The 60,948-nt window shown below is 41.4% G+C and overlaps 4 protein-coding genes and 1 long non-coding RNA gene across 7 annotated transcripts in view; 4 read left to right on the top strand and 1 right to left on the bottom strand.

The window, feature by feature from the left end:
- LOC309719244 (UDP-N-acetylglucosamine transferase subunit ALG13) overlaps window positions 1–7,484 on the top strand; it is an 8,540-nt gene extending 1,056 nt beyond the window's left edge. Inside the window, exons 2-4 of the mRNA XM_082555229.1 lie at window positions 2,230–2,392; window positions 6,240–6,378; window positions 6,478–7,484. Of these exons, the coding sequence (XP_082411355.1) occupies window positions 2,230–2,392; window positions 6,240–6,378; window positions 6,478–6,589 (414 nt within the window). The 3' untranslated portion in view covers window positions 6,590–7,484. The remainder of the gene's footprint in view (window positions 1–2,229; window positions 2,393–6,239; window positions 6,379–6,477) is intronic.
- Window positions 7,485–16,788: 9,304 nt separating this feature from the next.
- sesn4 (sestrin 4) lies at window positions 16,789–27,993 on the top strand. 2 transcript variants are annotated; one of them, XM_082558433.1, is made up of 9 exons: window positions 16,789–16,994; window positions 23,022–23,204; window positions 23,337–23,519; window positions 23,657–23,905; window positions 24,341–24,431; window positions 24,559–24,683; window positions 25,934–26,100; window positions 26,217–26,361; window positions 27,150–27,993. In XM_082558433.1, the coding sequence occupies exons 1-9, from the start codon at window positions 16,929–16,931 to the stop codon at window positions 27,237–27,239; spliced, it is 1,299 nt and encodes a 432-aa protein (XP_082414559.1). In that variant the 5' UTR covers window positions 16,789–16,928; the 3' UTR covers window positions 27,240–27,993. The 2 variants fall into 2 exon arrangements, with proteins under 2 accessions (XP_082414559.1, XP_082414560.1); XM_082558434.1 differs by having other exon boundaries at window positions 23,657–23,901; window positions 24,340–24,431.
- A 2,502-nt stretch (window positions 27,994–30,495) lies between these two features.
- foxo4 (forkhead box O4) lies at window positions 30,496–39,601 on the bottom strand. Of its 2 annotated transcripts, none has more exons than XM_082553513.1 (4): window positions 38,856–39,601; window positions 37,531–38,056; window positions 34,336–35,856; window positions 30,496–33,884 (listed from the first exon to the last, which is right to left on the bottom strand). In XM_082553513.1, the coding sequence occupies exons 2-3, from the start codon at window positions 37,972–37,974 to the stop codon at window positions 34,366–34,368; spliced, it is 1,935 nt and encodes a 644-aa protein (XP_082409639.1). In that variant the 5' UTR covers window positions 37,975–38,056; window positions 38,856–39,601; the 3' UTR covers window positions 30,496–33,884; window positions 34,336–34,365. The 2 variants fall into 2 exon arrangements, with proteins under 2 accessions (XP_082409639.1, XP_082409638.1); XM_082553512.1 differs by having other exon boundaries at window positions 38,667–39,601.
- On the top strand, window positions 37,951–40,682 carry LOC309718379. The gene is made up of 2 exons (XR_014279955.1): window positions 37,951–38,035; window positions 40,380–40,682. It is a non-coding gene; the product is annotated as an uncharacterized lncRNA (long non-coding RNA).
- Window positions 40,683–48,908: 8,226 nt separating this feature from the next.
- Window positions 48,909–60,444, top strand: ubl3b (ubiquitin-like 3b). Its single transcript, XM_082555243.1, has 6 exons — window positions 48,909–49,067; window positions 49,641–49,751; window positions 53,641–53,749; window positions 54,832–54,918; window positions 57,936–58,013; window positions 58,802–60,444. Exons 2-6 carry the CDS (start codon window positions 49,725–49,727, stop codon window positions 58,852–58,854), a joined length of 354 nt encoding a protein of 117 aa, XP_082411369.1. The 5' UTR covers window positions 48,909–49,067; window positions 49,641–49,724; the 3' UTR covers window positions 58,855–60,444.
- The last annotated feature ends 504 nt before the right edge of the window (window positions 60,445–60,948 follow it).

Here is a 60,948-nt window from a genome sequence, read left to right on the forward strand (position 1 = left end):
GAAACATCGTCAACACCAGTTGCTACCATGTGATTGGTAGATTGGATATTTATCTAATGAGCAATTGAAAAGGTGCACCTAGCAACATTTAAAATAACAGTATTAATAAGAGTAGAATTTCATTCATGTGTGCAAAATAAAATACTGAACAATAAATATTTCTCTTCACCAAAATGGTCTCAGTATGTGCTACAGTAACTTAAATGTCTGTTAGAGCCCATCCATCCATCCATCTTCATCCGCTTTGTCCGGGGCCGGGTCGCGGGGGCAGCAGCCTAAGCAAAGAGGCCCAGACCTCCCTCTCCCCAGCCACCTCCTCCAGCTTATCCGGGGGAATACCAAGGCGTTCCCAGGCCAGCCGAGAGATATAATCTCTCCAGCGTGTCCTGGGTCTGCCCCGGGGCCTCCTCCCGGTGGGACATGCCTGGAACACCTCACCCAGGAGGCGCCCAGGGGGCATCCTTGTCAGATGCCCGAATCACCTCAGCTGGCTCCTTTCGATGTGGAGCAGCAGCTGCTCTACTCTGAGCCCCTCCCGGATGGCCGAACTTCTCACCCTATCTCTAAGGGAGAGGCCAGCCACCCTTCGGAGGAAGCTCATTTCTGCCGCTTGTATCCGCGATCTCGTTCTTTCGGTCACTACCCACAGCTCGTGGCCATAGGTGAGGGTAGGGACGTAGATCGACCGGTAAATTGAGAGCTTCGCTTTTACACTCAGCTCCCTCTTCACCACGACGGACCGGTGCAGCGTCCGCATTACTGCAGCTGCAGCCCCAATCCGTCTGTCGATCTCCGGCTCCCTTCTCCCATCACTCGCGAACAAGACCCCGAGATACTTGAACTCCTCCACTTGGGGCAGGAACTCATCCCCGACCCGGAGTGGGCACTCCACCCTTTTCCGGCTGAGAACCATGGCCTCAGATTTGGAGGTGCTGATCCTCATTCCCGCTGCTTCACACTCGGCTGCAAACCGTTCCAGTGCGAGCTGGAGGCCCTCACCCGATGAAGCCAACAGAACCACATCATCTGCAAAAATCAGAGATGAGATTCTGAGGCCACCAAAGCGAAAGCCCTCCGCCACTTGGCTGCGCCTAGAAATCCTGTCCATAAAAATTATGAACAGAACCGGAGACAAAGGGCAGCCCTGGCGGAGCCCATCACCCACCAGGAATGAGTCCGACTTATTGCCAGCAATGCGAACCAAGCTCTTGCAACGGTTGTATAGGGATCGAATGGCCCGTAGCAATGGGCCAGACACCCCATATTCCCGCAACACCTCCCACAGGACACCCCGAGGGACACGGTCGAATGCCTTCTCCAAGTCCACAAAACACATGTAGACTGGTTGGGCAAACTCCCATGCACCCTCAAGTATCCTGGAGAGGATAAAGAGCTGGTCCAGTGTTCCGCGACCAGGACGAAAACCGCATTGTTCCTCCTGTATCCGAGGTTCGACTAACGGACGAACTCTCCTTTCCAGCACCCTGGCATAGACTTTCCCAGGGAGGCTGAGGAGTGTGATCCCCCTGTAGTTGGAACACACCCTCCGGTCCCCTTTCTTAAAGATGGGGACCACCACCCCGGTCTGCCAGTCCACAGGTACTGCCCCTGTTTAGAGCCCTAAATTTGCATTTTGTTTGATTTCTTTTTTTAAAAATCTCCCTTCAGCACCACAGTAATCATTGTGTCTTACTAATTTTCTAACAATATTGAAGAAATATAACTATAACGTGACAAAATATGGAACAAGTGAAGCGCTGTTCTCGAGCTTGATGGAAAATTAGCTGCCATTAAACAGGATGGGCAAATATTTATCAATTAATCCTGAACTACAACATGTACCATTATGTAGATGAATTAATTATAGGAAAATCTGTATAATAATAATAATAATAATAACAAATCCAGTATTCACAGCTTTTAAGTTGTGTTAGAGGTTAAAACACTGCACTGTGGTGATATAATGACATACGGGACTGTCTGTGTGCAGACAAAAGGAAATATGAAACCAAACCTGTGACGCTCGCAGGTATCAAGTTATGAATAAGGTTCTCAGGAAACTAATTCAAAAAGGTGCCGCAGGTGGCTCACACCTGCACAATGTGTATATCATATGACTGAAAGATATTCCCTCTAAAATCTTTCTGAAGTCTAAAAATGTCAATAATGTGTAAATTATTGATGTGAATTTGTGCTGCTTTCATACTAAGCAATTATTTTCTCCCTCAGGCTTTAAAGGCTCGTGGATATGAGCGTTTGGTGCTTCAGGTTGGAAGAGGTTCAGTTCTTCCAGCTGCTGACAGCTGTCCACACATCAGACTGGAGGCTTTTCGATTCAAAAACTCAATAGCAGAGGACATCAGTCAGGCCGATCTCGTCATCAGCCACGCAGGTAGGGCGATCAGGTGTCCTACACAGCTAATGCACTCCCGTCCCACACATGGTGACAGTTTATTTCATTTTTATTATCTCTAGTTGAAAATAAGAGTAAACAATTAGCTGGAAAAGAGATTTTTATATCTATGGATACATCTCTACAGAAACCCAAAGCGTCTGAAATTGGTTTAAATGGCTGTTGGAATTAAAAAGGTGAGATTCTTGCATAAAAGGAACCTCAGCTTCCATTTAAATTTATAAGAAACACATTCAAAAAACTTGCAGAGCCTCACTGTTGGTTGGTTGAGAGCTGCATGTAAATATCAATGCCCCCCGTGTCACAGCAGGAGTAAATGGAGGAAAGAAGATCTGCAAATCTTGAGCCTCACTCAAGCATTTCTTGAATGACTCACAGGATGAGCCAGTGTTGTGTCGACACATAACTATTGTTGCTAGCGGCCTGTCACAAAAACAGATAATTTGTTCTCATTTCTTTAGTTCTAATTGAAAACTTGACATACCTCGACATGGTGTGCACTGTGTCCTTAAAAAAGTTTGAGTAAATGGCAAAGACCTGAGAGATGCACCTGGTCCATCTACTGTTCACTGAAGCCTCATTAGAAACGGTGTGGACGGGTGGCTGTTAGCAAGACATTTATAAGGAGGGGAAATAGAGAGAAAAGGCTGAGGTGGAACAAATTACTCAAGAACTGGACTGAAAATCAGTGGCAACAGCTTTTATGGAGTGATGAATCTAATTATGTATGCATATTTCATAAAAAATCCCTCCATAAGCTTCAACTGGTTCAGAACTCTGCTGCTCGCATTATCACCAGAACCCCCTCCTACCAGCACATCACCCCTGTTCTTCAGGAACTTCACTGGCTCCCTGTGAAATTCCGGATAATTTTCAAACTTCTTCTGCTCACCTTCAAGGCCATTCATAACCTCGCTCCTCCTTACCTTTCTGACCTGTTAACCACCACCTGTTCTGCCCGTTCACTTCGTTCTTCTTCTTTTATCCAGCTTGCTGCACCTTCCTTCCGCCTCACCACCATGGGAAGCAGAGCTTTCAGCTGCTCTGCTCCCAGGCTGTGGAACTCTCTGCCCCCAGAAATAAGAAACACTGGTTCTCTCCCACAGTTTAAATCCCAACTCAAAACTCATCTGTTCAAATCTGCATATTCACTGTGAATCCACTGTTTGTTAATTTTATCTTGTGCTTTTATTTTATTGTTCTTATTCTGCCATTGTTTTACTAAGTGTTTTATCCTATTGTAAAGTGTCCTTGGGTGACTTGAAAGGCGCTCACAAATAAAATTTATTATTATTATTATTATTAAATTGCTTCATATTTAATGGTTTTAAAAAAGAAGACAGTTTTTTGTTGTTTTTTTTAAATAAAAATATCACACCAACATATAAGTATGCAGCCAGGATCCTGCATGACTCCACTCCTGCCAAATGAAGGTTAATCCACCAACCATTGCAGCTCTGATATGGATGTGGGCCCCGTGTGTTTAATGAACACAAGGAAAGCATGCGATAATTTTTAAGTGTTAAAAGACCTTCCCGGAAAACATAAGTCAAAGCAAAAGAAATGTTTCATCAGTGTACAAACACAAGACTGATGATTAATGGTGCAGCCGTACGAGGGCCTCCGAGTGGAGTTGGAGTTACAAACAGGAGGATATGCATAACAAAGCAGTTTTCAGACAGAGCTAAACGCTTTTAAAATATGACTGAAGACCAGGCCTTTTGCCTCTAGAGGCACTTGAAGCTGCAAATGACTGTTTCCTTTACAAGTTACTACTGTGTATCTGTTGTGTAAATAGATCGGTCTGTAAAGTGTCAGAATGGCTGTAAAAGGCTGGTAGGGATGGGGATTGATAAGAAATTAGCGATTCAGATTCCATTGTCAATATCAGTTATTTTTACTCCTGACCCAGTGTCTAAAACTGACAAACATCCCGAGCTTACTGTCACACAAAACAAGAGCAGAAAACTGCAGCTGGAGCCATCAGTGTTGACAAATGGTTGTCTGGTTTAAATATAGTAAATTCTTCTTTTAATCGGCTGAGTTTGCTCTTAGTCTTGAGCCACTGCTGTGTCTTTTTACTTGGTCCTGTTTTCCTCTCCCAGTAGACCCATTTACACAGAAGACATTTGACATGTCAGAGAAGGAAAAGCACAGGTGCAATTAATAACTCTCATGATGGCTGTTTTCCGTCTGGATGAGTCAGGTCTGTGGTTTGTTAATGTACTGTTGGCTCTCTAGAGAGGCCTCCTGGGATATTTAATGGGCCATTATTAATGTTATTTGTATTAATTATAAACAGGTGGTTAATTTAGAGAACTAAGAAGAAAATGTCAAATAAACTGTAGAGAAGACCGAAGTAAGGATTTAAAAATATGGTAATAATAAAAGTGCAGCTACAGTACAGTGTAAGAGTGACAAACAAAAACATTAAAGTGAACCTATTATGTTCATTTCCAGCTCCCTATTTTTCTACTTGGGCTCTATTAAAGTATATTTGTATGAGTCACAGTTAAAAATGACTCTCGTTTATCTTACTGTGCAACTCCTGAGTTTGTCCTCTGCCTGAAACGAGCTTTTTTCTTTTTTCTTTTTAACCCTTTAAGCCATCTGTCTTCTGACTGGCTGCCTGTCATAACCAGAAAGTTTAAACAGCGTGTAGGCGGGGCTTCAGTGCACGAGGTGGTCAAATTAGAGACATCTATTTTCAGTGATGTCTCAAAGCAAAAACAGGAGAAAAAACTGCCTGAAGCGGTTTGTTACAGCTCACAGAGATACCTTGTACATTTCCTAACCTCATTATGGGGTGGATCAGGAGGTAGAGTAGGTCAGCCACTAATCGGAAGGTTGGTGGTTCGATTCCTTTTTGCTCCGATTGCGTTTTTAGACTCATAACATCAAAATAAACACATTGGAAAGATGTCTGAGGTCCTGTTGAGACATAATTTGTCTAGAAACTCTTAATATTCTTAGATTTTTGTCATTTACATAATAGCCACCTTCATTAATTCAGCCAACAATAAACAGGCCACAGCATGCTCGTGTGATGGATTACCAGTTGCAAGATTACAATGAAGTTGCTATAAAACTTTCCAACAAAATGTTGTTTTTTCTTTAACTTGGGTTCTAGTTACAAATAATCCTGGGAATACAAACAGTGCAGCTGCCCAATAAAGACAACTGCAGATCCACCAAATGTGCTGCAGCGGGTTTCATAAGCAGAATCGTCTTTCTGCTCTGTGTTGTTGAAGAAATGGCTCAAAGGCATGTTTTCCATAGCTGTGATGGTATTTTAGTATACAGTGGGTTTACCAACCAGGAGAGTGGGTTGGTAAAGTGAGCTACTGACAAGCATACTGTTTATATAGAAGCACAAGAGGATGGGAGAGGGCAACAATCAGTGGGGTGTATAGTTTGTATATAGTTGTAAAACATCAAGGGTCAGGTAGACAATGAGGGAGTGTTGTGACAGGATCATGACTAAGACATAAACGGGTAAAACAGAGGGGTGATCAGGAAGTCACACTCCAGGGAATAGAAAACTTCCTACATGGACAGTTTGCTACTGTTTACTACTCCATAGTAGCATCGACACAGTGAGACTGTCTTGACAATCTTCAACAGCATTGACCTGCACAGAGCTGATGAGAAGCGCAGGAAGTGAGATACAGGAATGCAGCAGAGAATCCAGTTAGGTTTCAGACCCTCTGCAGAGTAAAATCTCAGCGGAGAATGAAACGGATACTTATCAGCGGTGTGACGTCACACAGATACACACCCGGTGTATTCCCTGGGTAAGAATCTCAGTGTTGTTATTCCTCCTCAGGGGCAGGAAGCTGTCTGGAGGCTCTCGGTGCAGGCAAATCTCTGCTGGTCGTAGTCAATGACAAACTGATGGACAACCACCAGCTGGAGTTGGCCAGACAGCTGCACATGGACTCCCACCTGTTGTACTGCACGTGCAGGTATGTGCTCCTACACAGAACCCACATGCAGCTGATTCATGTGAGAATTATCAGTCAGATTGAAGTAACAGCTGTTTGTCTCTGGATGAAATGTTTCAGCACCCTGACAGAAACTCTAAGGACCATGGACCTCTCAGTCCTGCAGCCCTTCCCGCCTGGACAGCCAAAGAAATTTGCAGACTTTATGGACAAAGCTCTTGGCATTAAGTGAAAAGTCTATATCTGCATGATGTCGTGTTATGTACCTGTACGATACACAGATGACACTATGATGTGTTATATTTTTGTATGCAATAATGATACACATCTAAAAACAACTCAATACAACCCTGCTGTATATTTTTAATTATTTTGTATGTTCTAGATTTGTCTTCTAAAGACGTTTTATATGAATGCATCGAATTTTAAGGTGCTCATTTCAAGTGTTTGGTGTCAAGGAAAAATTGAGGAAAGAGAAAAGAGTGAAGCTCTCTGACCTAGTTGCATTTCTTTATTGTGTTGACATGTCCTATTTAGATGTCTCTGTGGAGCATCCAGGTGGATGATGCGGCGGTGGATGTGTTAAAACTGCAAGCTGTGATGGAGGGTAATGACATATCAGAGGGAGAAATGGGGGAATCTGCAGCTTTAATAGACTGCCAGATTGTAGTGTGTGTGTGTGTGTGTGTGTGTGTGTGTGTGTGTGAGAGAGTGTGAGTGATGCAATCCAGCTTGGGGTGCCTGCCTGAACTAGCTCACAGGCTATGCTTCATTTGTAGCTATTTTTAGAACTGCTGTTAAATTTCTTGGGGGAAAAAGACTCACGTGCACTGGATATGATGAATGATTTCAAGTTAAGTGAGCGTCTTTCTCTGGAAAGAATAACAGACATACTGAGAAACAATTAAAAAACATTTAAAAGGTGCTGGAAGCCTGTTTGAACTTTAGAAATGATTTGGACGTTACAGAAAGCCGAACGGGGTGAGGGTTGTAAATCATGTAGTGTTTGGTTCATTGCATCGTGTAGATTTTTCTGTAAATTTAAACATCTCTTAGACTGAGTGAAAATAATGTTTACAAGATTGCTTATTTATGAAGTAAACACGATCTGCAGTTAATCTGTTTTATTATGGTGTTTGTTAGTATTTATTGCCATGTTTGATTTATTTAAAGTCCACTGTGACTTTTTGAACGCATGTGTCATAGTCTTGAGAGACTGCTTGACTGAGGCCTAACTCTGGCTGCAGGCCTGTGATTGTGCATTTTTCCACCTCATTTATTTCTGTGTCCGCTGCCCTCCCACGACTCTGACTCGGAACAAGCTTTAGGACTTTGAAAGTCCACAAACTCCAGAACAACCTGAATAACTGTGCATGGATTTCTCAATGTAAATGATTTCTACTTCAAACAAAAGGCTGCTCTGGTTGTTCTCATGTTTGCCACAAGGGTGAGATGATGTTTAAATTTGTAGCCATGTGGGGGAATTGCTGCAGGGAGTTTTTGCAAAACAGTAGAGGAGAAGTGGTATTTTAAAATAGCTTAGCTTGGATAAGAGCCACCACCATCTGCTTCAGTGATCAGTCCAAGAGGTGCTTTAATAAATCATAGCATCAGAGAAGAGGTATACACTATATGTATCTTCGATGCTTTGAAATGAGAGGCTTTTGTTTTAATACATATTATATGTTTTCTGTTTTTGAGCCAGTGTAACACTTTAAATGCACTTTTATAGAGTCTGTGCATCAGAGGTGGAGTCAGTGGAGGACCACAAGCCTACCAAACATAGAACTGAAGCTATATCCAGTCTTTCTTTTTTCTTTCTTTCTCTTTTTTTTTATTACATCCAGTTTCTGGTGCTTCTGCCAGTCCTGATTGCAGTCTGAGCTGGCCACCACCTCCAGCTCTTCCAGAGGGAACTGAGGCATTCCCAAGCCAGCAAAGAAATGCCATCTCTCCAGCTGTACCCTGCGGTCTCCTCCAGGAAGACGTTTTTTGGGGTTTTGTTTTTATTTGTTTTACAGAACCATTTCTCTATGCCCCGAAATATCTGATTTAACAAAAAAAAAGGGAAAAAACGCTGATTCATCTTTGAAAAAAACCTAACCTCAAGGTAAGTGGGGAGTGGGGTGATGCTAATTTAACTGCAGCTCTTAAAGGGAGATTAGTCATATAAACCAGTTTTATAGCAAATAATCTGTAAAAACGGTCACTGTCGATGATCTTTTTAAAAAAGTACAGTTTACATTATGTGTTAAGAGATAGTGATCCCCTTCCTGCTCTCTACACACTGCGAATCATGTACAGATTATTACCACACTCTCAGTATGTGAGCAGAAAATACAGATCACTTGGTAGGTAGGTAAACTCTGAAAACTAGCATAAAGTTAAATGCATTGCTTAACATAAAGTAGGACCCATTTATAGTGTAATTAGCCTATGAGCTGGTTAACAATTTAAAAAAAATAAATAAACAAAAAAGCAAACTTAAATATGTGAGTCTTCATGGTGTGGTTCTACATGGCAGCCAAGTCTGCAGAAGCAAATATGAGTGAAAATATCACAATTTAGACGATTTGGCCTTCAGTGAATTGCTACACAGGGAAGAAAGGTTACATCAGTTTCTGTGCTGCGTCACTGCAAGTAATGACCATCCCTACAAGGGTGATCTGGCTCCTGTATTTCACGCAATATCTTTGAAATAGAGGAAAAGTGTGAATACTGGTCATGCACTGCTGAGTCTTCATTTCTTCATCGAGACAATGGTTTGCTAAACAGGAAATGATTGGTGAGAGGCAGCACGTCGCAGATTTGGCTCTTCAGCCTCTTGACAGTGTTTAAAGTCACAACAGGAAGTATTTCAGTCCACTGTGACCACAGACGCTGGAGAGCAACAACTGATAAGCTGCTAATGTTTCACCAAGTCGCATATTAAACCTGTTCATGTCCGAATGATTGTCATTTATTGTTAACTTCCCATATTTCCACAAGTATAGATGGCTTTTAAATCAGTTTCAGTTTCAGATTTTCGTATAGGAGGAGTGAACCCGAACACGGCAGATTTTCTTCTCAGGAAAGTCCCTGGTCGTTGTTTCTAGACGAATTTCAGTGGAAGCGCAGGACTTGCTCTGAAAGGAACTCTGGTTATAGTTTAGCTTTTTTTTTTTTTTCACCAATCAAGTGTGTCACAGCTGCTTCTGAGGAAGGTGCTAAAGGAAGTATATTCATAGAATCGAATTCTATAAACCAGGTGGCTCTTATATCCTCATCAGCTTAATTAAATAAATAATTGCTTTGATATGACAAATGAAAAGAAATATAAATGATGGGATGACACCACATAATGACACAGCGAACTTCATATAGGCAAGTACTCAAAACACATTAGTGACAGGCTATATTTGGTGTTACAACCCGAAATCAGATCTAACTGAATAGAAGCCACAAGGCACAACATGCAATCTGAGTTATTACTTGAATTTAAAGCTGCTTTCCATACATAGATACACTTATGCCAAATTCATTAGGTACACCTTAAACCTCTTATTAATGCAGATTTCTAATGATCCAATCACAGGGAATCTTCTTGGTCCATTTAGTCATCAAGACAACTTGCTGAAGTTCAAACTATCAGAATGAGAAAGAAAGGTGATATAGTGGACTTTGAATGTGGCATGAGCGTAAGAGTGTTCTGAGTATTTCACAGACTGCTGCTCTGCTAGGATTATTTCTCACACAGCCATCTGTAGGTTTTACCAAGAATGGTCTGAAAAGAGAAATATCCAGTGGATGGCAGTTCTCTGGGTGAAAATGCCTTGCTGATGTCAGAGAAGAGTGGCCACATTGCTTCAAGATCATAAGAATGCACATGCACAAGAAAGCTCTGAATGTATTTCAAACCTTGAAGCAGATGGACCACAGCAGCAGAAGACCACACTGGGTACTGGCCAGTAGAAGATCCTGCTGTGGTTTTTAGATGATGGGGTCAAAATTTGTTGTAAATGACACAAAAAAATGGATTCCTCCTTCCTCATATTAGCAACTCAGGCTAGTGGTGATGTTATAATGGCGTCGGAGATATTTTTTGGCACTATTTGGGCTCTGAGTACCGACTGAGCATCGTCTAAATCCCACAGCCTTCTTGAATATCATTTCTTTATGATCACAGTGTGCCCATCTTCTGATGGCTGCTTCCTGGAGGATAACGCACCATATCAGAAAGCTCAAATTTTCTCAAACGGGCTTCTTGAAAGTGACAATTCAAGAATGTGACAATTTCACTCAAATGGCCTTCACAGTCCCATCACGGATGTACAGCTGAAACGACTTTGTGATGCTATTGTGTCAATATGGACCAACATCTCTCAGGAATGTCTCCAGCTCCTTGTTGAATCTGTGCAATGAAGAATTAAGCCAGTTCTAAATGCAAAAGGATGTCCAACCCAGTTCTAGGAAGATGTACCTAATAGAGTGGCCAGTATGTACACTTGGGCTCTTCTGTATTTTAATTTCCCCGTCAAATGTTATTTAAATCTATTACTATTCTTAACCTTCAAGTCACTGATACCACACACATATATTTAGAAGTACCTGGCTAACAGTTTTTGATTGAATCATGAGTAACAGGCTCACAGCACCAAAAGGTACTCCTGCCAGTGCCTCAAGGCAGATACTTTATGGCCCAAGTGATGATGAAAACAGCTCAGGTTAACTTCTTTTCTTTTTTTTTTTTAAGCAATTGAAACCTACAATTAATTATACTGGAGCATTTTAGAATATCTGTCATAGATACAATAAACAGTGTAGGCATGATAAACACAAATAGAGCCATATAATGTGGGTCATTATGAACCCACTGGGTCATTTCACTCATTGAATAGCTTCATTATGTGAGGGTTAATGTCTGACTGAAAAACCTCCTCAGTCTAAATGACCTCTCAGGCGTTTTACTTTTTTTTATTTCTTTCTTTAATTCAGCTCCAGTTTGGACTGCTTCTGTCTGGCACACAATTAGATTCACATGATGTTTGTGCAAACTGCGGGTTAATCTAATAGAGATGAACTGACTAAAGTTAGTAAAGCTGTTGTGTGGTAATGTTTGATGAGTCATGGCTGTGGCAACAATGCCTTCATGTTGCTTAATGGCCCTGTATACTCCCCCACACTCTCTTAAAACTGGCGTGCCAGGAATTCCAGTTTTCAGATTTAAAGAAAATCTAGTTATTCAGCAAATTTGTTTTACAAACACATCAACTCATAGCAAGGAAATATGTGGTTATAAGCAATCTTTTGCATATTTATATGGTTTCTTGTGTTTTGTGCACTCTTTTTTTATGCTTACAAGTTGGAAATTGGGAAATATTACTTTAATGTTACTAAATTCTTAATAGAAATGAAGTGCTTGTAATGTTAGTGAAAGTTATGACTCCTGCACGCAGAAAGCAACTGGATTTGAAGTATAGCAGTAAGCTCTCTGATACACAAATGGCTCATTCTGAGTGGACTGAATACATCCATACAAAAAGTAACAGCTGGGTCAACGCTGAGGGTCAGTCAAACAGCTCTGAATGCAGTAGTCAGTTGTGGATATCACAGGAACTTGAATCAGTGCTGGTTGTGTGCTACATCAGATCATTCCTTTTAACTGATTCACTGTGTGACAGCGAGATGATTGAGATTTTACCGTCTCCTCTGCAAAGTTTTGCGTGACTTACAGACTTGTTGGAGATAAGCCACATTTTATGAAGCTCAGCTGTTTAATCAGATGTGTGGTTTTATTTCAACTTCCCCTTGTGGCTTTGAAAAGTCAGTAATTGATCCATCCGTCTTAGTTGCACTGTCTCTGTTGCTTCAGCTTTAGTGGAATTATCCAGTTTGGTAATGTTGCCATACCAGTTGGTTAATGGCTAGACACAGTACACTGTGGAATATTACGTGTCTGTGTAGCTGCTAAACATCTTGTGCCAGTATTCCTACCACATCCTTCCATGAAGATTTTACACAAGATTTTTAAATTATGTAAAATGAGTGCGTTAGCTGTAATGGTGTTGCTACGATCAAATTTTGAAATTTGATTGTTTCATTTAATTGTGTTGCTGTGCCAATGCAGCCATAGGGGGAAATTACAGGGGTAAAAGGGAGATTCCCTTTTTCTGGAAAAAGGTCCCCCTCAGTGGAACTCTGTGAATACAACTATTTATCAAAAACAATCAAGTTAAAGTTTTCGAAACTGGTAGTTCAGTCCACTGCCATCATTTGTGTGAGACACTGTTCTTTATTACCATTCGAAATAATAAAGCATTTTTAGAGATGGAGAAGCATAAAGGACGGATGAGGCCACTGTGACAGCACCCATCGGTCCTGGTAGAGGGCCGATATGGTTGTGTGTTGGTTCGATGATGGGCTTTGCAAACTGTTGTCTCCCCTGCTGTAGCTGTTTACTCCCTCCAGGGTTCAGGGCCAAAAATGTGTGATCCGTGGGCTTCTCTTTGTTTGTGTTTGTGTTTTTGTTGTTGTTGGTCATTTTGCTTAGCTGCTGCCCTGGAGAAGTGAAACTAAGTGTTAGAAATAATGAAACCTGCCCCCTGGGCCACACTGCCTGTGCTTTTCATTCTGCCCAACGCACAGTATTACCACTGTCAGGCTATGCACAGCAGTTTTTTGGGACTACACGCAAGGACATCTGCATAGGTTGCATGCCCGAAATCTTTCAGTATGTATGGCTAGAGACATGAAATCCTCTTTATGAAGGCTCAAGCTGAGCAATTATGCTGTCGGCATCGTGGAGATTTGAGACCAGATGTGACGAAGCAGGGGTGGATTTGACTGTAACTGACAAATCTTTAGTCTGTGAGCATGTTCTGAATAATCCTCCTTTTTAATAATGATCATAATTTACAACATTAAATTCACAATTTATTCAGTGTGACGTGAAGCAACAGAGCCCATAAAGATGTGGGGCAGTTAAAACAGACAAACAGCCAAAAATCTTTTTGGATCCACAGAAGTCGCCCTTGCAGATGTCAGGCATTTCACCCTGAAACCCTGAAGCTACGTCCATCTTTTATATTGCCTATGTCTAACCAGAATGCATTAAGTCACATTTAAATCTTCTGCTTTATTGTAGCAGCTTATTGTTACAAGACAGCAATGTCTCCTCATGCAGCATCTCCTGAGGTCTATCCAGGATTACTCAATGAATTATCAGATGATTTAGTAGGGTATTTTTTCCCCTGATATAATCTCCTGATTTCATATACACCCCCACATACACTGATTCTTTCTCCCCCTATTTAAATCCTGTAAATCCCCGTGGTTAGCTTGAGATTGAGGTTGGAGCTCTGCACAAGCTAGTCAGCCTCTTTCTCTAAACCAAAACTAGGAGCCTCATTTCTTTATGGAAGTATAAATCACATGTGGTCTAAAATAACATTGTATATTGTGCCATTAACTGAGAAGACTGATTATCAGACATGATGATCAGTCCTTGTGATTAGTCACAAGGAAAATTACTGGTGTCTCTAAAGGAGGAATGGTGAGAAAACCAGAAAACCTGTGTTGAAAACTTGGATGGAGTGTTTTTTTCGCAGTCTTTTAGCAGCCTTTGCAGTCTTAATGAAAATGCCTGTTAATGTCAGTAAACAGGAAATCAAGAGCAAGGCATGAACAGCCCCTGCTTGAAAAACAAAACAAAACATGAGGCCAGGGTGTCTTTATATCTCTGCATATACAATGCAGGCCTAAAATCAACTCACCTCCTAATCTCTAACCTGAAAGCAGACTAACTGAATAACTTTCACATGCAAAAGCTGGAAATGCTCCTTTTTTAAACTCCAGGTATCAGATTAATATCATATCAGATTTATATCAAAACTACCAAGACAAGGGTGTATTTATAGCCGATGCCTTAGAGCAAACTACAACTAACTACGTTGTGGGTGTCATGCTAAGAGCTTCTTTCGTCTAACAATAAATATATAAGAGAAGAACTGATGATAAATCAGATGACAGAGGACTTTTCCCAAACATAGGAACCTGTGGTAGACTACTACACGGACAACAACTACATCACTTAACCTGACCTAAACATACCTACTACACAGACTTGGGTTTATTTTGTATGTTTGTTAACTTCTGCTTTAAAATCAGTGTAGTTTCAGTTTCCTGGATGACATTGCTCATTTATTTTCACTTTTGTTGTTAAAAAAATGTTTTATTTCACCTTAGTTCATTTCAAAGGTTCACACTATAGATTCGATAGTTCCCCCCCAAACTACCGTCTACTGTTAATTTGATTTGAATTTACTAAAATGTGTTTTTTTGCTTGTTTTCTCACAGTTGCTTGAGTTTTTAGTTTAAATTTAGTTAACCATCATAACCTCAGCCAGTGTGGGCAGGGGCTGTCTACACCAAGCAAAATGTCAAAAGTGGGAACCTGCCTACCCACAGTCATTTTCAGTGATATACCAAGAAGTGCTGTTACAGTACAAAATACTGTTTTAAAGGTGAAGATTTATTAATAAGACTGTAAATGTGTCTTTTGTGGGCTGGAAAATAAAAGTATTTCTCATCTGTTTTTCTACCATAAACACACTATTTTGAACAGGTATAGCTACCTTTATAAACAATGCCAAGATAAAAAAAATATATTTTACTTTACCCAAAATAAGTTGAAAAGAACCTATCCTGACCTTCTTGCTGTACTAACCTTCACAGCAGGAAGGTCCTGGGTTTAAAACCACTGGGCAGGTAGGGACTTTTTCCCTGTGACTGGGTTCCCTCTGGATACTCCAGCTTCCTCCCAGTCCTAAGACATGCATGGGGTTAGGTTAATTGGTGATGCTGAAGTGGCTGTAGGTGTGAATGGTAGTGTGTTAGCCCTGTGATGGGCTGGTGTACCCTGCCTCACACACCATGACAGCTGTGGTATGTTCAAACCCCACCATGACCCTAAAATGGATAAACAGCTAAGAAAGAAAAGTAATGACTTTTGTAAAATTCCACAATCAGGAACCACGTACAGGCTTTGTTGGTGGTCTAAACAATATAGCACCTCCTAATATAACGTAAAAATAAGACATAAAGCCATTCTCCTTATTGAATCTTTTTCTTCTTCTTGCGACAGCTCTACTTCTGTCACAAATCATGCCTGACACTCTTCTCTACCCTCTCTGCACTCTCAACTTCACCTCTCTTGTGCCCCATCTGTTGCTTTGGATGGTTGACTCCAGGTATTTAAACTCGTCCGCCTTCACTACCTCTGCTCTTTTTAGCTTCAGTGTTAAACCTGTCTCCCTCTCATACACACGTGTCATTTCTTGCTTCTACTGAGTTTCATTCCTCTTCTATCCAGAGCATACCTCTTCCACCTCTTCTCTACTCTCACTACAGATCACGAAGTCATCTGCAGACATCAGAGTCCACAGAGACTCCATTCTGGCCTCATTTGTCCACCATCACTGCAAACAATTAGGGCCTCAATGGTGATCCATGATGTAATCCCACCCTCACCTTGAAGCCATCTGTCACTCCAGCTGCACACCTCACCACTGTCTTGCTGTCGTTATACATACCCTGCACCACCCTCACGTGCTTCTCTGCCCCTCCACTCTTGGTATTGATCATACCCTTTCTCTAGACCCACAAAGACACAGTCCAGCTCCTGAGCTCCTCTACACTTCTCCATCAAAAATCTCAAAACAAACATCACATCTGTATGTGCCCTCTTGGCATTGCTAATCCCAGTGTCTCTTTTCTAAACCTAACTTTAACACCTTTCCCCACAGCTTCATGGCTTAAGTGTTGCTACAACTCTGCACATCACCCTTGTTCTTTAAAAATTGGCACCAGCACACTTCTCCTTTCCTCATTCTTCAAGATTGCGTTAACAAATCTGGTTAAAAAGTCCCTCTCCCCTAGACATCTCCACACTTCTACAGGCATTCAGTTGCATTTCTACTCTTCATCATCTTCATAGCTACCTTCACTTCCTCCTCACTAATCCTCTGAAATGGATAAGCAGTTAAGACAAAGAATTAGGATGCATCTAATTTCCACCCTGGCATTATTACATATAATCGTGTTTAGTATAGTGCTTTGTTTGTTCTCTTGTTTGCTTTTTCTTCTCCTTGTTTGTCTCTTTTTCTTTCATCTGTGGACTTTTTTGCAGTTCTGTTTATGATGTTGATGAAAATAAAGTTGGGGGAGGGGAACCTGTGCGTTCTTGAAGTCTTTAGTGGCAGCTAAAATAACACGGAGTGCTCCTTCCTAGTAACTTTCCCGTCCCAGGGTAAGTTAGTAGTCCAGCCCCGCGGTCTGCCCGGCCTGTTTTCGCCTCTCTCTGCTCGGTTGTTTGCAGCTGTTCATTAGCATTTGGAGCTCCGCCCCCCTGCGCTCTGATTGGACGCACTGTTACTGGAGCTGTCAGCTCAGCTGCAGGAAGGTTTTCGTCTCAGTCCGGTCTGCAGCTACAGACTGACAGAAGCCAGCAGAGGCTCTCTGCCTTTGTTAGCTAGCTGGTAAAGCACCAAGAAAGGACGTAGCCGCATCCATGAAATAGCACACTTTTTTGGAAAATGATCTTCTGTACGAATAAAATGGAGTACCCCCTGAGAACCCAGTGCCAGCGAGTCCAGAAACAGGTAGGTTATAAGGTTAGCTGAATTTCGACAGAGAAGGGGGAGGGGGGTAAGTTAGTTTTAGGACAATTGAAGCTAATAGCGGCTAACTCAGTAGCGTTCATTCATTTGCCTAAGGGATCATTTATATCAAAGAAAACATCTCCTTTTTTTGGCAGCTCTTGAATTCACTCTCAATGCCTTTTAAAGCTTAAAACGAGGTGATAGACGACGGCTAGCTTGCATTTAACTGTTTTTCAAAGTTTTTAACGAACGGTTGGCTAACATTAGCGACCAAAAAAAAAGGAAAGGGAAAAAAACAGTCGCAGCAAACTTACGTTGTAGCTCGCTAACGCTTAACAGTTCACAAAGAAAACTAGTTTGACTTAGATGACATTTTGACGGCGGAGAAGTGGGGTTTTAGTGGTTGAATATGGGGGTTAGGACCGCACTGAGCTCGGTTTCCATCTCTAGCCGTTAAAGCGTCACGTAAAGCTTGCAGCGCTTTCTCGCTGTTTTAACGCTTAATTTTGACCGATTAAAGCTACAAATTTACCTGTTTCTCTTTTTGGGTTTTTTTTTCTGTAAATAAAACCAGGCCCGAACACATTACCCTAACCGCACAAACTGCGAGATGACGGCTCTGCCTTTGTTCTGCCACAGGAGGGAGAAGATTTAAACGCTTCCTTTTAATATTTGTGTTAAATTTGGCGTCGCTTTTGCGGATTATTAATGTGTCCGTGCACTAAGAGCCCGATAAGACGGTGCAGTGTGAGGAGAAAGCTGCAGGTGACGATGACATCATCTGAAGGTTTGGGGAGAGAAGTGGCTGTGAAGTAATGCAGCACCATATATTTACTCCTAAATAACACACAAGCACGGGTTTTGCAGGACACATTCAGCGTGTAGACATACCTAATCCTCAAGGATTGACGGGCATTGTGCGGGTTTTGTCGCTTGCGGTGCCTCTAAATGTTGGCAACTTTTTTTTTTTATTGTGCTGTTTTTTGCTGGCTTCAACTGGACTGCCAATCAAAGTTGTTTTTCTCCTCTGCCGGTGTTTTTCCACTTCACAACAAAAGGGGGGCGCTGTCCCAAGTTGTAGCCAGAAAGAGACGTATTTGCTGCAGATTAGAGGTCCAGAAATGGAACAAAACAAGCAGGAATGTGAGCAGCTACTTTGTATTTAAAGACTAATATGCGTTGCTTTTTTTTGTTTGTTTTTTTTGCTTTTTTTTTTTTTACTGCTGCTATACTTTTACATAAATTTGCTGCAACTGGAGACAAACGATAAGCAATATATACTGGCCGTGCATTTGCCTTTTGATTTGATAACCTTAAACCTTTTGCTTGTTTGTGAGACCTAATTATCAGGGAAAGTCTTTTCTACCCCTACAGTGTCCTTGCTCTACCTGCATGCCATGTTTTCTGACAGGTCCCATCATTCATGTGCAGTATGTATGCTCGCCTTTGTCCCCCCCCCCCCCCCAAATCATCCTGCAGCAGTGTTTTGTTTATCTTGGTTGTGTTGTATGTGAAGCTCCAGCTTCTTTCCCTTCCTTCTCCTTTTCCAATCTTGGCTGCAGCTGGTTTGTTTTGCACTACTCCCCAAGTTCAGGTTGCAAGAGCAACACCTCCCCACCCCCCCAAGCTGCTTCTTCTGGTGATAAAGGTGGGCGCATGATGAGGTTGAACCCCTCCCAGACTCAGTAAGGAATGCAGATTGAATGTCCTTCTCCTATATCTGCAGCAGCCCCCTCCTGCAGCCCACCACGCACCAACACACTGAAGCGGCTGCTGGTGTAATTTTCCTCTCTTTGTGTGTCATCTTAGTCCAGCGCTCTCCTTCCTAGCCTTGCTTGTTTGTCAGCCAGCTATCAAAGCCTGTCTTTGTCTCCCTTTACCTTTCCTCCTCTCGGTGACGTCATCCCTGTTTTTCATTTCATCCGTAGTCCTCTCTGATCAATACACAAATTATCTGTCCTCTCCCGTGTTGAGGAAAAAGGAGATTTCTTTTGAATGTCAAATGATCTGCACCTGTGAATCTTTTTCTTTCACAACAGGCCCTACTGTGGGTTGTTTATGTTAATATTTTGCAGGCAAGCCACAAGTTTGACTGCATCTTGTGATTTGAATACAGCAACGCTCTAATGTCACCCCCTCAGGCCTGTTTTTGACTACAAAAAATTGCTTTGTTTCTGCGTGTACTGTAAGCTGAATTGATAGGCTTCCGAGTGTACATGTGAAACCACAATATGCTTTGTAATAGCATACACAGTTGCAGACATGATGCTGCTTTATATGACCACCCACCCTTACTTACCCTTTTTTCTCTCTTCTTTCAGTGCAATTTTTTTTTTTTTTTTTTTTTTTTGTGTTCATGTGGGTGGCCAGTAAGGAGTATATCGCCTTGTCAAAGCTATGTGCAGCTTCTCTGGGTTGTTATCAGGCAATAACAATAAAGCTGGGTATTGGGACAATAATACATCTGCCTAAAGCTTTCCCACAGCGCATATAAATCAGAAAATGTTGATTAGTTTGGATAAAGATAGATCACTTTCAAGACAGAGCTAGGACATGAAAAAATAGCAAAATTTAGGATTTTTTGAAATGAAATGTATTGATGAGCATACTGTAAACTCTTTGTTTTCTATTTGATTTCTGCTTCTGTGTCCTCAACAGACACCATAAACCTGTAGGATGTGTCATTTCCTGCTTTCTGAATGCCTTCACATCCACTGTAGTTCCTGTTTCAGTTTGACTTATTACCTTGTATTTGTCCAGACATGTTTGAAAATTTGCAAAATACCAATTTCCTCTTTGATTATGTGATGGCAAATCCCATCTCCTCAGTCTCTAAAAGAGTAGGTTTGTTGCTTATTTTACTTCAGATTTGAAAATTAACAGAATATGACAATTAGAGGGTTGCTTTTTCTGATTTCTGTGTGTTTCTATGAGTGTTGTCAGTATTTATCTGTGTGATGACGAATGCAGGGTGTTTGCTAAAATTTGACAATACTGCTTAGCACTGTGGGTTTTTAGTTCTTTGCACAAGTCCTTAATTTTGGCTTTGACTTCTCTAACGGTAACCTTTTTAGCTGAAGTAATCACACCGAGAAAAGATGCATCAGCAGGGTGAGTGTCAGTGCCATTTTCAGGGTTAGTTTCCTATTTTGCCGAGGGTTTGTCATAATGTTGATGGGATTGTAGACTGGTGTTTAACTGTTAACCATACCCATCTCTGATTTGAAATACTTTCCCTTTTATATATGTTTACAGTTGCTTATTTTTCTCATGGGAGTATTTAAAATATAAAATCACACCCTAGCATAGACAGGTGGAGATACACAAACATGGAGATGGCTTCAGGCTCTAAAACGAGAAGCCAGTGCATTCTTTCTCACAGCTGACAGTGTTGTAAAAAGATTAACGGTCCTATAGAAATGGATTGGAAAACAGCCCTTGGACCCTCTAAATCATTAGAGCTGTTTTATAAATTTTGGTCATTTTAAGTGTTAAAAGGATAATCCAGGATATGTTCATTGGTTGACAAGTTGTGATTGAGAAATTGTGAGGTTTGCTGCCACAGTCAGTCTCCTGCTCATATAACCTGGTTTTAAAACACCAAACAATCGGCTGCCTTACATTCCTATTTTATACTGTCTGTGGTGTGGCTGAGCTTGCTGAGCCTCGTGCACAGTCTGAGGGGTCAGAACAAGATTTTGTTTTTGGGGTTTTTTGTAATATACTGAAAAACTTCCAAATGGCAGCAGCCACAGCTCCTTTCTTGGTGGCAAGTTATTTTGTAGCCTCTGTGCTCTCCTCCATCATAATCCTAACCCATCCTGAGCCCTTTCCAGCTTGTTCCTGATGAAATGGTGTCTCACTTTCTTATATCTGATTTATGTAATATGAACTGTGAGGGAGAAGGGTATACACTTGAGGCAGGATTCCTCTTTCATCGCAGGTACTAGTGCATAATAATATAAAACAGTAATTTTAGCAACTTGAGTGTCCCCAGTGGGTACTTTATCTGTTCACTGAGTTGGCAATATTTCAAAAAGTCACAACAGTACATCTTTTATATTGTCCAGCAAAATTACTTGGAAAATAATTAGTCCTATAAAGAAGTTTTCTGTGCTTGCACAGCTTGGTCATTGTTTTTTGTATTTGCCTAAAAGTATGATCGATCTATGTTGGAGTCCATTTCATGCCGGAATGAAAAGACTAGGGAAAAAAAACAGGCGCAGATCTCCTTACATGTTAATTATTTGACTGGTGCAGGCCCCATCGAGCCAGTTAGTGCTTTGATGGAGCTGTAACCTAGATTCTGCAGCTCAGCATACTAATCAGACCTACTCTTGTGAATGTGCTCTTGTCAGGTTTTGATTGGCAGGCACCTGTGCACTCTACATTCCCATTCAAACCATTTCTCATGTATGATGACAGATAAATGAGGGTCAGGGTTTGCATCTAAGCTTGCGTTATTCACTGCCAGCTCATTTTATTCCCTTGCATTCTCCTTAGAGTTAAAATAACTCGTAGTTTATACAAATAAGTCAGTCTCAGTGTGACGTTTGTTAAATCTGTGCTGTCTTGACATGTTTTTTAAGATCTGAGCATGGAGTCTATAATAGGTCAAGAGGTGGAGCCTCCTTCAGGATCAGGAGGAAACCCTGGTCGACTGCAGGGAGAAGTGAAATACCACATGTACAGATCTTTGGTATTCAGCTCCAAGGCTAAAATTAAGCAGCGAGTCCTTCTAGTCGCCATTTGCTACGACTATCTGTGACATAAGCTGAGGCGTCTGTGATTTGACAGGACAGTAGTAATCCTTGACAGACGTTCAGCTGTTAAAGGGAGAAGTCTTTGCCAAACTGGAGTGAAACATTTGGCTTTGATGAGTGCCGTCCACACTCGGGTTTCACATACAGTGGAGCTGATTCCTGCTCATGGCTGAGTTCCCAAACACCTTTTCCTAGAACCGATTGTAAGATGGTGACAGAGGCTGTGCCCATGAGGGCGATCCAGCTCCCCTCTCCGCATGGGTCTGTTTCTCTTGGCCTCTGGCTCCTGAGCCCAGTCGCTCCCTTGTTTGTCTGTTAGGGCTTATGAATTTCTTTGCTGCTGCTGCTGCTCATGAGCTTCCCTCTTCAAGGCCTCTTAAGCTCAACTTTCACATTAGTTGCTTCGTCTGTGCTTCCTCCCAGCATGTAAATCCCCTTTTCTAAGGAAAACATGGGTGTTTTTTTTCCCCCTGTAGTTTTAGCAGGCTGCTGTCCATTTTCATTTCACAGAAGTAGAAGTACCTTTGGAAGAAAAAAAAAAAAATCCACAGTGCTGCTTCTGTGTTTGATAATAATGAAGTGGTGTTGAACTAGGAAGCATCTGGCCCTGCTGCAGCCAACCTGCCATGGTGTCTGTTTGTCTGACGAGCTCTCAGCTGAGCTACTGTTGTTTGCTTGTTTTATTTGGAGAAGGAATAATGCAAGGAATGCGCTCACTTGCCAGTGGCGCCTGTATCACTGCTGTTTTCCCAAGGCTGTTTTTCTTTCAGCTGATTTATGGGGGGGGGTAAAACAAGTTCGGTCCATGTCACGGACACAGAAGTCTAGCCTGTTTTTTCCTACAGATCTAACGATTACTCCAAAAGAAAGTCATCCTCGGGTTACTGAATTATTTTTATTTTTTGTCCCATATATTTATTTATTGCCAGTTTTAAATAATAAAATGTGTTCCCATTGTGGATTAACTGATTGCTTTGTCTGTAAAATGTCAAAGTCGCTCTTTAGTGACGTCCAAACTCCACCAAAGAGCCAAAGATTTTGGATTTACAGTGGTGTAGTTCAGAGCAGCTTCATCCAGCATAATTTTAAGATTTTTCACAGCCATTAATGTTCTCATTTTTTTTTTCTTCTGTCAGCACTTTGTTTCAGCCATTATAGCTATTTCCCACAAAATGGGAGAACTATATCTTATGGTACAATATGGTTTTAAGGTCCCTCTTCCAGAAACCAACAGTCTTTCTCGTCCTTGTCACTGTTTCTGCAGATGATGGTGAATGGTGAGAAGGAGCGAGTGTCACTGCTGGTCAGCAGGGGGAGTGTAGATGCCGTGTCCCAGCAGATGGCGTCTCACCCTCAGTACCTGGAGAGCTTCCTGCGCACACAGCATTACATCCTGCACATGGATGGCCCCCTGCCGCTGCCATACCGCCATTACATCGCCATCATGGTTAGTGACCTGGCTTTTCTCTCTAGGATACATCCAAACCCCTCACCAGCTGTCATCATGCAGCCAAACATACACAAAGCTTTTTTTTTTTTTTTTTTTTTGAGTTTTCATCTTTGTTCCTGTGACTAACAGGCTGCAGCACGTCATCACTGCAACTACCTGGTGTACCTGCACTCAGCGCATTTTCTGAGGGTGGGCGGGGATCCCAAGTGGTTGCAGGGTTTGGAGGTGGCACCCCTTCGCCTTCGGCTCCTTGACAACATTAACAAAGTGCTGGCCCACCAACCCTGGCTCACCGCCTGCTCGCATATCCAGGTACAGCAAAGACAGACCACGGATAAAATGTAACATTTACATAAGTATTTAAAAAAAAAAAAAAAAAAACTTTGATGCTTTGCTTTATTTCATTTCCTCGTTCTAAATGTGTGTTTGTTTTTGCCTCTGCTCTCCAGACGCTGCTGAAGGCGGGCGAGCAGTGCTGGTCACTGGCTGAGCTGGTGCAGGCCGTGGTGATCCTGGCCCACTGCCACTCCCTCTGCAGCTTTGTGTTTGGATGCGACACAGACGCAGACTTTGTCCCTCTCTCCTCCAAATCTCCCAACGGTACTCCGCCGACCTTCTGCCCCTGTGACGCTGCCAACGGCAACACCAATGTGCCTCAGTCCCTCGCCACTCCCTCCGAACACATAACACGACGACGGGTAAAAATATACTTATATACATATCTGAAGCTATAAACTGAAATTAGTTCATAAATAGTTAGAATAGCTTTAAAAAAGGGACCAATATGTGCAATACTGGTATCACTCAACCCACTGGTGCTTGTGGAAAGGAATAAGAAGAAAAAGGCCAAGATAGCCAAAGTAAATATCACCAGTTTTACCAGATGAAAATGTATTTTAGGAGTGTATTTTTTTATTTCACTGGCCTTACATCATATAATAAGGATTGGAAAAAATGTTTAATAGTGTAAAATGACCGATTAATTTGTTCAGTATTTTTCCTTTGATAAATATCATCAAATTCAGTTGGATATTTTCTGATGTTGCATACACAATTAGATTATTTCTGTACCCTTAGCAGTTGCTTTAATATATCAAACTTGATGAGATACTTTTTTTTTTTTTTATCGACAGTCTCTGGACTCAAGTGGTGATGTGACGTGTCTGAAGGAGAGGATCCAGAAGTCCCAGGAAGAGCGTGAAAAGCAAACACTCCAGCAGACAGGTAACACCACCGAGACATTCCCACTCACTCTTCGAGCATTAGTGAAGTCGCACAGTGTGAAACCTGAGCGTTTACCACTCCTTACTTAGCCTCATCATCTCCTTTGCTTTCATCATTTCTTTTAAAGACACGGAGGAGGAGGAGGAGATGATATGCCTCGCAGATCCTTCGCGTTTTATCACAGACCCTGACTTTTGCTATCAGGAGTTTGCGCGCAAGGAGGAGGACCACTTCCAAGTGTTCAGAGTTCAGGTGAGTGTCTTTATAGCAGTGAACGTGTCAGTGTGATTATGTGTAGGGTTTTGTTTTTTGTTCTGAGTTTCCGATTGTCTGGCTGGTGTCTATTAAAGACATTAGCACAGTTTTATTACTCTCCACTGCTGAAGTGCATCTGTGCCACAGTCTGAAGCACTTTGAGATGCTGGTAGCCAAATTAACATGTAAATTTGGTATCAGGCAGCCCGAGGCAGAGTGAGTTAATCAGTACTTTCTTTGACATTTTAACACACTGCTTTGGCTCACAGACCAACAGGAGAGGAATAACTAACAAGATGTGAGCTGAAGTTTTTTCCCCTTCATATTTTAATTAGATGCGTTTTCTTAATCATGGTCCAGTTCATAAGGCACAATATAAAATGAAAATAGATATAAGAGCTTTTAGAAATGTAAGTTTTGTGTAAATTACCAGAAAATCTGTATTTGTTAACAGGAGAAGAAACAGTACAACAGAGAGCTAGGAGTCTCTTTTCTCCAAGTCCTCTACTTTTTTTCCTACTTTCACTATAAAAGCTAAATCCCACAGCTCAAGCTGCCCCCAAATGGCATCATTTAACTTGTCCTCCATTTGTGCTTGTTAGTGGCATCATGTCCTCTCTGTAGGGGCGGCTGAAAGATGTTGAGGACCACTACAATAGAGACCTGGCTTGTGAGGCAGCTGCTCAGGAAGCATATGGCAGGAAGAGCCCGAAGCTTGTAGTTTAGCAGTTACTAAACACTGAAAACAAAGCGAAGGTGATGTCCGCTAATAAATGTATCGCAGAAGGCATAATTCTCTGATGGGAAGCAGCACGGTGACACAGTTGACTGTTGCCTCAGAGCAAGAAGGGCCTGGGTTTCTATCATCTGGCCAGGATCTTTCTGTGTGGAGATAGGACTTAGTACATATCTGGGAGAAATCTTGAAGAATCATAACAAAATCATATTCTGCAGCGCTTTTGGATCATTTTACAAATGAATGCCTCTAAAAACCACAAAATGAAGAACAGCATGGTACATAGATTGGTGGGGCTAGCCTTAGGGGATCATCATAAAACAAAAGTAGAGCAAATAAAAGCATTACTAATGCTGAAAAGTAGTTTCAAATATTTACTACTTAAGCTCTATAGATTAAAGGTTTGGCATCAATCACGAGGAAAAAAATGTTATGTTCTTCTATTTGACTGCAATTTTCAGAACTGCTCACAATGAGGAAAACTCATGTGACCCCTTTTTTTCCCCTCTAGGACTATTCCTGGGAAGATCACGGCTTCTCCTTAGTCAACAGATTGTATTCTGACATTGGGCACCTCCTGGATGACCGGTTCAGGAGCGTAGCCACCCTCTCCTCATTGCACAGTGACGACCTGAAGAGGGCGATCTGGAATTACATCCACTGTGTGTTAGGAATACGGTGAGGCTGCCACTTCGTGCCGAAACAATAAAAATAAAAAATACAAGAGACGTACAGAAACCTGCTTTTTTGTGTGTGTGTTCAATAGTTAAAGTTGTGTTTGCTTTTGGTCGCAGCTACGATGATTACGATTACGGTGAAGTGAACCAGTTGCTGGAGCGAGATTTGAAGCTGTACGTCAAGGCTGTGGCCTGTTTTCCGGACTCCACCAAAACTCCAGTGTGTCCGCTGAGATGGACTCCACTTAAGACTTCAGAACGGGTAAGACTATTTTTTTCGTGTTACGAAGAAAGTTGTCATGTCTGCAAACAACGTATGACGCTAGAAGTGAGAGCCGCAATATTTAATTTGGCACAAATGCAGCAAAACAAGGATCTGGCAGGATCAGCAGAGCTTTCGCTTTTGAACTGAGATCATTATCAACTAAAACTAAACCAAGAAACGCTAAAATCAGGTGGGAAAAGAACTGCATTGACTCGAGCCACATTGATAAAGGTTTATACTTGGTCTAAGGAGCTTAAAAAGAAAGCGACTTAAGTTTCTTGAAGATGTTTCACCTCTCATCCGAGAAGCTTCCAGTTCAGGTATTTTATGCTCGTACTGGTGTGCCTGCATTGCTCTGGGATTTCTCTCTCCAAGCTGGTCAGTTCAGCACTTTTTTTTCTGCCAGCTTTTTTCTGAACCAACTGAAGAGCTGGAAACAAGAGTACTGAACAGGCCATTAAAGTTGCAGGTGGATGTCAGGGTGTAGGGTTATGGTGTATCTGCAGTGTAGATTTTTAAATATATTTTGTGATTTTTAGCTTTTAGATGGGAAAGCAGGGACAAAGTGCAGAAGGATGAAATGCATTGTGGCTCATGGTTTACATGTTCAAACCAGGGAGTAATACTGGCGCCCCCTACAGCACAGATTTGAACTAGAAGCATAACTCCAACAAATGTGCGCATTCCCCGTCACATCAACCTGTCCACTCAACACATTCCCAGAAACTGTTAGTTATCACTAGCATCAGCCCTCGGTGTTAATGTTTAGTTTTTTCTCTCCTCAGATACACATAAACTTACTAATCATGGAGGCCCGGCTGCAGGCGGAGCTGCTGTACGCGCTGAGAGCCATCACTCAGTACATGATTGCCTAAGAGGATGTAGAGGCACGTCATTAAAACTCTTCGCCGGTACAGAGAGACCCGGAAACAAGAGGATGAAGACATCTGAAGAGCAGCCAGTGACGTGGGGTGAGAGCGGCACTTTTAAGGACACAGAGCTGCACTGTTTGCAGCTGTGCCTCTTTGAATGTGCTTTTTCTCCTCAGATCCAGTATATTTAAACCATAGCGTGCCACACCCCTCCTGCAACTCATCTTATTGTGAAGTCCTCTTATCAGACATCTTGGCTCTCGAAGGTTATGTGCAATTATTGCTAGTTATTTTAATTTTTACCTGTCATCTTGTGTTCCAGTCGGTCGCAGCAGCAGTGTGTTACCAGTGGCCAATACTCTCCTCTTTAGTTTGAGAAGGCTCCTTTTGTATTAAATATGCTTTTCCAAAAACGTATATCTTTGTGTACACGTTGAATGAATGTTAATGGGAGACCAGTTCTTTGGGGTTTTTTTTTTTTTTTTTTTTTTTTTTGTGGACAATCCTTGTCAGTGTTGGAGGAGGACTGTGAAGGACGACCGTTTTGCTCTCCCTGACATTTCGTATTAATGCTGGTCAAGAACAAAAATGAGAATGACACTGCTGGAAGTTATCACATCACTATAGTTTCTTTTAATAAGCACTTTTTTAAACTTTATATATTTATAATGCAAGGTAGCTAATGAGTAGACATACTGAGTTTGTGGGTCTCGTCTTTATGACGTGTTTTAAAAAAAAAAAAAAAAAAAGAGAAAAAGATTTGACTGTTTGTCCTCAAACTTTCAGACTCTGCTTTTGTTTCCCAGCCCCGATTTCTGAGTGAAGGTACGCGTTTCAGGATATTTCAGTGAAATATTGCTCTAATATTTTCAGTTTAGCTCTGGCACAGGGACTCTGAAACTAATCTGAAGAAGTCAGTAAGCTGTTTCTTACAGCGACGAGTAAGCTGAGCCACGTTTTTTTTTTTTTTTTTTTTTTTTTTTCTCTCCCCACTGACACGCTTCAGAGACGATCAAATCAGAGACTAAATGTTAGACCACGGGTCCTTTAAGACCTCAACCTTTCACAAAAGTACAAAAAATCAATTGGAGCAATTTTAAAAATAAATAACACTTAAGGTTGATCTGTGAGTTCAGATTTTTGTTCGGGGATTTGTGTTAAAGCTTTTCTTTCTTTGTGTGAACTGTATCGAAGTAGATCATCACAGCAGAGAACCCGTGGTACACTTAGCAGAGCGATGTGCAGAGTAGCTGTTAATAACACCTGTATCTCCTTTCTGTCTTTTCTTTTTACTGTTTTTTTTTTTTTTTTTTTTTTTTTTTTTTGTAGTAAACTTTTGGAGTACTTTTTGTTTTGTTTGTTTCTGGGTGACAGTAGGACCTACTTGTCATGCTGCGGCCTGGGTAGTTGTAGAAGTGTGACAGACTGTAGATTTAGAATTGGTAACTGCAGGATATAGAACAGAAACTGAAGTCCATATCGACTAAAGCAAAAAGCGCTGTTAACACAGGTGCCTTCAGGCTAAAACTGGAGTGCTGCTGAAGTGGAAGGATGTGACGACTGGAGGCTGAACGTGGGCCGGAAACGAGCCCGGCTGACAGGCGGGAAAGCTTTTCCTGCCCGAGTGGGAACAGTTCTTGTTTTTCTTTCTTGGTGTAGGTCGGAGCCGGTTCTGATGAACGTTGCAGCTGTGAACGCCCATGTTTTCTAACAGACACCTTCTACAAGCCCCAGCAACTCAGCAAGAGCCTTTGACACAGATGGATGTTAAAAATGTTCAACTTTAGTAGACTTACAAAAAAAAAAGGACCTTACCTTAAAATAAATAACCTAAAAAAGAGAATAAGTGCAAAGACAAAAAAATGGGTTTTTTTTTGGTTTTTTTTGGAAAATGTGAAGAAATGTTTTTCTATAAAGATGCTCTATGAAAAATAAATCTGCCTACTGTTGTCTGTTCCTCCAAAGAGAAAAGCCTGAGGCTACTTAGTTTAAAAGCTCTGTGGTCCACCCAGACATTTAATTTCTTATAAATCCTTTTGCCAGCTGATACCTTTGGCTCAGTTTTAACTCTCTGATTCACAAGTCGTATTTCAAAAGGTGTGATTTAAATCTTATTGGTTTCTTTTATTTGATTTTTTTTCCTGTTTATACTTACAGTAATTGAAAACATAATTGTATAAAAACATCTCTTATTTTACATAGGCCACTTGCAGCTTCTTGAATGCCCACTGGGGGGCAGTGCTATATCAGTGCTGCTGCTATCAGTTCAGAAACAAGCGCTCATAGCCTGTTTTTCTGTTTTCAGCTGTTTGATTTGATGTCTTATCACTTCCCACGACATCAAATATGTTTGAATTACCTATTTTTAGTTAAATGGGGCATCACATATCATCAGCACAATCTGAGGTCACTGCAAAGAGACTGCTTGCTTCTAGTGATAGATTTCATCAGTGATAGTGCTGAGTGCCAGAGAACTGGCCAGTGTACTCGTGATAATATATGATATTTCGATCTCTCATTTCTTTATATTTTCTATTTGGGAAATAGGCAACGGAATGTATTGAAAAGTACAAACATGCATGGAAATACAATATGCAAGGCAAAAACAGTGTTTGTACGAGTCAATATTTAGTATGACCTTTATTCTTCAACACAGCCTGAACTGGTCATTTCTTTAAGTCGTCTTCAGGAATAGTTCTCCGGACTTCTTCGGATGTTTGCCGTGTTTTTTTCTGTTCTCTGTCAAGATTTTTCAATAATTCTGAGGTTCTGGGAATGCCAGTCCAGGACTGAGTTCAATTGTGAGTTTTTCTATCCAGGTATCCTTTTATTGTATTGGCATTGTTTGGGATCACTGTCACGCTGAAGAATTAGGCTGTTGCCTATCAGATGCTTTCCAAATGGTATTACATGGTGGATCCCAAGACCAATTTACAAAGTCCTTGGAGGCTCAAGATATTTGCATAGCATATCCTCCTAGGAAAAAATATTACTAGGTCCTGGAAAGAGTTATAATTGTAGGCTTACAATAAGTCTTTGAGGTTGTTTTTTGTTTTTGTTTTTTTGAATGACGGTGTTTAAGTTTTAATTTGTGCATACTCAGGAAGGCTGTGACGTGGTTTTAAGATGAATAACTACCAGCACAAAGTGCATACCTGTACGTAAGTGACGGGATCCTTGGATCACAGCGGCCTCTAGTGGAAGACATGCACAAGTGCACCATGTCTGAAGCGTCACAAGTCATCAATGAGCAGGAAAAGTGGGTTAAACAGTTTATTGAATCGATTTTTGCTGTTCAGAACTGTTTGTCATCTCTGGCTGACTTTAACAATGTGTAAAGAAAGAAAACTAATAAAGAGGGGCGCAGGGGATGAAAAAAAACTATCAACATGATTTAAAAAAAAATCATTAATATAATTGGCTTATGCACAACTTCCCACCCTCCCCAATGGAAAAAACAATTTCACCCTTGCCAAATGCTACAATACTGTATCAAATAGGGGCGATTTAAAATGTAAAAACATGAAGGGACTAACTGCTACTTAAAAAAGCTGAAGGATGAAGAATATTCACAAAGTTACATAAGGGGAGACACAAGAGAAGTAATAACATCACACCTGACTGCTTCAAGGAGGCAACAGTAAACTAGAGACATCAAAGTAGATTCTCACCAACCAGCCGCCGCTCCTTTAGTCAGATGTTACTAAAATTTCCCCAACTGTGGAACTCGGTTAAGGAAAAAAAAAAAAACAGAAAAAAGGGTGCAAAACATAATAACAAAAGTAATCGTGTTATGATTCAAAATAAGTGCAGTTACCCTGCTTTTAGATTTAAAAGACCAGGTTGGGTCGGGTTTATAAAAATAACAAGGACGAGGAAAGTATGGAGTCTTTTTTTTTTTCAAATCTTGTCTGCAAAATATAAATTACTAGTGCACACAAGGTAAATAACTCCTGCAGGAGATAAATAACTCTTGCACGAATTAAAATAACTCCTGCGGACATAATTAACTTGTGTGCACATGATAATATCCTCACACGGCACAGTAGGGGTTCTGTATTAATTCCTACTGATTGCGTGTGAACTTCTACCATAACACCAAGTCGTTATCCTTGTGCCCTATACAAAAAAATTCCCCCGATATGCACCCCTTGCATTGTGGCATATTCCAGGATAACATCACAACTGATATGACATCTAGCACCATTACAAAACCAAACAAATGAGAATTTTAAAAAAAGGAAATATTTTTGGGTGACAAAAACAAAACAGAAAGAAGAAGAGTGCTTTAAACATATCAGAGGCTAACATATTCACACAGCTACAGCGAAATGATGAATAATAAACTCCAGGGATTTTTTAAATTAAATTAAAAAAACGAAACAAAAACACAAAAAGTTAGTTAAGAAAGGGGAGAGATGACAAAATAAAGCGTCGCTACAGAGTAAAGTCGTGCTATAGTGTTTTAAATATTGGCAGAAAAACAAAACAAAACAACCGAGGGGACAAGCTAGCTGTGATTTACACGGCTGAGAAGCTAAAATTAAAGGTGAAGTCAAATTTGGGATGCGAGGGGGGGAGCTGTGAGTTGGTTTCCAGTCTGCATACAAGACAAATTGTGCAAAATAAAGTTCATTTATTCATTTTTGTTTATTTTTTTGCCGGCATCTGATTAGGTCTGTGCACAAGTGTTGTTTTTCCTGAGAGATAACGGTTGCATGAGCCTCGTTTTGAGATGAAAGTTTTTTTCCTATTTGATGCATTTTTTAAAAATCGTTTTTTTTTACTTGGACTCAAAGAAAGAAAAAAGAAAACAGGAAGCACGAGGCAGGCGGCTGGAAATCTGCTTTAAAACTGTCAAGTATTTGCCTCTTTCAACTTTTAAAGTCACCTTACAGGTATCTCTCGCTTATATATATATATATATGTATGTATGTATGTATGTATGTATATTTGCTGTTTTGCAAAGCTTATGTACACTGAGTATACTCAGGCCCAAGCGCTCCCTACATGCCATGCCAATGCAAATATTAGTGTTCCTTTGGTTATGTAAAAAAAAAAGAAAGAAATCTACATGCATCTTATTCTTTACAAAAATAAAAGTATAGAAAATTACAGTTAAAAATGATCTGAGAATACTTCTTCCAATGTGTAAAAAAACATCACTTGTCATTAGTAATATATTCATACGTATTAATATCTGATTTCCATCTAAACTGTATATTAAAACTATCATCAAATATATTCTTTTTTTGTACTTCTCACACAGTGAATTAATTTTTCTTTTCCAACGTTAGTACTGAATAATAAAAGAAAACGTCCAACAATATATCGGGAAAATGTTAAATAGCAAAAACAAACCCTTGAGGGAGGGACTTTTTTTTTCTTTCTCAAATTTCCTTCAAAAGATAGGTCTGCATAGCATCGTGTACCTGCGCAATTTGTACATTTACAGGATCATAAACTCTCTTCTTTTGAGATGGTACAACCTAATATGGATGCATCTTTTAGTGTGGGGTCCCTGTGTTGCAGGAAACCTAAGTGCTTTGAAAATGCACAGGCTCGAGGGAAATAAAGAAAGAAGAAGAAGAAGGAGTCAGGTTGGACAGTGGAGGCATGTCAGCTGTCTAGGACAATGTAATACTTGGCCAACCAATCACTCGTTAGCGTATGGATTTACCCTTGAATGCCCCGTGTGTAAATTCACAAATCCCATTTCTTCATTTTGTTAGTTCAACTGCACATCAGAGATTAAAAAAACAAAACAAAACACCCTCTATCTGACATCTACCTTAACACAATGGATTGAAGTAAAAAAAAAAAAGCCAAACTGCAAGTACATACCCTCTCAACTCTTTTCTCTAAAATCATGAATTTAAAATCGTACATTTAATCAGGGCAAGATGTGCAACCACATGTTTCATGCCTCCGGCCGTCCCATCTTTATCTTCCACCTGTTCACAACAGTCCTCTCGCTCGCTTTATCTGTATCGAGGTCGGTGCAGCAGGGCAAGTGTACCTCATTCAGACGAGCATTTGGTCTGGCAAGTCACGCCGAGCGGGAAAACTGGCCATTTCTCCAAAAATCAAAACAAAACAAACAACAACAACAAAAAAACAGTCCATCAAGTCTCTCAAACCAGCGCCTTTGAGATCCGGAGTACCATATCCGCCCTAAAGCTTTTGTCGTGTAACATAACTAAAGTGGAAACTCATTCCAGCCAGAGGGAGGGAGGGAGGAGGGGTGGGGACGGGGAAATAGGTGATTTGTCTTGTCAATCTAAAAAAACAAAACAAAACCAAACCAAAAACCATCAAGTCACACATTTAAAAAAAAAATCAGTTTGCAGTGAAAAACAAACAAACAAAAAAACAAACAACAACAACAAAAATGGCTAGCAGCCCAATCGTCCGAGTGTTATTTAAAAACCCCCAAAACAAAACAAAATAAAAATAAACAGAAAGTTGTGCATAGTAGCCTGAATCTCCTCCGCTTCCTCTGCATGTCTTGGCACGTGATATGAGTGAGGTCTTCGTTTGTAAAAGTCCAAGAGAAACGGCGCGCTTTGAAGACAAGAATCTTCGGCCAGCAGGGAGGAGGGATCAACCGGTGGTTGCGTGACGTTATCTTGATGGGAGATTAGTTTCCTGCAAAGACGATAGAGAGGATCATTCACCTCGCTGTCGCTTAAAAAGGCCGTTTGAGAAGATCTGTTAGCCATATCTGCATGCAATGCTGTGAGTAATGAGCAGATCTTTGTGAAAAAAACTAAAAGGGGTGGAAATATTCAATCTACAGTGACAGAAAAAAACAGAATAAAGATAAAAACGCTTTAGATTAGAAAGTCGGAAAATACTGAAAATATTACGTTTTTTTCATTTAATATAATATAGATTTTTTTTAAGGAACAGTTGATCACCGAAGGTCATTTTCACTAAATCCTGAATTAAAATGCTAAATATTCTCTAGATTTGCTGCTTTTCTTTACTTCGCACCACCGTGAATTGAATATATTTAAGTTTTCAACACCTAAAGACAATTTTTTTTTAATTCTTTAGACTAGTAAATAGTTCGTGTCTCTGACAGTGGTTGGTGTACCTGGCTAACACCGTGTGGTCAGGTGAGTGATTAGCTGGGCACCCAGTTGTGAGCGGAGCCCTGCGTGGTGGTCGGTCCCGGGTAGCCTTGGCCTCCAGGCAGCATGGGGTCGAAGTTGAAATCGAGGCCGTCTCCGTCCATGAGGTCACTGTTGATTATGTAGTCCACATCGCAATCCAGGTTTTCGGTGAACATGTCAATGTCCAAGTCCGTAGGGAGCCGACCCGGACCGGTGGAGAAGCAGGACGGCACTCCAAACTGACTGATTCCCGGCAGGGTGGTGATGGGCCCCCCGTGTTGCGAGCCAACGGCTGGTAGCGCGGCGTGTTGGGCTTTGAGGGCAGAGAGCTGTGACGGGTCCTGAGACAGACCTGAGAGGATCATCCCCAACTCCATCTGAGAGTGATGCTGGTGTTGTTGCTGCTGCTGCTGCGCCGGTGGTGGTGGCTGCTGCTGCTGCTGGTGGTGAAGGTGATGCTGCTGAGGCTGCATCTGTGCCTGCAGCCCGATGGGGGACACGGTGTTCGGCTCCAACCCCTTACCCAACCTCACTCCTGCAACAGACGTGCCCAAACCTATCATTCCCACCCCTCCAGAATTCGGCATGATGGAATCCACTTGGGCCATCAGGACATCGCTGGGAGGAGGGGAGTCGGAGGTGAGCAGCGCTTCCAAGCTGGAGGGTACGTGGGCGCTGTAATGGCCGCTCCCACGGGAGCTGGGGGTGGGCATTGGGTTGAAGAGGGAGTTGCTGAACGTCGTCTGCTCTTTGCTGCCGGGCCCGCAGGGAGACACGGAGGTTGTGGCCCTGGTGTGGGTAGGGGCCTGTGGGAGGCTGGATGAAAGCTGATGGAAGGAGGGGAAGCTGGAGCCTCGAGGCAGCAGGGTGGAGGCGGAGGGCAGCGGAGTGGGAGGTGCTGGTGGGGCTGTGCTGGGACTGGCCCCTCCCTGCTGTCCAGTCATCAGAGTGAGGCCATCGATCAGGTCCAGCTCCTCCATGAGCGTCTCGGTGAGGGTGGGAGTCAAGTTGCTGGCAGAGAACCGCCCCAGCAGGCCGTCATCAGGCAGGTTGTCGTCATCCTCCTGGCCCGGAGCAATGGGGGACAGACGTCCGCTCAGGGTGCTGGCGTTAGAGCTCGTGCGCGGGCGGAAGGTGGTCCACATATCCGTGTCGTCCAGGCTGCCGCGGGACGAGGGGCTGCTGCTGTTCACCCCCCATTTGGAGAACTGCTGGGATGAGTTAGGGCTGTCCGCGCCCGCCGAGCCCGTGGCACCATCGCCCTGCAACACACCTGCGGTGCCTCCCAGGCCGGCCGCTCCCGCCTGCTTCTTGGTCTGCTTGGCCCTCATGCGGCTCTTCAGCAGCTTACTGCTGTTGTCCATAGATGCAGCCCGGCGACGCGGCGCCTTGCCGGTCTTGCCTCCTTCGGGGTTGAGCATCCACCAAGAGCTCTTTCCGGTCGATTCATTGTGTACCCTCAGGAACTTGTTGTGGAGTGACAAATTGTGGCGAATTGAATTCTGAAAATCAAAAGGTAAAAAAACAAACAAAAAAAAAAAACACAAAACACAACAATGAAGAGAGAGTCATGAATTGAAACTCACAGGAGAATCCAGCAATAGAAAAGATGCTGACTGAATGAAAACTTTCAGGATTAAAAAGCATTTTAAACCTTATTTTGGAGCAAACTTTTCTACTTTTTTTGTGTTTTTTAACAGATTTGACTTTTTATTCCGTGAATGCATTTTTACATCCAAGTAGCCACTGAAATTAAAGTTTATTTATTAAATAATTCTTTACAATAACTCCCCAAAAGTGTTTCAAGTTGGTTGCAGAGTGGTGAAACTTGCTTTTATTACACTGGTGATTTGCAGATTAATCACTTATCTTTAAATGAGAATAATAAAATTAAAGTATGGCTACTGTGGATATAATCTTTAGTAAAGGATTTTCAAAATAGTTTTTGTCTCATCTTGGATGACACAAAATGTATTTATTATCTTTGAAAAGGGTTTATACCAAAACAGACGATCTTAGACGGTAATAAGCCCGAGCAATTACAACTTTGTTTCGAAGGGTTTCACACCAACGCTTGCTGGGAACCACCCGTCTGCTAACAGTAGTACAAATGAGTGTGGCCTCAGCTTTAGTTTTATTGAGGAGGTATCTGTCTCCTCCTAGCATAACAATATCAGAAGAGGTATTAAAATACAAACTCAACATGCTGTTTAGGCAGCCGGCGTGACGCAGACACCACAAGTATGAATAAACATCTGCACCAAAGCCTCCTGGTGCTTCTTGTAGCTTGACAAAATTGTCAAAAGTGTAAAAATGAAGATGTTTCCAGTGCTTTTTATTTAACTTGGACTGCTTCTTATTGATCGCTTCTTTACTCGAGCACTCAAAGCATGTACACAACATGCCTCATTCACACCAGCACTTCTTTTTCTACCTGGGTGCCTCCTATCTAACATTCAGGCTGTTCAGGCCCAAGGATAATCAGAAGGTTGGTGGATCGATCCCTGGCTGCTCCAGTCTCCATCCCAAACATCCTTGAGCATCCCTGATGCAACCATCAGAGTGTGACTGTTAGATAGAAAGCACTTAAGCGTTTGGGGGGTGTTTGTGTAAATGAGGCATGTTGTATGAAGCGCTCCCAGTCCTCAGGTAGAGTAGAAAAGCATCTTTTTTCACCCAGTGACAGTCAACAACCAATGCCAACCACCTAGCAACTAGTAGCTGTATCACCTCCAAAATGTTTACAACTTTTAACAATGTGCACGAGGTCACGTGATTAACCTCAGTACTGCCTGTAAATGCCATCCAGGGGTTTTCCTGCCCACTAAAAGGAAAATAAGCAGAACTGTGATTAATAATATGTTTAACCACTTTTCCCAAAGCTTATTTACTTAAAGTTAAGTATTTTAGTTTATTTTTAAAACTAGGACAACCAGAATGGCTGGCCTATGCACAAACTTGGGTTAAATAAGGAAACACACACACTCTCTGCCGTAACTCTTAATGCAGCTCTGTGGTGTGCCAGGAAAAACTCTTACTGACACCTTTACCTGGTGGACCTAAGTGTTTATTTTATTACAGTTCAGCTTAACTCTTAAAACTAAAAGGCCCATAAACATAAAGATAACCTTGGCTGTGTACTGACTCAGATGATTCCCTGCAGATGAAGCCCTCACCTTCCAGCCGGCGGAGCTGTTGCTGTCTCCTTTGTCTCTGAAGTAAGGCACAGTTTTCACCATCCACTCATATATCTGCGCTAGCGTCAGCCTCTTCTCGGGTGAGTTCTCGATGGCCTGGCTGATCAGGTCCGCGTAGCTCTGGTTCCCCCACGCGTTGCGCCGGGAGGATCCTTTGCGCGGCGTCGCTCCGGGTCCGCCCACGCCGGCCACGACCCCGCCCTCCACGGACGCCGCAGCCGCTTTCTCGGGCTCGGACGCGATTTGCTGGGGCTCGGGCTTGTCCTCGTCAGCGGGCGGGGTCCCGGCGGCGGACTCGGCGCCGTCCGCCCCCTCCGACTTGACAGCCGTGATGTCGGGCCTCGGCAGCGGCCACGTGCAAGAGCGAGGTCTGCTCTGCGGCTCAAAATCTGGGTCAATCGGGGACACTGGCGACTCCTCCATGGCGGTCCTCTGAACTTCCACTCAGAGAGGTGTTCAACTTAAAACATTTAAAGTTTGACAGGTAAGTTTGAGCCGATGACACCTTAAGAGAAAACAAACACACCACCTTTAAAATAAACAAACAAACAAACAAACAAAAATAAACAAACAATATACTTCACCCTCCGCGGGGGTGTCAACCGAAGGGCCTAGAAAAGAGACGTAATAATCTGAACACGCCAATAGCCTCGGTTAATCCTCAGATTGGAGATTAGGGAACCCAAATAATCTCCTTAATAGTAACTATCATAAACCTTCAGATTTATATAGAAATAAGGAGGGCTGGGGCGGGACTCTCTTTGTTTGAATGAAATCTAAAAAGATAGTCGCACAATGACAATAAGCACCAAAACATCTGGACCTAGACGGGGTTTGCGGCCGCATCTGGAAATTATTATTATTATTATTATTATTATTATTATTATTATTAATAATAATAATAATAATAATAATAATAATAATAAGAAGAAGAAGAAGAAGAAGAAGAAGAAGAAGAAGAAGAAAAAATATATATATGTGAACATGTGTGGCTAAAAATAGAAATTGAAGCCATTTAAAATCGCTTACATTGCTATATTTTACTTTCAAGGAGAGAGTGGTTTATATGCGGGTGGAGATTTTGTAATTATTGCGGATTAAATTTGTGAACTCACACGTGAAGTTTTCTTGTGAAACTATGCAGTATGCATGCGAGGATTAGCTGGCTGCGGTTACAAAGGAGCTTCTGGCTGTTCTTGTAAACAACCGGGCAGTCTGAGGTCTCCACAAGACCAGAAAAAGGGAGAGAAAACGACCAAAGTTCATTTATTTATTTATTTTAAGTTCCGCAGACATCCACTAACCGGTGCGGCTTAGTCAGTCAAAGTGAAGATGTGCGGCGGCTGACTGTCCGAGCTGGCGGTCTGTTCAACACTGCCCCGGTACGCTGGCACACGTCTCTGTCTGTCTTCTGGTGGGAAAAACGAGCCTCCAGCGAGGATAAGATGTCAGTAAGGACGCTTCGGGATTTGTTTATAACACTAGAGAGATGACAGAAATGTGCAAAGAGAAGTCCGCGCCTCAGGTCTGCACGGTCCGCCACATTGCGGTCGGGCGCATGTCACCATCTGCCATGTTTCCCCACAGTCCTGCCGCGGCACACGATACTCGAAGAAGCGGGTTTTAAAAAGCCCACTCGACCGCAGCCCGGAACTCAGCCGACCCTCGTCTCGTTGTGTCGCTAACCAAGCCTCGCAGTTTCTCCGCAGGCGCTTGGGTGAAACTGGGGTCGCCCGCAGGTCTGTCGGCTCCCACTCGCCGCACTTTGAAAACAGCACCGATAGCCTCCGTAACGTTAGCCGCTTAAGCTCCTGCTACTCCAGAGTTTACAATCCGTGGAAAAGTCCGTGAAAAGCCTCCGATAACTTCATCCAAGTTGCCGTTTCTAGTCCGCGCTGACTTTTGTAAAACTTCCTGTTGTTGTGTCGGTACAAATATTCACTCCTTCGGGATCTTTTCGACTTATTTTGTTTTGTTTTGACTCGAGGCGAAGACTCCCTTCTGACGTCTGTTTACCACTGTCAGGCAACGCACTCTGCGCCTGCGCACAATGGAATTCTGGGAAGGCGAGTCCTGTGTGTGGCAGACGGTTCCGACGTAAACAGCCGCGCTCGATGGCAACATGTACCTGTAGTGGAACATTATGTAACAGTTTATGAAAGTGTCCTAAGTACTCTTAGGCCATTTAAGGTATTACCGGTAATTAGAAACACGAGACAAGAAAAGACTGCAAAATTACATTATTTCCAGAAACAAACAAACAATAATTATAACCTTAAATTTTAATGTTTACTCATACATAGAGGTCCCTCTGAATACCTCCTCAAATTTCCAGTTTTTAATAATACATTTAGTAAACTTGTATGGATTCTGTTTTATTTAGCTTTGTTGAATTTGACTGTGCTTTATTACTTTATTACATGTGATATTGCTTAATAATTTGTTTTAACTTTAATGTAGTTATTTGTGATTTATTGTAATTTTCAGATTAGTTACATTTTACTGAGCTATATCCTAATTTAAGCTATTCGTTAATGCTATTTAAAAACATCTTGTCTTATTACCTGGGAAACGAATAAATAAGATTTTATGGCATTTTATAAATAATTATATTAATTAGCAATATGTACACTCGGGAGGAGTAGAGACACCAATCTATTAGGTACTGCATCAGTTATGTGTAAAACTGTGCCAAATCAAATATGCAGTTCTACCCACTGTGGCTACTACAACTAAAAAACAATTTTGCATCCATAGGTAATTCAGAACCCACCTTAAGTGTGTTAAAAATCTAAATCTATCCATTTTCTTCCACTTATTCAATTCAGGTTGGGTTGGAGCCTATACCAGTTGCCACAGGGTGAGAGGTGGGGTACACCCTGGACAGATTGCCAGTGTATCACAGGACTAACACATAGAGACAGAGAACCATTTACATTTACATTAACACAGACACGTGAAGAACGTGCAGACTCCACACAGACAAGGCCCCAGACTGGATTTGAACTTTAAATATGAAATCGAAATGGATGAAGAGCGACATAGTCTTCATTATAGGCCTCAGGCCAGAGTTAAATGCAAGGATTTGGGTTGGAATATCCAGTTTGGCACAGGCCATGCCACCACTGAAGGTCTGTGGTTCAATAACTTGTTCTTTCAGTTCACATGTTGGAGTGTCCTTGGGCAAGATGTCGCACCTGATGCAAGCACCGAAGAGTGAGATAAAAACATTATAACGTGTACCGAGTAAAGCTTTGTATGAATGTGAATGGCTGGATGTGGATACTAAATACCAGTCAATTAAAATTAAAACCTTGATATTCCTATTACCAAAAACATAGGTATATTCATTTATTTATTGGTTTATTTATATATCATGACAGAGTAATATATGTGGAACAATAGAGTAGTCTGTGTTATAAATGGAATGAAACAAGAGATATGAGAAGGGCACTTACATTAAACCTCATGAAAAACCTGCTCTATTTTCAACTTAAACTTTAAGACTTTTTGTGAATTGAAAATGTGATTATTGCTTTTAAGTTTCCACTCAGGCACAGTGTATCTCTGTATGTATTCTGTAAGTTATGTGTTCAGTTATTTAAAACATTACAAAAAAATGCTTGGGCCAACCTAGTTTTTAGGTCTTGGATGATCCAGGTATGCTACAGGTGTGTGTCTTAACCACCGGATACCCGATGCTCCGTGTGAAGCTAATGCATACTCAGTAACCTAGGCTCATGGCTGTTAATCCAGCTTTCTTTTACTAGATTTATGCTAGACTTTAGTCACAGAAGTCTCCTCTCTCACAAGCCAGAGTACTCCCTGTGCTGCCCGGATAAATGGCAGGGTTGTGTTAGGAGGGGTATGCAGTCTAAAATCTGTGGCACATCAAACACGTGAAGACCCCTGGGGAAATAATGGAGCTCCACAGAACTGTACAGAGGACATGTGGCATCTTTATAGAGGGAAGGGACAGAGTTGTTCTTCATGCTTTGCTATGGCTTTCACTGGGACAAGACCTCAACCCCAATAAACACAAAGAGGAGATTTTTGGATCCAAATCAAAAAATCAGGAAATATCTTTTAAAGAATGGTGTTGCATCTCTTCAGGAGACCTCCAGAGACACTTTATAGGGTTTTTTCCTTTAGTCTGTCACCCGTCTGACTCATGAAGCAACGACACATAATCGAATACAGAAGCATTTTTTTTAAGAAGACTCAACTCTCAGATGGTGTTTTCTGTGTTTTGGTCTTTGTGTGGTGGGAGCTTAATGAGCAGTGAAAAACTTGTAAATTAGGAAGTGAGAAAAGGCTTAGCTTACTCCACCATTGTTTATTAAAGGCAGGTACATTAGCCCGTCTGATCTCTCTTTGAATGGTTCGTGCTTTCACCTCCACATACCTTTTTTTGTGGTAATCCTTTTTCATTTTGAATACTCGTGTGGCTTCCTGCTCATTGTGATGAAAAGTAACACACCCCACCGATACTGCGCTTAATCTCCATCTTTAATGTTTGTCTTTAAATCCTGCACCCTTCCTCATTAGCTGAGTCATAATTCAGAGGAGGTAGGTAAAAGGCTTCCTGTGTAAAATGCTTCAGTGGCACCAAGTGTCTGACTGCCAGGTGCAGACAAAGTTTGTCTGCCGCTCTGCTATGACTAATGCTCTGTAAATGTACATGCTCAACATGTGCAATCAACATGTCGATTAGCTCTGTCTGTGTGTGGCTGTGCACCCTTTAACCCCAAAAGCAGACTCGGTGTGAGCGTTTGTGGTGTTTTAATTCACATGAAACACATTTTTGTAATTCAGTTTTTTGAAGTTAAGGCTTCAACAGGGGCTTACAACAAAAAAGGTGAATGTAGCACACAGGCCATGAGTCTGCACAGGAAAGGGGTCAGAAAAAGCTCCTCTATATCACTGGCTTATTTTATCCCATCTCATTTAATTACTTGGTCCACTGCCATGTTCAGTATTGTGCAAGCCTAAAATTTGATAACCTGGTTCAGCGGGAAGTTTCACAGTCTATTAAAAGCTCCAAGTGTATTTTGTATGAACACCCTTCCTCAGCTGTCATCTGGTAATTCTACTGCAGTCCATTTATATGAGTTTACCTGATAACACTATATGGAGCGGCAAATAAAACATCGGTGATAAAACCTGTGAAAGTTTACTGCCCTTAATTTCTTTCCGGGGAATTCTCATAAAACAGATAAAACATTCACTGTACCAACGCTTATTTTCTATTACTCTGTCACTGATGTTAAATTAGTGCAGCTTTGCTAAGGAAACTGTGATTATATCTCAACGCCTTGATTCATACCATTCAAGTGGCCCTTAACAACTTGCATGAGGGTGGGTCAATAAACCTCAGGACCACTTTGAACGAGACAGCCCCGTGGTGGCAGAAATCTCTTGAATGAGAAGTGAAAAACATGCATACCATCATTACTCAGTGATCTCCTGATGGTGGACTTGTGAACAATGGCATTACTCAGTGCGATAGAGGCCTTTGGTTACTGGAATCCTGTGTTTCCTTTTTACATCAAGGACTTTTACAACCTTCAGCTACTCCTGTGTGACAGTGACAATGATGTGGATTAGTTGTGATGATCAGACCGATCAACACACCTGATTCTAAATTCACCTTCAAGTTGGCTGTTCATCCTAGAAGTTCGCGAACTTTTGTTTATATTGGATCATTTCATACCAAAGCTTTCATCCATTTGTCTAACTTTATGACTTAAACATTTCAAAATATTTTGGGTCATATTTATGCATAGATATGAAAATAATGCATTTAACTGTATTTAACCTTTAACCATCAAAAATGAATAAACGTACTTTTACTTACTTAGACTTAGTTCCTCCTGTGCCGGATGGCACATTAGGCGGCAAGGGATCGCCAACGAGCTCGGTTTGCAGCCACATCTTCAGCCTCGTCCCATGAAAGATCGACCGCTTTTAGGTCCTCAATGAATGACTGTCTCCATGTCTGTTTTGATCTCGATACGAAATCTTGAAAATCCGTCGGAGGCTGCGCTGTTGGAAAACATTCAGTCATCGGGTGATTGTTGCCGTCGACTTCCATGTTTCACTCGCATAGATAGCCATTGTTACGACTATTGTATTGAACAAACAGACTTTGGATGATATCGAGATGGTGGTCGATCTCCAAACCAGATTCAAGTTGCGCATGGCCAATGCTGCCTTTCCGAGCCAACAGGCGATGTGCTTGTCCAAGCCACCGTCCAGTGTTATAACACTGACCAGATTGGACCAACGTTAACTGGAAGGTCATCCACGGGGCGGAAGGCGTGTTGTCGTGCATGCCCCCAATCCATGGGGCCTGATGGTCGATTCAAATCCAGCCCGGTCCCCGTCCAGTTGTGCGTTATAGTCGCTAACCATTAACAGGTGATCGTGCCACGGAATGGCTGCTAAAAAGTCTTGGAGCTGGTTGTAGAAGGCATCCTTGATTGTATCGTTCGCCCTCCTCCGTGGGGGCATAGTCCTGGATGAACGTGATCTTGGCCTGCCAAGTTCGAAATCAAGCCGAGACGATGCGGTCGGAAACTGGTTCCCAACCGATCAATGCCTTTGAAGCCAACTTTGAAGTTGGCTTTGAAGTCGATAGTCGATAGTCATTGAAGGCCTTTAGCCTTTGCATGCGGTATCCCATTCGGTAGAGTGATCTGACATTCCATGTCCCGATACAAGTCGATATTCTTGCATTGAGGAATGGTCGATCCATTGAGAGAGGGATGGTCGCGAGACTTTGGTCCGTCCTCGTCACTAGCAATTGACCTTCCTCTCCACTGATTGCTCGTTGGTTTTCACTTGTCGTTTCTGTAGCATAGCAGGTTTTTACAGGAAGGGGTTGCTAGCCCCGACCAAACCCTCCTCCTTTATCCGGGCTTGGGACTGGCACTGGGAAGCGAGCTACCCAGAGGCGGAGTTAAAAAAAAGAAAGAAAAAAAAGATAAAAACAAAACAGATATAGTTGTTGACTGAGATTTGCATGTTACTGTGAGACTGTGATGTCTGGGTTTCTGGGTGTTTTGCGACCGCTGGAATGAGGAGGGAGACATGTCAGCCAGCAGATCAGCAGATAACAGAAACCCCTCGGTATTCTCCCTCAAATATTAACACTGAGTCGGGTTTTGTTTTGCTGCCAGACTCTGTGTGTGGTCTGTGATTGCTGTGATTTGCAGTCTGCAGATAAAGTCTGGTTAGTTACAATTAAGTAATTTTGGGCAACGCTATAAACAGTAGTAGTAAACCAAATAGTTTGACTTTGACTTTGACTTTAGTTGTGCCGTAATGTCTTATTACAGATCCATAGCCACAGTTTTCTGGTAGCTTCTCTAAAGACGGTTTATATTAATATGTTAATGTCATCAATCCTGCTTGTTAATAGTTTTCTATTTGTATTTTTAACTTTATTAATAAAAGTAGGGCAATAATGAAACAAGGTGTGGATATAGACCATGCAAAACAAGACAAACTGGGATAATCAGGACAGATGAGGGGATATTAGGATGTGTATGGTGTGTGTTGGCTTCCACATTTAAAGTGGTGCTGAGCATGTTAACCGTGTTCTGACCATGGTCAAATGAGATAAAGAAAAAGTAAAACAAATAACAATATTAATACTATCAATAATACTGTGCAAAAATCTTAAGTCAAACTTCCTTTCTTTGAATTTTGGTTCTAAGCAACCAAACTTTCCTGTAATTTGTAAAGTGGTACAGAATATATTTAATGTAATGATTAGAGATGGACCGATCCGATATTATGTATCAGTATCGGTCCGATACTGACATAAATTATTGGATCGGAGAGAAATAAAAAATGCAATCGATCCATTAAATATCAAAAAAGCACCTCACAAAACTTGCAACATGGCATAACTCGCCTCATAACCGTTGCACGTTGGAGCAGTGTGCTCACGTGATAGAGCGGCTGTGTGTATTTGTAACCTCGCTACCAAACCAGCATTTCATCTCCGAGGAAGTTATCCCAGAGAGAAGTAAAGCAAGTGTGTAAGTTCATCTCTGAATGTTTGTAAAGCATTCCCACGTTAACCGATATATGGATATATTCTCTCTCCCTCCCTCTCCTGCTGCTACTTCAATCATGAAACTGCTTAATGATCAGCTGATCAGCTTTTCTGTTGCGAGTCCGTTTCTCTTGTTTGTTTTTGGCCCACTTTGCACCAGAAAGAGGAAAACAGCGGCTGAATAACAGCAGCACGTTTAAACTTGATAAACTGTTGTTAGAATTTATTTAATATTACTTTCTACACCAGGATCCTTTTCTACGTAGCTCAGCGGTCTCCAACCTTTTTTGCACCACGGACCGGTTTATGCCCGACAATATTTTCATGGACCGGCCTTTAAGGTGTCACGGATAAATACAACAAAATAAAACTAGTACCGGTACCGAAAAAAAGAAGATTTATTCATAACACACGTGAAAAGACCAAGGAAAACCGAGTAAACGATAAAAACGATAACAAAATAACGCTGAAAACCGATAAAAACCCTGAAAACCATACATTTCACACCTGAGCCTCAACTCTCGCGGCCCGGTACCAAACGACTCACGGACCAGTATCGGTCCGTGGCCCGGGGGTTGGGGACCGCTGACGTAGCTGACGGCTGGTAACTGTGCAGGGGCGGATCTAGCAAAGTTTAGCCAGGGGGGCCGATAGGATAGGGCATTAACAGCGAAAAGGGGGGCACAAAGACATACTTTTCTTTCTTATTCTCATTTAAAATGTCTAGCTTTTAATAAATAATTATCCGAATCTTACACCCAAAGTTTTAATCTGATGTAAAATGTATAGAAGTCCATTACTGTATATAGTAACTATTAAGTCTAATATATATACCCTAGTAAGCTATACTACTTTTTCCTTTGGGAAGATACCATCTGTGCAGTCTGCAATTTTGTTGAAGAAAGATGTTGAATCTATTTAATTATTCTTGAAAAATAATTTAATTCTGTGTATTTTTTTTTCACACTGCATCAAATTAAAGTTGATTACGTCGATTAAGCATCATGAGGGGGGGGGGGGGGGGTGGTTCCCTATTTTTTTTTGCTGGGAGTCTACAAACCTATTAGTTAGGTTGCTTAATATTTCTGCTAAGTACTCTTCAAAATACCAGAATAGGGAGGATGGAGCAGGTTTAAGTTCATTAGATTGCTCAGTTTTGCTGAACTATGAAATATTTTGGGTGCAGTGTATTTTTTTACATACAGGTATAACAGAATAGCTTTAGTGTTGTTGTTTATTTAAACTTGAGTATGAACTTATACAAAATGCAGCAAGATATTAAAAAACAGTTTTATTGATTAAAAAACACACTATATTGGATTCATATCGGTATCGGCAGATATCCAAATTTATGATATCGGTATCGGACATAAAAAAGCGGTATCGTGCCATCTCTAGTTATGATACAATAAATAGTTGTATATAATAGTGTTTTTGTGGATATTTTGTTGAGTCCATTTACATATAGGGGATTTTAGTATACTTCACTGAAGAGCTAGGTGCCACCCTGCCTAGAGCTCTTGCCCCTCCTTTTCCACCCAATCTAAAATTCTCTATATCTGCCACTGATGCAACAGAAGACAGAGTCAAAAATATATGAAGGAATACTGCATCATTCAAGACTGCTTTCTATTGTTTTTGTTTTTTTGTTTGTTTTTAGATTTTTATTGTATTTTCTTTTTACTTTTTGGCTGGATGGGTTGGATTCAGGATACATAAGTATACACAGCAGATGATATTCTGTAGAAAGTGTTTTTTTTTAATATACATTTTCCTGTCACTCTAAGTCTTTATGTCATCAGCCCACACCTCTGTTTCCAAGATGTGACATATTATGGTCAGCTATTGTTAAATATATCATCATATGGGACTTCATTGTCATTATTGTCATTATTATTGTTCACTTTACCCTTTTGGTATAGCAAAAAAAAGTTCACAAATATGGGATGAATCAAGAAGACCCTGGAGAGACTCATCCTGGACCAGCTCCAGGCTGTGGTCCACCCACTGATGGACCCACTCTAGTTTGCCTACCAGCCCAGACTTGAATTTAAGGAAGCCATTCTTTGCCTGCTCACCCATGTCTCTACCCACCTGGACAAAGCAGCAAACACTGTAAGAATCGTGTTTGGGTTTTTTTAACTTCTTCGGTGACTTCAATGCCATCCGGCCGGCTCTACTGCCTGATAAGCTGACAGTGATACTGACTTGTATGGTTGACTGACTGCCTAACTGGGAGACCAGAAAATGTACTCCTACAGCACTGTGTGTCGAACAGGGAGGTCAGCAACACAGGAGCCCCGCACGAGACCCTTCCATCTCACTTTCTCTTCACCTTCTACACTATGGACTTCAGCTACTGCTGGCAGTTCTGATGGCAATGATGGTGTGTGTGTTTGTTAACTTCTGTTTTTGTTGTTGTTTTTATTGCCATAAGACACAGTAGACCTGCATAGTTTCTTCTGTTTTATCTCTTTTGTTAATCACACTGAGTTCGCATGTGATGGAATGTGCTATATAAATAAAACTGACACTAACAGAATGGCACAGAAAATCATTCCTACTTGTGGCCATCAAACTTTATAACTCCTTGTGATATGTGGATTATATAATACCTTGTCTATACTCGGTATTGTTTTAACTTTGGAATATAGAGTTTTAATTTAACATTTCACTCTAATCTTGGTTGTAATTTGTTTTACATGTTTTCATCTAATGTTTACGTTTTAAAAAGCACCACTGAACGACACAGGAAATCATTCCTGCCCTGTACAACTCCTCCATCTAATACACTGTAAACACTGCAATAGTTACACCCTTTTGCACATGCTCTACAGTCAAATGACAAAGTTCACAGGTTAGAGTTAAATGTCAATCATGTATATTTTTCTGTAATATACGTGACTTTGTAATATTCTTGATATTTATAATTGAGCAATTTGTATATATTAGTGCTATTTCTTAAATTTGTAAACTGTGTACTATATTGTCTTATTTAATTAGTTTAGTCTGTTACTGTTACTCTCTTGAAGCAACTGTAACCCACATAATTTCCTTAGGGATTATTAAAGTATTCTGATTTTCGTCTTTCATATTTATATTTTTAGTCTGAATCAAACCCCCCCCCCCCCCCCATTTTTCTGCTTCTTATAATAATAATAATAATAATAATAATAATAATAATAATAATAATAATAATAATAATGATAAACTATTTCTCATTTCTATTATATTTTCTCATACTTGGACTCGGACTCCCAGAAGCCTTTGTAGTTCTTCTCTGTGTTTACTACCAGCTGACTTCCGGTGTCTTCCCGTCCATTAGCCTCTGATACCCAGAGTCAACCATAACGCCATCCATCTACACTCGATCATTTCCCCATGGAAAACGTTTCCCGCTGACTGGTTGACTCAACTGAATGCAAAATTTCATCGTATTCATCAGATGCAGGTGAGGCCCACAGCACGGAAACCGTCCTTGGGCTGTTAGCCTGCAGGTAGCCATCGACAGGAAGATCGGGCTAACATAACAGCTAATGCTAACGTTAACAGCGGTAGCTTGTTTAGCTCGCAGGGCTTTGTTTATACACCTTATCTGGGTGAAACTCTGAGGTGATCGGTGTCTCCGGGCGAGACACACTCCCACCTAATGCACCGCTTCAGCTTCCAGTAAATTTATGAGCCGTGATGCCTGAATGGGATGTAGCCCCCTAGCGTAACGTAAGGCTAACTGTGGGATTAATCTTTAAAGCTCGTCCTAGTTTAACACGCCAAGACTACTAATTTGGGTTAGTTAAATCACGGTGTGGTAAAACACAAGTTGCTCGGTGCTGTTGCGGTCCAGGCAACTAATCGATCATGTGCAGTTTCGACCGATAGTGTTGTCATGTTAGTTGCAGCGTTAGCCTCCTTCGAGCTCGGTGGGTAACAGTTTGTGAGCGGTGCAATCTTATGGTGTCAGGTTTTTTTTTTTGTTTTGCTGTTTTTGTGGAAGTCAACCTGACAGTGTTGGTGTTTGTATCAGGGCTCTGGCCCCGTCTCCAGCTGCTGAAGCACACCGATCCTGTCCTCTCTGCTCCCCGTCCACGGCCTTCCTCCTCGCTGAGCCATGACCACTCAGAGGGATCTTGATATGGTGAGTGAGGCTCTGTCACATTTCAAAACACACAACTGAGGCGATGCTCTCTGAGTACTCAAAACATCATTTAACATTAATACGTTTGATTATCTCTGTGACTGGTGTAGGTGTTTGTATGGGGGTGGGGGTTGTTTGTGGATTAGCCAACGTGCACAAACACTTAGCTGGATAGTGACTGCTGTTCCTGTGAACACCATCTGTCTAATCTGAGTTAAAACGTTGGCCTACTTTCCTTTCAAGGTTTAGATGCCAATTGATTGCACCCTCTTATTACATCCTGCCCCCACCTAATCCAACCCAACCACAGGAATGGATACAATAATACAAGTTTTTGTTGGCTTTGTTTACTTATTAGTACCATTATTACCAAGAAAAAGATGACAATTATTTGCATTTTGGGGTATTAAACTGCAGTTTGTCTGTAATTTTTATGTAATTAAAAGTTCTGCTGTAAATAAGAGCAGCGACAGTATCAGAAATTAGAAGAAATAAAAAGTCAAAAGAGGCGACATTTATCAGTCAGACAGGCTGATGTTTGTCTGTAGTTTTAGATCAGTTTGTTTTATTTATGACACAATAATTAAATAAATGTGCCCGGTTCAAATAGGATTAACAAAGAACAAAGAAGTAGCACCATGTCACCTAAGCTTTAGAAACAAAGGTAGCCACTTCTAAACCCAAAAGATATGAAACAGCTGTTTCTTTCTGTTATCAACTGCTCACCAAAACATAAAACATAGATATCTGGAGCTTGTCATATTAAGGGCAATGCTAAATGCTATTTCTCTTGAAATAAAATATTTTCATATGGGATTGCCAATTTTTTGTTTTTTAATTCAAATGTTATTACTGGCCCACATTTTTACAATTGCTGTCTCCATACTGAGTTCCTAGTATGAAAATGTACAGCATTGATCACACGTGTGTGCATATTTCAGGTTTTGGATTGTTGGTGAGGCAAAACATAACTTTTTAAGGACAATGATTCAACTTTTTGTGTTGTTCTATGTTATTTTAGTGTTATTTGTGTCATTTAATTTTATATATCTGAAGCGTACGCTTTATTGAATAAGAAGAGTGTTAAACTGCAGATATTAGAATAGGGGTGCCAGACATAAAGCCCTTAGGCCAGAACTGGCCCAGCAAAGACTCCAATCTGGCTCACTAGGCATCTTAAGAAAATGTGAAAGCATGGTTAGTTTTTGAATTTTTAACTCTATTTTCACAAGTTTTCAGCTTTTCCTATTGCTCCAGTTATACTACACCAAAGCACAAGGATATTCTAAAATTGTAATTACAGGACAATCCAGAACCTTTTCTGTTACTTGGTAGTACTTTTGCCCACTTCACATCAAAGTGGAATGTATGTTGCACATGATGTAAAATGAGTTTGACATCCCCGTATTAACGGAACCCATGTTTAGTTTTTAAAAAAGAATAAATGTTGTCAGATGTTTTATGTAGGACACCAACATGAGGTAAAACCCACAGGAGGCCAGAGTGGGATTTAATAGATCATCTCTCTTGGCAGCTATCCTGAAGCTCGTGGCTGACTATGTTTTTAGGAAACTTGACCAGCATGAAGAACAGATAAGCCTCTGCTATTACCTTTAACCCTTAAAAAGTAATCATAACGCCACTTGGAAGACTTCCTTTCGATTGGTGAACCTCAATGACTTTGTGATGCAGGATGTTGCCATGGCAGATTTGACTTTGTTTTTGTTTTGTTCAGGATGAGGGAAGGGGGACAAAGCTTGTTAATAATGACATGGGTATGCAATCCCACATTGAGGTTATTCAGTTCACAGGGGGATGGGTGAGCAGGGGACCACCGAGAGGAAAGGGGGGTGGGGGGGGGTGGGAGGGTGTATTTGTAAACAGATCAGAGAGTAGGGTTGTCCCTTCCTCACGTCACACCTCGTGATTAAGTCTCTTTGTTCTCTCCTCTGTGATTTGTGAACCAAAGAAAGTTCATGTTTCTTTTTTTAAGAAGGGCACACGTAGGGGGAACGTTCCCCCATCTGTCAGCTCTGAATCTAGAGTAGAGATGTCCCAGCAAAAAGATTTAGTATTGTTCTTTTTGTATGTTTTTGTGGAGTGATTGATCAGAGATGAGAGCTCAATGAGGTCCAGTGACAGAGGTCCAAAATGGGCTCAAGATAATTATTCAGTTAAGGGTGATGTTTTTAATCCTGACCACGAGCCTACCTTCATGTAGTCTAATGTTGGTGGAAAAATTTGACTAAAATATTCACTTTTTTTTTAAATTCTTTTTTAAATTTAAAATAGTGTGTGAGGAGGGTGACACATGCAGCAGCAATGAAGCAGTCAGCAGAAATGAAGCATTATGGTGGAAAATGAAACTATATTTTATAAAAATGCCTTAAACAGCCTAGCTGTGGGTACAGATACAATGAAATTTTTGTAGTTGTTAAACGGCTGTAAAGAATAGAATGAAATAGAATAGAATTGCCCTTTTATTGTCGCGAAACTGTGTTCTATTAAAATATAAGTAGTAGACAATTAAACCAGAGTTACTCCACTAGTCATAGTAATCATAGTTTTCTCTTGGTTAAAACGTTTTACACCTTTATCACCTGGGATGCCACACATGTTAAAGCACTTGCTGATCACAGTCTGCTTCATAGAAGCTCTACACTGTCTTGCTTTAATCTTCAACATTAGTTTTGCTTTACTATTTTCCATAAAAGTACACCCAACCATTTTCTACCACTTATCCCCGTCTAGGTCGTGATAGTTTGTTGATAGGAAAAGGTGCAGGATCTACATTCATGAGCGCAGCCTTGTGACGATTCTCAAGAAAATGCTGTTAACTGATTATTTATTACATTAAACAATTTCTTTCAATTGCAAAACCAATGAATAAATGACAAAGAGGTTTCTGTGCGTGAGGGTGCAGCTAGCCCCTGACTGCTGGGTGATTTTTGACTGTAAAGCCAGCGAGTTTCAGCTTTTATGGAGGAGCAAGTACACTTGGTCAAAGTCCTGGTAATTTCTTTTTTTTAATTGCATATGCAGGGAAAAAAAACTTGAGGTAACTGTTAGTGAAAAAGATTTTATGACACTTTGTTATGACCTTCAGTTGTGACATGTACTCTGTTACATTCATTTTCAAGCTTACTACTTATTTTCAGATACAGATTTTAAATCTAAATCAACCGATAATTTATGTGATACTCTTATATTTTAAGTTGGCGCCAATTAAAGTAATTAAATTAGCTTTTTTTTGGTGTCCTATTAATAGTCTGATCTTCTGGTTCCAGTGGGCATAAAATGTTGGACACTGCTTAAAGGCATGTTGCCCATGAAGTTTCCCCTTTTATTTGTTTTTTAACAGATATCTTTGTGTAGATGCCCAGAGGATTTTTTTTTTTTAAAAAGAAGAAGAAGGAAGCCCCTCTGTTAAGAGACCTTCCCACACACACTTGCACGAGTCCCCCTTGGGGCTACGCACTGGCCATGTAAATTTAATAACATGGCCCAGAGCTGTCTGGGACACCTGGGGTTATCGCATTAGGCCGACAGCCCGGAGAGGAGCAGCAGCACCCTGGAACTAAAGGCCCAGTGTTCTCCCCCCTCTGCCCCACCCTTATCTGGTGTTATCTCCAGCAACAGAGGCTCACTTCACCGTAAGCCCTCGATGAATGAAGTCTCCCAGTCAGAGGGTGAAGATCTGGTGTGGCTAAATCTAATTAGACTGGAATGTCCGTCTGTTCGCACCCTTCAGAAGGTCACCTCATGTCTGAGGAGGTTAGAGGAAGTGAAGGGATTTCGCCACGACTAATTGAGAAGAATTTTAATGGAAGTGTGGCTGGCATGACATTTCTATGGACCCATATTTGAATGCTTTTGTTTGTCGCTTTAGGTACACCTCCGCCTTATCCTGGTCAGTGGCAAAACACAGGACTTCACCTTCTCCCCAAATGACTCGGCCACGGACATCGCCAAGCACGTATTTGACAACTGGCCTGCAGGTACGTTTTAAAGGGTTCAGTCTCCTGTTCTTCACTTTTAATATATTTCACACTTTGAACCTCAAAGTCAGACTGATTCAATCTCATACAGTTTGCCAGTTTCTGCAAATATTTAACAGATGTGGAATCAAAACCTGATATAATCTCTGTTTAAAAATATGCAAGTATTCACACTCGCTGATTTAAACAAACTGACAAGCTTTCGAAGTCCAAAGCAGACAGGTGAGTTTGTAACAGTGTGAGGTGGGCAGTAAACTCTGCTTTTACTGCCTCATCCAGGGGGACAGATTTGCTGTGCACAACCATGTGAGTGTCAAAAAATGGCAAGCATGCTGCTGGGTTTGCTCATCATGTGACACGCAGCCTTTGGACTTAGAAACTGCAGACTCTTCAAATGAAAACTCCTCGGCTGAAGCCTCTCGAGACTTCATGAATTCATTCATGAATGAAAGCAGCGCTGAACTGCCAGAAACTGCAGTTTCAACTCAAGAGCCACTTGAGTCAATCCCCATAGACTCCCATGTTTACAGCCTGGTAAGACAGCGATATTGACCTCAGTGGAGAGTTTAGCTCTTCATAATAATTCTGAGAGTTATTGTGGATACTGGAGTTGGGGACAAGGCTGCAGTACAAGTGGTCAGGACAGGCAGCCATGCTGAAAGTCATCCGGACCTGCCCAAGGAGATTATTGCGAGGTTTTTGAACTTTTTTTATCACCCTAATTTTTGGATCACACCTCGTGTTATGGTGTTGGATGGGGGAATTAACATTGGAGCCAGGGCAATAAACTAGCCAGGCCAGTACATTAGCTAGTATTAGCTCATATATGTACTGGGTACCAGTGTGCATGCCAGCTGATTAAAATACAAGAAACTGCCAGTTTGAGTTCATTTGGAAACAGAATCCAGAACTTATTTAAAGGTTTAAATTGTAAACTGTGGGCTTTGCATATATCACAGTCTTCAGAAATATGCTCAGCAATCTGTATCTTGGCTCTTGTGTTTAGTGTTTCTAGGACAATAAAATACTGCTGGCTGCATCAGTTGGGAAAGTGATACATCTCTTCTTTCCCTCCTTGGCAGGGTGGGAGGAAGAGCAGGTGAGCAGTCCCAGTATACTCCGCCTCATTTTCCAGGGACGCTTCCTTCATGGCAACGTCACCCTGGGAGGTAAGACCATCGCTGGCCAGAGAAAGCATCAGAGAGAAACAGAATGGCATCTTTATGCTTTTATCTTACTGTAAACGCTGTTGTTAAATTACTAATGCCAAAAACGGCATGCGGGCATATCTAGCAGCAGTACACAAAGCTCTTAGTCTAACGATTTACAGTCATGAACTTCTGCCAGTGTCCTCAGATTCCCAGGCAGCATCCTTCCTCCTTTGCTGCTGTTTGGATTATTTCACTGAACCCAAAACATGAACTGAAGCAGACAGTATTTCCTGATTGAGAACCAGTCTCAGTGCTTCTGATCTCTCACACTGGCTGGACATTTCCCTTTAATCAGAGCGATGTGACGCAAGGATGTGTGTCTCTCTGTTTCGTGTAGAAATAAATGGGAAGTGAAATCGAAAACAGCCTTTATCTTCTGAGACTCATCTGAGAATTATCTGCTGGTATGAGTTTTTATTCATGCAGTATGCAGCGGTAGCAGTAGGTACCATTTAGATTTTATGAACAAATTATACTTTATTAATACCAGAATTTGTAAACTTGTTACATTAGCTAAAAGACTGAACACAACCTGTGATAGCTCAATAAAAAAAACAAAAAAACAAACAAACAACCCAGAGTGAAATGGCTCAACAAGAAATCATATAAAATAAATGCAGGTATTGTGGTATGAGGCAGTGAAGATTTCCTGTGTCTGTCCTTGTGAAATGCATCTTAAAGTGCTTCGCTGCCTTCCAGTAAGTGATGCAGAGGATGGTCCATGATGGTTAACAGTTCTTTAACCTCCTCTCCAGCACAGCCTCAGTCATTTGGATGCTGGGTTTGCAGGCTTGCTCCAGTGGAGCGAGTGATGCCAATACTGAAACTGCTTATCAACAATAATGGGGTAATATGACCTGATTTGTTTTATGCATGTCCGAAAACGCCATACCGGAAACGTGAGCTTTGTCCACACATACGAAATGGGCTTCTTCCTGTTCCTTTCACAATAAAGGTCCTTGACATAGTCACTGCTTGGCTGTTGTACATATAATGGCTTAAAAAGCACAACAGATTATGGGATTAGAGTCAAGATTTTTCTTTCTTTCATTTCAGTACTTATGGGTTTTTTGTTTTTGTTTGTGTTTTTAAATAAACCTTTTTTTTTTCTTGTTTTAAGAATGTCTAATATAAGACAATGAAAATCGCCATGTCAGAAACTCTTTTTAAGAAGCCAGTCTATGAAGCTGTTTTTGAGATCCATGAAGAAAATGTTGGTTTAGTTGTATAAAGTAATTATATTGCATTAAGCGTGGCTTTAATTCAAGCTTTACTTTATAAATTTATACTTTAGAAAACACACAAAGTTCAATGTGCAATAGAAGAAATCGAGTCGGTCAGATAAAAGAAGATCTCTCTGTAAAAAGATACAAAAATATAAAGCTTACATTTTTATATAACGCCAATATTCATAATATTCAGATGTCCGGTAACATCTGTATATTGTGTCGCTGCCTTCAACAGCCCATCAACTTCTTTCTTCTTGTGATTTGTTGTGGAGTCTTCTGATGGTGGCTGCAGTTCCTCTTTCTGCGTTTCTGTTCAGAAATTTTAATCAAACAGTACCAGGAAATCTGCCTTTTACTCTGTAACCGTGACAGGAAGTGCACGTGTAGAACAAATTGTTTGCCAGTATGAATCATGGTAGTGATCATGTACCTCTGACCGCAGATTGCCTACATTTAAAAGGCTATCCGCTGAAGAAGGTGTGGCTGCTGATTGTCTTAGCACTCATTAGGAACATTTAAAGAAGTCCTGAGTTTATAAGTCAGATTAAACCTTCTAGAATGTGACCTTGGTTTGAGATTGAGAATCCCATCAGCATTGTACATGGGAAGCTGCACTGAAGAAGCTTAAGCTACTTAATTCTGAAGTATGTGGTGTTCTCCACCTCTACCTGAGGCCTGTCACCCTCATCACTCTTGTGGAGACTTAGAAACACATTTGGGCTTGGCTTTAAAAGCAGAGTTTGATTTTTTTATTTATTTATTTTTTTTTAAAGGGTTGTCTTTCTCTTCCAGTTGGAAAATTAGTGTAGATACAACCTAGTGCATCAACAGTTGATGGAGGTTGCTTGGTGTTGCTAGGTGAAATCTGTTGCAAAGAGAGTACTGCACCATGGTTGCCTGTCGTTTGTATGGAAGACACCAGCTGACTGCAAACACTCGCCAGCTGCACTCTGAGTGGTATTTAAACTGTGAATGTTTGAAGGAAAGTGCTCTTAGTCTCCAGCTTTTGTTGAACTTTTCCATCTGAGTAATCTTTGTCTCTGGTTTGCATCGCATTTTTTAAACCGTTTTACTAGTGGTCAAATAGTTTGCAAATGTTTGCAGACAAATCAGTGTCTTCCATGCAACCTGTTGGCAACCTTTGATCTCATCTCCTGTGTGACTGAGGAGCTTTAAACTCTGTATATCACAGTGCACTGCGATTCGTCACTAGTGTCACATCTGGTGCTCATCACTGTTCTGCAATCAAAAAAAATGGCTGGTTTTACACGTTTTCTTGTTCTCAGGTCTCTTGTAAAAGATTTTAATCTCAGTGAGGTGAGACTGTCTGATTAAATATGTATAACAGAGGAAACGGAGGAGGTTTCTGGTGCAGCTTCACTGACTTCTAAATTGCAGAGAGTCTGAAGAAGTGAAAGCGACAGCAGCACTTTTAGTATATAGAACAGTTTTTTTTATGTGACCATCTCATTTCAGCTTCAAACCTGATGCCAGGTAGACTTATTAATATGTGTAAGGAAAGTTTTTACAATTAAAGATATTCTAGTGGCACATGTAAATATTCATGATCCAGCTTGGTTAAATGAAGGTTACGATGTTGAAAATAAAGTGATTCCTAGGTGAGACAAATATAGATACTGACAAGGTCATAATTCATAGCATTCGTATGCAGCTGTTGTTGCTGCCACCATTTAATTAGATGGGAAAGTACAAGGATGAATCCTAACGTGTTTTATGTGTTTTCAGCTCTAAAGCTGCCGCCGGGCCGAACAACTGTCATGCACTTGGTTGCCAGGGAGACTCTTCCAGAGCCCAACTCTCATGGTGAGGAACTTTCATCTGCTCCTTGTTTTAGTTTTTTCTCGAGGTGCCAAACTATTAAAAAAAATTGTTAAACTGTCACTGGCTCTAATATACCATCATGCATAAACCATCATGCTTCTTCAGTACTTTGATGTAAAAGTTCTCAGCCGTATGTTGGATGTAATCCATCCCGTCACTACCAGCAGCCAAACTCATGACAGGCGTGTGGATGCCAGCGTGTAAAGAAAGAAGATGAGTGCTGCTAAAAAGACTAACTTTAGCCACACTCGGCTAGCTGAGGCTAACACACGGTTTTCCTTAGCAACAGGTGGTTGCCAGTAACTCGTCTGTACACCTGCATGACTGGGAGTTCAGCAATCATTTTCCTAACAATTGCACTCAACCAACAGCAACCGGATGGAGAATACTCATTTTTCCCTCAAAACCTGTGGTTATCAGATGGTTGCTGACCAGTCTCTAGGCCTGTGTGACTCAGGTCTAATTCACTTGATGCTACATTGTCACTGTGATTATAGCTACGGACATTTTTTACACTGTGCACAGTGCAGTGGCCCACACATTTCAGCAGCTTTTTGTATGTTTTGATTGTTGAAGAATGCGTAAACAGTTTTGAGAAGCTTTTAATAATGATCAGGTGACCCCCACATGAACAAACTCTTTGCAGCTGTCGGGAGGAAGAACCCCCTTCTAACAGGAAACAGATCCCAGTGAGGTCTGTCTCATGTCAGCTGGATGTTTTTGTGGGTTTTTTTGTCTCACCTCATCTCTCTGCTCTCTTGTCTTTGTAGGTCAAAGGAACAGAGAAAAAACAACAGAGAGCAACTGCTGCCTCCTCTTGTAAAGCTACAGAAACAGCCCCTTCCCTTCCTTTAATTACGCACACACACATCCACACACATGCACACACATACACACACATATATATATATATAAAACACACACATTCAAACAAGCATACACTCCCTCTCCGCTCTTTCCTGCCTGTCGTCCCGTCAGCTGTGGATCTGGAATAAAATGCAGGAAGTCCGTTTGGGGTCCCCCTCCCCCCTCTTTCTTTCTCTCTCTCTCTCTCTCTCTCTCTCTCTCTCTCTCTCTCTCTCTCTCTCTCTCACACTTTGGTTGAACTGTCCAATCTGAGGCTTTTTTTGTGCCAATAATGTTCACTTTTCTGCCCCCAAACTTCTACTGTTGTTACTACTTTTTCTTTGAACATCATGACATTGAACAACATCGCAGATCCCTTCACTGCTGGAGACATTTTTGAAGAGCTGTCATGTAGTGAAAAAACAAAACAAAGCAAACAACAACCCAGGAACTCGCCTCTCTTCATGGACACAGAAGTGCTACAAAGGATGTGTGGGCTTTAACCCTTCCATACTAGTCACTTGGATGTTTTCCCCAGGTCTTACTGAATGGTGTTAACCCTCTCGTTGCACTTAACCAGTTTAATTCTAAAGTGTTTGCTGTGTTTCATCTCCTCCTCCTTTGTGGCTTTTTGTTTTTGGTCAGATGAACAGACCTTAACTCCTCCCGAACCCAGGTGGTAGAAAACGTGCCATCCTCTTCACAGACTGTTTCTGCCTCTCAGTAACTGACGGTCAGTAGGCCGTCACCTGCGTCCGTTCATGGACCAATCGAGGAAGTACTTTTATCTGGAAGAGTAAAAACACCTGAGGGTCCGCGGGAAACGGGAACAGACTCCCCGGCGAGGCTTGAATAAATGCGGACAGAGGATTTCAGCGGATCATGTGCGCGCCATCAGATGTCGTGTTCGTTCCTCTGGTGGAGACTTTAATGACTAGGCTGTCGATGCTCCCTGGTGATGGGAGCCGGCACGGCGGGCCAGTTAAACGCAGACAGAAGATGCGAGCGGGTATCGGTTTGACGCCCTCCTCTACAGGACACTGAAAACGAGGCTGAGTTTCTCTCGTTGGATGACTAGAGAGAGAGAAAAAAAGGAAAGTTTTGGAAGTGTTTCGCCTCCTTTTTTCATTTGGATGCTGTCGTTTCTTCTCGTTTGCCTTTTATTGTGGAATTCAGTAATATCATTAATATTGAAATTTAAATATATCAATTTTTATCTTGTGTATATGTATTTGTTGAATTTTTGTGCGGGTGAGTTTGTGTGCGAGTGTGTCTGAGGGTGTGTGAATGCGTGGCATAATGTGGACTAATTTGGGGGGTGGGGGGGCAAGTGGTCTTTAAAAAAAGAAGAAGGTGGTGCACTGGGCGTGTTGATGGGCTGTGGTTTCTTCAGAAACAGTCGGAAACCTTTTGATTCCTTCCATCGAGTGTCTTTTGGTTTGTGTTTTTGTCAATCAATGTCACTGCTATGAAGATTAGCTCAGTATGAATAAATGTAAAAACTAAAATGCAATGTGGTCTACATCAAAGCTTGTATTATAAATTAATAAATCTTTACATAAGGCAACTTCTTCTGCATATTTGACTGTTTACTTTCTTTTGAGTAGCTTTGCATGACTAATGTTACTAAAGGCCCTTATTGATCTTATACCGCACCTTGATGGTTCAGCTCATGCTCTGAAACATTTCAACTGCTGCTCCTTTAAGACCGTATTGTTGTGATTGGCTGTCCTCCACATACAGAAGGTTTACAGCAGGTGGGAGGGGCTAGTGTCCTGCAAGCGAAAATAAGGTGTGTTTTAAGGGCTTTGTGCTTCTTTTTTTTTTAATGTACACATTTCCCATAAAACAAGCCTATAAAGAAAAACTCCACATAATCTGTGTATGCAGCTACAGGATACTGAGTCATCAAATGATGTGACTGACAGTGAGGAGGTTAATAAGGATGAAAAGAAACTAAAAAGGAGGAAAGTATCACAAAAACTTCGCCTACAAGCTAAAAGAGGCACCAGGACCAAAAGTCCCCTTGAAGGATTTCACAAGAACCTAAATGTTTTGTGAAAGTGTCTGA

This window comes from Aulonocara stuartgranti, assembly GCF_965226115.1.
Source record: "Aulonocara stuartgranti genome assembly, chromosome: 2".
Classification (NCBI taxonomy): Eukaryota; Metazoa; Chordata; class Actinopteri; order Cichliformes; family Cichlidae; genus Aulonocara; species Aulonocara stuartgranti.

Coding starts and splice junctions, on each gene's coding strand:
- ubl3b (XM_082555243.1), top strand. CDS start 49,725: ATGACCACTCAGAGGGATCTTGATATG. Junction 49,752..53,640: donor CTCAGAGGGATCTTGATATG/GTGAGTGAGGCT, acceptor TTGTCGCTTTAG/GTACACCTCCGCCTTATCCT. Junction 53,750..54,831: donor ATTTGACAACTGGCCTGCAG/GTACGTTTTAAA, acceptor CCTCCTTGGCAG/GGTGGGAGGAAGAGCAGGTG.
- foxo4 (XM_082553513.1), bottom strand. CDS start 37,974: ATGGAGGAGTCGCCAGTGTCCCCGATTGACCCAGATTTTGAGCCGCAG. Junction 35,857..37,530: donor ACAGCTCCGCCGGCTGGAAG/GTGAGGGCTTCA, acceptor TTTGATTTTCAG/AATTCAATTCGCCACAATTT.
- sesn4 (XM_082558433.1), top strand. CDS start 16,929: ATGATCTTCTGTACGAATAAAATGGAGTACCCCCTGAGAACCCAGTGC. Junction 16,995..23,021: donor GCCAGCGAGTCCAGAAACAG/GTAGGTTATAAG, acceptor CTGTTTCTGCAG/ATGATGGTGAATGGTGAGAA. Junction 23,906..24,340: donor AACACATAACACGACGACGG/GTAAAAATATAC, acceptor TTTTATCGACAG/TCTCTGGACTCAAGTGGTGA.